Source organism: Miscanthus floridulus, chromosome 8 (genome assembly GCF_019320115.1).
Source record: "Miscanthus floridulus cultivar M001 chromosome 8, ASM1932011v1, whole genome shotgun sequence".
NCBI classification, from domain to species: Eukaryota; Viridiplantae; Streptophyta; class Magnoliopsida; order Poales; family Poaceae; genus Miscanthus; species Miscanthus floridulus.
This window is the reverse complement of record NC_089587.1, coordinates 171,645,575-171,716,345: the sequence shown is the minus strand read 5'-3', so window position 1 is coordinate 171,716,345 and position 70,771 is coordinate 171,645,575. Positions and strand designations below refer to the sequence as shown.

Sequence of the window (70,771 nt, the reverse complement as noted above, 5' to 3'; positions counted from 1 at the left end):
CTTGGAGTTAAGGTGACCCGACGGCTAGATGCCGAGGAAGCTTCTACCGGTTTGTGCGCCGATCTTGTCGAGGTGCGGGGGCTTCTCCAAGCAGAAGGTGATGAGTTTGATCGCCTATCCCTCGCTGTTCTAGCGGTCTGCGAAAACCTATAGGTGGCACAAGAGGAGGGGACCAACTCGCTTGTGGCCCGTGCCGCTAGTATCACGGCTCAGGTGGGCCAGCTTGAGGAGAGTGCTTTTCATGCTAGGATCACCTAGGCCTTCACCGTCGCCCATGCTCATTATGAGAAGGAGATCAACCTGGAGGTGATGAGCGAAGGTTTCCCGCCTACCTATGAGGATGATGAGCTAGACGCGATTGAGAAGGTGGTGGCTCCTCTTGCAAAGAACTTGGCGGATAATCTGAAAGAAATGGTTCTCCCTTCATGGAAGTAGTTAGTCGAATAAATTTGAACAACACTTATATGTAATATGTGAACAAGTTTCAGTACTTTTGAGTCTAGAAGCAGTTTCATGATTTTGCTTCGTAATTTCATTTTGTTTGATTTCACCTTCTTCCCTTTTTGCAATCAAAAAGAGTGTTTATTCGATCCGACCCTTCCCTTTGTCTAAGGCCACAGGGCTGGTGGTGCAATCTGTTCCCCCAAATCTTGCTGCTGGTCTTGATGCGAGGAGGGAGTATGATGTAATGATTGTTTCAAAAAAAGGAAGGGAGGTAGTCGTACCTTTACCAGCCCCCGAGTGAGATCCGACCCCTTGCATTCGCTAGGGTCGGGTGTTACTGGAGACCAGACCGTTCAGATGGAATCCCATTCCGTGGTTTTTGTGACAGGGTCGGCAAAGTCCTCGAATGGCATTCCACTATTCCCCGTCCTGCCTTCCAACAGAATTCCCCAAATGGGGACTCTATGGGCTCGGCAAGGGGGGCCTTCGAACCATTGTCCCTGTATCGAGCGGCTCGAGCCCCGGGCCTTGTCAGGGTCCGATAGGGGTTGACCATAATTCACGTGTTACCTCGTCCTCGACTTTCATAATCAGAGGGGCCGAGTAGACAACACTTGCCTCGGTGGCTCGAGTGTTGTGCTCAATGAGCTCGCTAACGGGTACATTCGTGTGGAATCTGGGTCCATCATTTGCTGATGGGGTAGGAAGAGCCCTCTGGTGGCATTCCACAACTTCTTACCCTGCCTCCTGGCCGATGCCCGAGCCGTTCGATAGGCTCAGGTGGCCCGATGGCCTCTCCTCGATGGAGATTCTTTGGGTTTGGCTCGAGGTTAGAATCGAACGAGAAAAGGTTGAGACGTCCCTGTCCGCTTCTGAGCAGGGTCGGGCAGGGCCGCTGGGGCTCATCTCAGTTATTTCTCCCTGGCTCTATTTGGTGCGAGGCGGCCTCGAGCCCTTCGCAGGCCAGCCTTCGAACCTCAGCCTGCTGCCACCCATATCGAATGAGGCGACTGTCGTTTCATGACGCGACACGAAGCGTTGGGATGCATTATTTTGCATATGCAATGTTTGAATGTAAAATTTAATCGAAATAAAGGTGGGGTCGGTAACGTTACCTTGGTAGCACGAGTGACGGAAAGCCCCTACTAGATGTGTTCGAGCCAGGTTTTGGGTCCGATGTTTCCGACGAGGCCGGTGTAAACTGCATAAGTATTGCTACTTTTGTTTTTGTGATTGATTTTTAAGCGATCTGCCAGCTTCCCCCTGAAGGGGGGCTCTGTAGGTGGACCCCTCCAAAGTCCTTTTGGGAAGGTGGGAGCTAAGGCTAGCAGTGTGAGGAACTGTGAACGCAATTATGCTGGTGAACCAAAAAGACTCCATAGCCGACGGAGCGTAGGGTCCGGTGGTTCGTCCAGTTGTACTCATCGTTGTATTCCCACACACCATGCTTTTGGTTTCCCAAACGTAAGGAGGGATCGGGCTAAGAGGGTGTTTAAACAAACATGCGCCCTTGGTAGCCCCCGAGCGATGTCCGTGTCCCTACCGTTGCTGGGGTCAGAAGCTCGGCAAAGAATTCAACACTCAAAGTAAATAAACAGGGGTGCTTATCTTACAGTTGGTCGTTCGTTCGTTGTTTTGCCTGGGCCGATCGATCAACCCAGGGGGCCTATTGGGCTCCCCTAGAAGGAGGTTCCATTGTTGGGTCGTCCCTGGTCCTACCTAGGGAAGCGGAGAGTCGCCTGTAGGTGAGTGTGCCTCGGTTCTTGCGTTTAGGGGATGTTAGTGGTGGGCCATGCCTAGGTGACATTCTGGCTTACCAGGCGGCGTCCCGTCAATCAGAGCACATCCCGTCGTTTCCGACGCAGCACCTTAGATTTCTGTCAGCATTGATTTCGCATTTGTATTGAATAGGGGAAGGCAGAGGGTTTTTTGTCCGAACCTTTCACCTTTCCTTAGCTGCCAAGCCCCCTCTTTAAATAGGGAGGGGGGGGAAGAGTTCTCACTGCACCTCCTCGCCAGCCTTCGAGCCACCACCTCTTCTCCTTCCTTTCCACTGAATGTATCGGTTCCTAAGTAAGAGAGGGTAATGCCAGGGAGAGATAAACTCATAGGTCCGCCCATGATTTCAGAGCGTGATGTCGAGCTAGAGGTTATCCAACGTAGATGAGATGGTGTAGTTCGCCTGTGCTGAGGAGGGGTCGCTGTTGCCGGAGAAGAAGAGGCACCGGAGGGCAATGAGCGTTGTTGATTTCGCCGCCGCTGGTCGCGGCCTTCCTTCAGCGGGAGGTGCTTTCTACCCCAACGCCGTTGTTGGGGTTGGGGCTAATGATGATGGTGTAGTCCCTGAACGTCTTGGCAGAGGGGCATCGTATTCGCCGGTGCGGTGCTCGACGTTGCAGATGACGGTGCCTTCGAAGGTCCTACAACGCGGTGGGATAACGTCCCGGCGGAGGGGCACCGTATTCGCCGGCGCGGTGCTCGACGTTGCAGATGACGGTGCCTTCGAAGGTCCCGTGACATGGTGGGATGTTGCCGATGGAGGGCATGGTGCGGCGGCTGTAGTAGACGAACTGGCCCGTGTACATGCCCGGACGTTGCCGATGGAGAGCTTGGCGCAGCGGCCATAGTAGACGAACTGGCCCGTGTACATGCCCAGACGTTGTCGATGGAGAGCTCGGCGCGGCGGCCGTAGTAGTACTCGTAGTAAAGCTAAGCAGAGAATGTAATTGAATAAGTTTGGGGGAGCCCCTGAGTGAACAGTCCTTTGGATTTTTAGGAGTACACTAGTCTTTTGCGTGATGAAACCATTTTGTAAGTGGTTAATTTGTGCAAAAATGAAAAAAATTTCATCTTTTGTTTAGGGCAAACAACTTTTTAGTTTTCTCTTCTTGTAGAAGAGGTTTCGGTGCCCTCCAACCCTTCCCATGGCCCAAGTTGTAAGAAACTAGGAGTGCGGGTGAATTAATTCTGATCATGCTGGTGAGCAAAGAGGTTGTAGCCGCTGGGGTGTGGGTCTCCCGTAGTTCTACCAGTTGTACTCAAAATTTGTTCCCGAAATCTTAGTCCTTAGGACTTGTTTACAAGAAGATCGGACAACTTAGATAAAGTTTTCAAAAATAATAGAGGAAGTGTCTGCAAGATAAACGTACTTGTACTTGTATTAGCCCCCGAGTGAGGTTCAGCCCCTCACAATTTGCAGGGGTCGGATGTCACTAAAGATCAGGGTTTTGTAAAGACAAAGACTGATAAGAAGAAACATGCGTTCATTTAAGGGTAAAAATGACGTAGCTGCTCAATGTTCTAGGCGTTGGTGAAGACCTCGCCATTGATGGTTTTCAACTTGTAGGCGCCCGGGTGAAGTACTTCCACGATGACGTAGGGCCCCTCCTAGGGCGAGGAGAGTTTGTGGCGGTCCTTGTTGCTCTGCACAAGACGGAGGATGAGGTCTCTGACGTTGAAGGCTCGACCCCGCACCCGTCAGCTGGGGTACCATCGCAATGCCTGCTGGTACTTAGCTGAATGGAGGAGAGCGATGTTGCGGGCTTCATCTAGCTAGTCCATGGCATCTTGGTGGGATGCCTCAGCCCCCTATTCGTCGTATGCTCTGGTCCTTGGTGCTCCATAGTCAAGGTCCGTTGGGAGAACAGCCTCAGAGCCGTAGACCATGAAGAAGGGTGTGTAGCCGGTGGCCCGGCTAGGAGTTGTCCTTAGGCTCCAGAGCATGGCCGAAAGCTCAGCGAGCCAGCGCACGCCGAACTTGTTCAACCGGTTGAAAATTCTGGGTTTAAGGCTTTGTAGGAGCATGCCATTTGCGCGCTCGACCTGCCCGTTCGTCCGGGGGTGCGCGATGGCTGCCCAATCGATTCAGATGTGTTGTTGATCACAGAATCGAATGAATTTCCTATCGGTGAACTACGTGCCGTTGTCTGTGATGATGGAGTTCGGTACTCCGAAGCGATGGATGATATCGAGGAAGAATAGTACAGCTTGCTCGGATTTGATCGTGGAGATCGGTCGAGCTTCAATCCATTTTGTAAACTTGTCTATGGTGACAAGCAAGTGGGTGAAGCCCCCGGGTGCCTTTTTGAGTGGCCCAACCAGGTCGAGCCCCCAAACCGTGAAGGGCCACATGATGGGGATCATCTGGAGCGCCTAGGTTGGAAGGTGAATCTACTGAGCGTAGTACTGACACCCTTCGCAGGTGCGTACAATTTGCTCAGCGTCGGCTACTGCAGTTTGCCAGTAGAAGCCCTATCGGAATGCGTTCCCAACCAAGGTTCTTGGTGTGGCATGGTGACCGCAGACCCCACTGTGGATATCGCTTAGCAAAAGTTTTCCCTGTTCGCCAGGGATACAGAGCTGTAGGATCCCCGTATGGCTCCGTTTGTAGAGTTCGCCTTCTATAAGAACGAAGGACTTGGCACGACGTGCGAGTCATCGGGCTTCCGTCTTGTCTACTGGTAGTGTGTCGCGGAGGAGGTAGTCGAGGTAAAGTGTTCTCTAGTCATCGGGAGGGTCAGACTCTGCTGCTGGGTCCTCTTCAAGCTCCATGACCTCGGGGTCAAGCAGAGCAGTTGGGGGATCGGCCCCTGGGGTCGGACTAGATGGGCCATTGTCGGCCTATTCTGACCCCGCGTAGCGTACCGAAGGTTTATGTTGATCGCTGGTGAAGACACCTACTGGGACTGGCTCTCGACCGGATGCTGCTTTCGTGAGCATGTCGGCTGCTTCATTGAGATGCCTTGGGATGTGGTTGAGTTCAAGGCCGTCGAATCTATCCTCCAACCATCGAACTTCTTGGCAGTATGCCTCCATCTTGGCGTCGTGGCAGCATGACTCCTTCATGACCTGGTTGACGACCAGCTAGGAGTCGCCCCTGATGTCGAGGCATTGGATGCCCAGCTCAATGGAGATTCGTAGGCCATTGATGAGCGCTTCGTATTCTACGATATTGTTTGATGAGGGGAAATGGAGCCGAACCATGTACCTCATGCGGACCCCGAGGGGAGATACGAAGACTAGTCCCGCACCGGCGCCCTTCTTCATCAGCGATCCATCAAAGTACATCGTCTAGTACTCTTGATCGACGATTGCTGGTGGCATCTAGACCTCGGTCCACTCCGCGATGAAGTCAGCCAGCACCTGGGATTTGATCGTTGTTCAGGGGGCATAAGTAATGACCTGATCCATCAGCTCGAGTGCCCACTTTACGGTTCTTCCTGTAGCGTCCTAGCTATAGACGACCTCACCGAGGGGGAACGATGTCACGACTGTCACAGGGTGTGACTTGAAGTAGTGGCATAGCTTCCTCTTGGTGATGAGGATGGTGTAGAGGAGTTTCTAGATTTGGGAGTAGCAGGTTTTGGAGTTGGATAACACTTCGCTGATAAAATATACATGGCGCTGCACCTTGAAGGCATGCCCCTCTTCTTCCTGCTCTACCACTAAGGCGGCGCTAACCACTTGCGTGGTGGCCGCTATGTACAGGAGGAGGGATTCTCCGTTGCTTGGAGGGACCAGGACCGGGGGTTTAGTTAGAAATTGCTTAACCATGTCAAGCGCTTCCTAGGCCTCGGCTGTCCACTCGAAGCGGTCAGACTTCTTTAGGAGTCAATAAAGGGGGAGTCCTCATTCGTCGAGGCACGAAAAAAATCGGCTGAGGGCGGCAAGGCACCCCATGATCCACTGAACCCCCTTTATGTTTTGGATCGGGCCCATCCTTGTGATGGCTGAGATCTTCTCTGGGTTGGCTTCGATACCGTGCTCGGAGACAATGAAGCCGAGCAGCATGCCGCTCGGGACCCCGAAAATGCATTTTTCGGGATTGAGTTTGATGCCGTTTGCATGAAGTTTTGCAAAGGTTTGTTCAAGGTCGGCGACAAGGTGGTCAGCCTGTTTAGACTTAACTACGATGTCGTCGACGTAGGCCTCAATGGTCCGCCCGATGAGGTCACCGAAACAGTTGAGCATACAGTGCTGGTAAGTTGCCCCTGCGTTATTCAGACCGAACGGCATTGAAATGTAGCAGAACGATCCGAAGGGAGTGATAAAAGACATCGTGAGCTGGTCGGACTCCTTCATCGTGATCTAGTGGTAGCCGAAGTATGTGTCAAGGAAGCAGAGGGTTTCGCCCCCCGAGGTGGAATCGACTATTTGGTCTATTCATGGCAAAGGAAATGGATCCTTTGGAAATGCCTTGTTGAGGCCTGTGTAATCGACACACATTCTCCATTTCCTGCTCTTTTTTTGTATAAGAATAGGATTTGCTAACCACTTTGGGTGGTGTACTTCCCTGATGAACCCAGTAGCCAACAGTTTTGCTATCTCTTCACCGATGGCTCTGTGTTTTTCCTCATCGAAGCGGCGCAGGCGTTGCTTCACCGGTTTGGAGCTTGGGAGGATTTTTAGGGTATGCTCGGCGACCTCCCTCAGGATGCCTGGCATATCCGAGGGTTTCCACACAAAGATGTCTTTGTTATCGTGGAGGAAGTCGATGAGCGTGCTTTCCTATTCGGAGGAGAGCGCGGTCCTAATGTGGACTTTTTTGCCCTCGGAGCTGCTGGGGTCTACGAGGACCTCCTTGGACCCTTTCGTCGATTCGAATGACCCGGATGACTTCTTCGCGTTGGGTGCTTCTTCAACGACCTCCTCCCTAAGGGTGGCGAGCTCTTCGGAGGCGACGAGTGCTGTGGCATGGCCGCAGCATTCGACTTCGCACTCGTAAGCGCGATGGAAGGAGATGCCGATGGTGATGACCCCGTGGGGGCCCGACATCTTCAGCTTAAGGTATGTATAGTTGGGGATGGCCATGAACTTCGTGTAGCATGGACGTCCAAGGATGGCGTGGAAGGTTCCGGGAAACCCTACCACGTCGAAGGTAAGGGTCTCAGTCCTGTAATTGGACCGATCCCCGAAAGTGACGGGCAGATCGATCTGCCCCAGCGGCACGGCCTATCTGCCAGGTATGACACCGTGGAAGGGCACTCAGATGGGGCAGAGGTTCATTCAGTCGACGCCCATCTCATCGAGTGTCTTGGCATACATGATGTTGAGGCCGCTGCCTCCGTCCATCAGTACTTTTGTGAGCCGCTTTGGGCCGACGATTAGGTCGATGACAAGCGGGTACCTTCCCGGGTATGGGATGACATCCGGATGGTCGGTTCGGTCGAAGGTTATGGCGGATTCTGACCACCAGAGGAAGGCAGGCATGGCCAGTTCGGCCATATAGACCTTGCGGCGTGCGACCTTCTAGCGGCGCTTGGAGTCGTAGGCCGCTGATCCTTCGAAGATCATGAGGGCACCGTTCAGCGTTGGGAAGGTGTCATCCTTCTCCTCGGCGTCGTCAGTGGGGGCAGGTTCCTTCCCTTGCTCCTCCTTGTTGAGGCCCCCGAACAAGTATTTGCGCATGAGGCCGCAATCCTTGTATAGATGCTTGGCCAAGAAAGAATGGTTTAGGCATGGCCCCTCGAGCATTTTCTCAAAGTGGTTCAGAGCACCCTCCGCGGGCTTTCGGCCACCCTTGCGGTCGGCTGCAGCCACAAGCGAGTTGTCGCGCCATTGCTTCTTATTCTTTCTTTTGGTGGGACGGTTGGAAGCGCCTTCACCGGCGTCCTCGTCCTGCCTCGCCTTGCCATCAGAGTGGTCGAAGATGGCTCCAACCGCCTCCTCTCTTAAGGCGTGGCTAGTGGCGATGTCCAAGAGCTCCTTGGTGGTTCGTGGGCCCCTACGCCCTAGCTTGTGAACCAGAGACTCGCAGGTTGTCCCAGATAGGAAGGCTCCTATCATGTCAGCGTCGGCGACGTTAGGGAGCTCATTGCACTGTCGAGAGAAGCGCCAGATGTACCCGCAGAGGGTTTCATCGGCCTTCTAGCGACAGTTCTTGAGGTCCCATGAGTTTTTGGGGCGTTTGTATGTGCCCTAGAAGTTCCCCACGAAGATCTCTATCAGATCCGCCCAACTTTGAATGGCGTTGGACGGTAGGTGCTCCAACCATGCTCGTGCCGAATCGGCCAAGAATAGTGGGAGATTACGAATAATGAAATCATCATCACTCACACCACCGGCCTGACATGCAAGCCGATAGTCTTTGAGCCAAAGCCCAGGGTTTGTTTCCCCAGAATATTTAGGGATGTTGGTAGGCGGTCGATACCTTAGTAGGAACGTAGCGTTGAGGCTATGTCGGCCGAAGGCCTGAGGGCCTAATAGGCCAGGGCTCAGGCTTCGGTCCTCGCTGCTGTCGTAGCGTCCACCACGTCAGGGATGGTAGCCATGGCGGGCTGCTTCTCCTACGTCGCCGCGGGTGCGTCTACAAGCATCGATGGTGTTGTGTACGTCACGGTCACAACCGAGGCATTGATGCACCGAGACGGCGGAGGGCTGCTTGCCGCCTGGCGGTGTCTAGTGAATAGACGCATCCTTGGTGGGGCGCACCGAGGGCATGCGCTGGCTGGCGTCGGGCTTGCGTTGTCGAGACAATGAGCTTTCTGCCTGCTGCGCCGCCGCACGCTCGAGCAACGTTCGAATTTCTTGATGGGCGCGGCGATCCTCGGACGTCGCGGCCTCTGGAAGGCCATGTAGCAAGGCCGTCACTACGGTGATGTTTTGGCTTGCCCAAGCGAAGTGAGGAAGGCCCCCATCATCGGTGAGGATCCTCTGGTGTACGGTGCGGGCCGTGGTGCGTGCACGCCCTCTGCCTTCACGGCGTTCAATCTCACGATTGATGTCCGCATATTCTCGGATGAGCCCTTGTCTGGCCTCATCGATCTCCAGCTTGCGGGCTCTTAGCTGCTCCATCCCTAAGCGAGATGGGGCTGTTGCCTCCCCAGACCTACCGTCAGGGTCGCTTGTCGGGGTAGCCTCTTCCCCGGAGACGTCCTCGACATGCCCCTCGAGGGTCTATGCCATGGAGCACTCCCGAGAAGGGTGATGGCTCCCCCTACTGGAGTCCAAGCTGGAGAATGATCCTAGCTCCTCTGTGAGGAGCCTGTGGAGAGTCTCTGTATCAGGTTCAATTGTCCCCACAAACTCACTGTCTGTGGGTGGTTGAACCATGCGTAGTGCTAGAAGGTGGCCAGCGGTCGCCGTGGCGTTGCGGAGACCAAATGGAAACACTGTCGGGGCACTTCATACGGGGCCTTCCGAAAATAGGGTGATGCTACGTGGGGCCTCCCTGGATAACTGGGGTCCAAGGGAGTCACCTAGCTGGCCCTCAAGCCTCAGGTAGCTGAGGTTGATGGAAGGGAGAGACTGTGCGGCTGTGTGGGCCAGCGCCAGCTCTCCTCCTAGTGTGACGATGAAATCAAGGTCACCAAAACACACGTGTGCGCCTAAGACCTAGCTGATTGCGTGGGTGGCCATCCGAGGCCTAAGTTGGAACGCGCAAAGGCCCCTACCTGGCGCGCCAACTGTCGGTGTTTCGTACAAGCACTGGCAAGTAGATTTATAGTAATGCGTGTTAGGCTCAGATGGTGAGCTAAAGGACACAAGATTTATACTAGTTCGGGTTGAATATTTCTACGTCTAGTTTGTTACTGCTCATGTTATTAGCATCGAAAACGGTTCATAGTAGGGGGTACAAATGATCGAGAGAGAGACTGGTCCCAAGTCTTTGATGGAAGGGTTGAAAGGAGGCCAAGAGCTTGATAGCAGCTTGACTGTGTGTGTGTGTTGTGTATTGTGCCGTCAAAAGTCGGGCCCTCTATTGGAGGAAGCACATCCTCTTTTATAGATGAAGGGGACGGCTTTACAAGTGTGAGGGCTAGGATGCGTACTCTACCTAGCCTTGTGGCTCATGTCTACCTAGCCTGGTTTCCCATTCTGATGGGTGTGAAAGGATGATAAGCGCCTACAATACTGTCGATGCCTCTATAGAATGTCAGGATGGTTACAGAGCACTGCCCCTCACAGGGTATGGACTGTAGTACAGTGGCTTTGACTTATGAGCCTTGCCCAGTCTTGCTCCGCACGCCTTCTGGTTCCTATGAATCTTTGTCGGAGGGACGCGGGGTTGAGGTCCAGAGTAGCGCTGTGGGCAAGGTCTTCTTGATCGGAGAGGGCGTCCGGAGGCTGAAGCGTGTGCTTCGATCCGGTGAACCTGAGGGGGCGGGAGCGGGCGCCGCTCCCTTGGGACCATAACGTGGTGACAGCATATCCATCATTTGTAGAGATCGCAAATCCTTTTCTAGAGCGTAGTGGTTGTCGTATATCTTCGCCGGGTTCCGTGTCCCAGAGCTGAAGGCGGCGCCTACAACTCTATAGGGCGAGGAGCACGCACCTATAATACTTTTCAGGCTCTGCTATGCCCAGAAGGGTCTAAAGCACCCGTCCCATCGTTCCCTAGCAGTACCTTTCCTACCGGGGCATAGGGTATGGTCCTAGAAGCCGTGGTTGACCCGAACGTCTTGTCTTGCCCTATACCCATCATCATGAGGGAACGGGGATAACTTGTTAGGCAAGACAAAACTAGTCCTTAGACATCGGGCGGGGTGAGGTTTGTCCTCGGTCGTCAGGCGAGGCGGAGACCAGTCCTTATCCCTTGGGCGAGACCAAGCTCGCCCCTCGAGGGTCGAGCGAGTCGGAGTCTATCCCTCAGCCCTCGGGTGAGGCAGAGCTGGCCCAAAGGCGTCGGGTGAGGCGAGGCTGGCCCAAAGGCGTCGGGTGAGGCGGAGACTAGCCCTTAGCCCTCGGGTGAGGCGGAGCTATCCCAAAGGCGTCGGGCGAGGCAGAGCTAGCCCAAAGGCGTCGGGCGAGGCAGAGACTAGCCCTTAGCCCTCGGGCGAGGCGGGGCTGGCCCAAAGGCGTCGGGCGAGGCGGAGACTAGCCCTTAGCCCTCGGGCGAGGCGGAGCAGTCCCAAAGGCGTCGGGCGAGGCTCAGACTAGCCCTTAGCCCTCGGGCGAGGCGGAGCTGTCCCAAAGGCATCGGGCAAGGCTAAGGCTAGCCCAAGGCGAGGTTGGCCCAAAGGCGTCGGGCGAGGTGGAACCAAACTCTCGTCATTCAGGCAAGGAACGTAACAATGCCCTTGTCCGTCTAGAAGTTTTTAATGTTCGATGGTTATTGGTTCCATCTTCTGAGGTACCCCGGTATTAGGTCCCCGACAGTATGTTTCAAGTGTTTTAGATGTTTGTTGTAATTGTTTCGTATGGATGTTGTAAAAGTGGTTGGGGGATGTTGCATATGTTGCAAATGTTCAGAGGTTTGTTTAAAATGTTTCATCAGCTCAAGACGTATGTTGCAAGCGTTTTGATTTGGATGTTTCATATGTTTCTTACTATATTGAAACAATATGTTCCAAATATTTTAGTTGTTTCAGTCTTATGTTGCAGTAAGTGTTTTTCATGTTGCTAGTTTTTTATCTGGATGCTGCACATGCTTCACACATATGTTACAAGTGTATGTAGATGTTTCATATGTATGTTTTATTCAAGCGTTTCATGTTGCACATGTTTCATGTTGTTCGAAGAGTCATGGGGCGTAGGGAGTGATGGTGGCACGGCACGGACGTCGGGGAATGAGGCGCGACGAGTTGGGGGCCGACGAATGGGGTGCGCGGCATGCTGGTGTCCTGTGGATAGGGCGTGACGGGGCAGGGTGCACGTGCGGGGTGAGGCGAGCAACCTCGAATCGAGGCGGACAGGGCGAGCTGCGCGTGCGAGGCAAGTTGTTCAGATGCACGGGCACTACGACGGGGTGGGGAAAAAAATCAATGGACGGGAGCAGGTTGCGTGGGCGTCCGGGCGCTAGGACTGCCGAAAATGAGAAAACCTTTTTTATATATTTTAAGCCAACAAACTTCTCTTTTGTGAATCACACCACATATGTATATAAGCATCTTCGGAAGATTGAACTTGCAGATCTCAAGGTTGACAATGTCATCATTTATGCTTTATTGTCGAGAGGTACGTCACATACCACCGAAAGATAACATTAAATTCTAAAATAAATCTAGAAAAATACAAACCCTGCATCAAGTCAATAACTTAAATCTTGATGAACAAGTTTTGCTCATAATAAATCTAAGCCCCTAAACTATGCAACACAGTTTGTCAATTTCAATGGAACTTTTCAATGAGATTGGTTTACTAAAAAGAAAGTAGGGTAAAAAAACTTAGGACTTGTTTGGAGGGCTAATCACTACCTAGCTAAAAATAGCTCAAATTAGCTCTAGTGCATCTACACGGGAGGGCTAATAGGTGAGATATTTTAGGCTATTTTTAGCCAGTTTTCAACTAATTAGCCAACTATAGCTAATTTGGACTAATTTTTAACCCCATGTGTACCCAAATAGACCCTTAGCCTAAAAACATTTATGGCCTCCCTCGTTAATATCTCAACTTCAAACATTGTCATTTAGTTTGAAGGAGGAAGACGACTTTTATTAGTTCCAATAGGAACCTTAACGAAGCGCCGAGCCCCTCTCGCCTCACGACTCGCCCTAACGCCGCCGCTGGTCCCCCTCTGATATCTCGCCGGAGGTCGGAGGGAGTGGTGATCCATCGTCTTTTAATAAGTTTTCCAGTAGATTGAATCCTTAAGGTTAGGGTTTTTCCATGCCTTAAGTTTTTTTTGGTATTAGGGATTTATCTCCTATTCCTCTCCGGCGACGGTGAGGAGACAGGGTGGAATCGTTTTCTCCATGTTTGTTCTGTTGAAGATGAGGGAGACAGCTACGGCGTCAGCAACTTCATCGGCATGACGGCATGAAGACTTTTCTTTCCGAACGGCGACATCAAGACGAAGATGATGTCGCCGCCATGGAATAATTTTCTCCGGTCTCTTCTTCATTTTGTTGTGGTTAGATCTGATCACAATAAAGGACTAGAGAAAATAAGTCTGAGATCGGTCTTCCTCGTTCTTCGGTAGTAGAAATAAGGACATAAGAATGCAGGAATATTGGCCGTCGTTCGTTGGGCGTCTGTTCTCAGACCTTCTGCCAAGTGTTTGCCTGTGCGGTCCTCCAAACGAGCGTCATACATGTTTGGATATGCGTTTTAGAGCTATTCACAACAAATCAATTTTCTAAATATATGTAGTATATTCCAGAGTTCTTGTAACATGATGTAGCCAGCTATATTTTTGAACACAAGGCATCTGTTCTCAGACCTTCTACCAAGTATTTGCCTGTGCGGTCATCCAAACGAGCGTCATATAGGTTTGGATATGAGTTTTAGAGCTATTCACAACAAATCAATTTCTAAATATATGTAGTATATTCCAAGAGTTCTTGTAACATGTTGTAGCCAGCTATATTTTTTAACACAGTACCATCTATATTTTTGAGGATGTGCGGTGTGGGGTTTGATTGAGGGTGGGTTAAAGGAGATGTCATGAAGCTGGAGCGCAATAATCACACACTAGTCCATCACGCACACAAGGGGGCGTCGACAGTCAGTTGGAAATGCAATCGTAGATCTGAACGTGTCTATTTTTTTTTCAAGAATGCAATCGTAGATCTGAACGTGTCTATTTTTTTTTAAGATCGAAGCATGGATACGATAAATATCTGGCATTGTAATATGAGGACGGTATGTCTGTATATTACATAGACTCAACAGAGGGATTTCATAAGTGTGGCAATGTTCCAAGCCAGTAGCATAGGGCGGTGTTTTATAAGTACCATAATAGTGCACAACATATGCTAGCTCTGTACATTAGGCTGCACGATAAGCAGCAATGGTGGTTCTGACATAACTATCATACTCTAAACACATAGCGTTAGGTGGAGTAATCATACATTTTAGCTGAAACCGTGCTGATGATCTTGTTAGTATCTTGGTTCACGGTACTTGGTTCGTGAAATGTAAGATAAGGAGGCCCAATTCGAATGTGTGGAACTTTACCAGATTCCTAATAGCGGCACATGCATTCTGTGTGGTGGCTGCATCCGGATAGGTAACCTGTAAAGCAGTAGAGGCTAGATTTGTTGAGTATTGGCATGAAGTCTGTTGAACAGCAGCGGTATACATATACGCATATGTTTTTCAGGGAAGCAGGTGCGTGTAGCTTGCATTTTGTGAAAACTGTGCATTCTTAGGATGATAGAACTTGAAAAGAACCGTGTCTGTCATACCTGTAGAGCGTAGTGCAGAGGTGCTTTCTTCATCTTCATTGTCGCTACGAAACATACATGCTGAATAAGGCTAAATTAAGATTAGGCTGGATAATAAGGATTATATAAGTTTAGTAATAGATATACGTCATGCCACAGGGTGATAGTTTGGAGATAACACATTAATGGATAGGAACATGTATCTACCTAGGATCATGGACGTCCACATGTTGATTATATAGTGTGACTGTTAGAGTACGTCATGAGCCTATTGGGCCTAGGCTGGCGGTATAGCCCGCTAGTGTTATGGTTAGTTAAAGATAAGGGTCACTTGCTTAAGAGTCAAGTAAGCCATGCTTGGGAGTCAAGTAAACCTCTCTATATAAGGAGATGAGATGTATTAATCTAATCAAGCAAGAATTAAGAAGGAAATCCCTTCCCTCTTGCTCGGCCGTGGGCAAGGCCCCTGGCCGGCCTCCGGCCTCCCTCGCAGCCCCAGCCGCCACAATTATGGTCGTAAACAGTATCTGTAGCCGCCTGTCGCCGCCTCTCCCTCAACTCTCTCCCTCTCCAATCCCAGCAGCCACATAACAATCTGGTATCAGAGATCTTTGGTTCGATCATGTCCAGCCCTCTACCGAGTTCTTCCCACCCGCCGCCGCCGCACACCCACCCGCTGCCACCAGCATCTTCGTCGGCGCTGCTGCCCCACACAGCAGGCGCGCCGGCATTGGGCGCGCTGGCATCCTTAGGGGCGCTTGCGCCCTTTGCCTCGACGCCGTCCGCCCTCGTCCTCACCCCAGAACAGATGACGGCCGCAATCCTGGAATTAGGGCAGGCTGTGGCAGGCATCAGGGCCTTCCTCGCCAGGCCCTATGCGCTCCAGCCGCAGCCCCAGCCGCCGCCGCCGCAACCGGCTGCGACCACCCTGCCAGCGGTGCTGTCGTATGGGATGCCCTACTCCAGCACGACGAGCGTTCCCATCCATCTCCGGATGCCGCCTTCCCCGTCGCCGATCCCATCTTATACCCTAGCCCCGACAGTCGGGCCGGTGTATACGATGGCAACGTTCCCGGCGACCACGACGTTGGCTGCCCCAGCCCCTACCGCCCTGATCCATTATGGTGGGGCGGTACAGTAGCCCTCCTACACCGAGGGGGTTTTCTATGGAGGCGTTGAGGGCCCTCTACTCTACGGCGGCAACATACAGCACCACCACGACGCCTCGTTGTCCGCGGCCTTTGCTCCAGAACCAGCAGCTCCGGGTGTCAGCCACGGCGCGCACCCTCTGCGTTTCTACAAGTTGGAGTTCCCGATGACGACAGCCGTCTCCATAACCGGCGCCCAGCAGATCCCAGCCACGGGCGAGAAGTTGCAGCAGATCGAGCAGCCGATGGACATCGCGATGGCGTCGGCGGGGAAGATGCTTACCCACCAAGTGTCGGCTGCAGTGCGGCTGCAGGCTGCTACGCGCGGCCTCCTAGCACGTCGGCGGGTGCGGGAGATGCGCGATCTGCAGCTGATTCAACTCTGCACCCCTTCGCAGCTCCTCCAAGTTGCGCTTAGCTGCGCGGAGGACCTCGATCTCGTCCGCTGCGTCGGGGATCTCGGGCATGCGGTTTCCCCCACGGGCTAAGTATATAAGTGTAATCTAAAAATGAGAAAGATCTCTATTATGAAAGCCAACAACTGCATACAGATGTGTAGCCTCTGCATTCAGGAAGAATAACATCACACTTAGAAATGACGGCAAGAGTATCTAAATAAAAAAACTGAAAACATAAGCAGTATGGAGCTACCATCTCAATAAGTGAACATTGGATCCTGAAAGAGCGCTAATTAGTCCATCAATAATGTTTGTTAGACAAAAAAAAAAGACTCAGGACAACCTGCCGCAGACAAATTATGACAAAGTACTAAAGAGGTCAAACTGAAAGGAACATATGGTAAACTGAATGCAGAGCTGTCTAACCTTGATCTGTTATGAAGATAAGCAGCTCTGTTTACCTATGCTACACATGATCAGTAACAGGTACGGAAAAACTCATAGCATAAAAAAGTATATAATGCTAACACTTATATGTCTTGCCTTTGAAACTGACACCAAAACTAATAGCATAAGCAGAGCAAAGCTGCACCTTAGTGTTTGAGATCTGTGTCCAATATATCCATGTACACATTTCTTCAAAAATCATGAGGGCACTTTGTATGACATCGTACCTACAGAGAAGGGGTCACATGGCCATAGTATTAGCATGTTAATTATCAGTGGAACACCCATATATAGAGACAAATTTGATAATCTGATAACATGACAACTTCAAAAACAACTGACATGTACTAATTAAGATATGTGGCAACAGATTAATAAGAAACTAAAACAAACTCACCAAGCCTACATGAGTACTAATCAGTTATGAAGATAAGCAGGCCTATTTACCTATGCTACGCATGATCAGTAACAGCTAGGAAAAACATGGACTATGCCCAAAAGAAATTTTAATTCTATGTTGGTCATGAATCTTTTTGCTAGCCATAACAAATTAAAGATATATAACACTAACACTAACATGCCTTGCTTTTGAAGCTGGCGTGTAAATTAATGTTTGTCTTTTTTTTGTCAAAGGCAATGCATCCCTGTCAACCAATTTGCAAAAAACGATCAGTATGCACCTCCACCACAATTCACAATTACATTCTGTGACATAATCAAGGAAGGGGAAAAAACCGAACAGATGGATAAAATAGCAATTACCTGTGTAGCAATTTCTAGAGAAGGAAGGGGGAGCCGGCATCATCACAAAGACACGAAGACACATTAGTTGGCACACCAAAAATAGACAATACATCTCTATTAGATCCCTGGAAACAAAATCAATGTCCAGTCAAAACAAAAATTGAATGAAAACAAAAGGAAAAGTTTTTGGGCATCTAGAATCATAAACCAGGAGTATGCACCCACAACCTGGCACACTGTGCTCTAAGGAGACTGTCATGTGACAGCGACAGCTCGGGACCGTCGCACTGGCGGCGCAGGCGAGGACGACCAACCCTAGGGCATGCGACGGCGACACAGGCAAGGGCGGCCAGCCCTGCACCACGTCACGGCGGCGGAGGTGACGGCGGGCATCCCTAGGGCACGGTGACGAGGCGTCGGGGATGAGTCCAGCCAACCCTAGGGCACGGCGGGGTGGCGGCGCAGGTGAGGACGGAGGTGCGTTCAGAGGAGGGGATGCAGAGGATGGAGCAGGGGCGGCGCTGGCAAGGGCGGAGCGGCAGTGGAGCATGCGGAGGGGAGGGCTCCGGAGGGCGGCGCGGAGAGGGGCAGTGGAGCAGGAGGACGGCGCGTGGGGGAGGGAGCGAGGGGCGCAGGGGAAGTGAAGATTTTTTTTTTTTGCCATGTGTACGGTCGGTGAACGGATATACCTTAGATTTTGGATCAGACACGGTAAAAAAAATATTGCTATTAACCTGCTTTGCTTTGATAATAGTAGATTCATTCATTCATTCACACGGACCTCTCGTGTGCTACAGCCGTTTAGTGCAGCGTGCAGGTGAACCGGCACGAAACGCCCGTCATCATTTCAACTCCGGAAACATTTGCGTTGCCGTTGGAAGCGGAACCTGGATCCAGCGCAGCAAGTCGCCCAACGCCCAGGCAGCCGCTCGACATTTCCGTCCGATCCAAGCAGCTATCCTCGCGTCCAAGTGCCCCCCCGCCGTCCCAGGCCCCAGCCGGACCGCCGGACGCCGGTCGCGCTCCGCCCCAACACGAAAACCCCGAAGCCTCCTTCGCATTCGTCGCGTCGCCAGCCGCCTCGCTCCAAAAGTCCAAACCCCTGCACTACCACAGGTCCACAGCAACCTCGCTCGCGGACTTGCTGAACCGCGTCCGCTTCGGCTTCCCCTTGCCCCCCCGGAATTCCGCGCGACGTCGCCATCAGTCACCGCCTCACCGGGCAGTTCGCTCGCGCAGGTCATCGTCTCCCCGATGACCGAAACGGTTACTCCCCTAGTCCCACCCCCACCACCAGCGCCGAGCAGTTAGCCAGTTTCCACTACTCTCCGCGTCGTCGCTAACTGTTCCAGGACGTGTCTTTGCTAATCCCCATTCATCGTACCGGCCGGCCCCTCCCCAATCGCCGCCGATCGCAGCCATGTCCTCTTCCTCCACCTCCTCCTGCGACGGGAGCGGGAACCCTAGCCCGCCCGCGGCGGCGGCGGCGGCGGCGGGGGGTCCCGCGGCGCAGTGGCCCAGGCGGCAGTGCCGGGACGTGTTCTGGCTGGTGGTCTTCCTCCTCCACCTGCTCGTCTTCGGCGCCGCGCTCGCGCTCTTCGGCCTCAACCGCTTCCGCCAGGCCGACCGCTTCAACATCGGCCGCTACGCCAACCTCACCGCGGAGCCCTGGGGCACCAACACCCCCGTCGGCTCGCCGGACCCCGCGCCCGCGCCGCCGCCGCCCTCCGTCTACCGCTCCGAGGACCCCTCCGTGCCGGCGTCCGAGCTCACCGAGACGTACTGGAAGTACTACGGCGCCGCGGGCGCCGTCGGGGCCGCGCTCGCGTGGGCGTGGCTCGCGGCGGCGGCCTGGAGGAAGGACGGCGGCAAGGTGGTCATGAGGACCGCCGTGCACTGCCTCACGGCCTACCTCGCCGTCGTCAGCGTCCTGTGCTTCTGGGGGAAGCACTTCTTCTGGGGCGTCGCCCTGGCCGTCGGCGCCGGCCTGCACTTCCTCTACGTCATGTCTGTGCTCGATAGGTACAGCTCACAACAACACTATGTTCTGAATTTGTCTGTAAAAATTGCCTATTCCATCTCATTTCAGACGAATTTGGACTCTAGTGAATGTGGGTCTGATGCCTGACACCGAGTAGGAGAGCGAGTTTCTGCAAATAACATGCAAATTCGAAGAATATCCACTCGCAATGCCTTACCCTGTTGACTGAATCTGCACAATCTCACCTATAACTGCATGAAGATCCTGCTAGGAGGTTGTCTGCACATGCTGCATGGCTGCACAAGTGTGCCATAATGCCACTCTTCTATGCTTCCTTGATTGATATGGCTTTTTGGTCTGCTTAATTTGTGTGGGGGCAAAGGATCACGTATGTTAGCATAGATTTATGCCACTTTACATATTATGATCACATATTTGAGATCAATCAACCAGGTATTTGAAAGTGGGAAGTGATGAGTGCACTTTAAGCTAAAAATTGTTATGTTCTTTGTATTCTGGTTCAGATTACTGGTGCTGACGGGGCACTATCAGCTGCATTTTAATGGCAGATGACTGGACGGTTAGTGATACACATGTAACTGGTAGAGTTTGACAAACAATGTTCTAAAACTGGACTACTGGTAGCTCGTATCTGTTTCGCCACTCAGCAATAGTTACCATTATATGCCATAAGCAGTCTGATCATGTGTCCTATCAGTAAAATGTAATCAGTAGGGGCATATTCCTTGTGCTGTCTGGTAGACTACTTTTGAAAAAAATAATGTTATATGGAACGGTGGGAGAGCCATAATATCTAGTCCTGAAACCTTATGACCTGATTTGCTTTAAAAAGAAATGAATAATTCCACTGCGTATTCTCCTTCATTTCGTGTCCATTCTATCTTGAATCATTTCTTCGTAGCCTTGGCGGTGTCTGTTATGCCCACCTATATATAAGGTGCCAGTATTTGCTTTAGAGACAAGAAAGGGTCAAGAAATTTTGTCCACCTTTCCTCTTTCACCATTAGATTGAACCATGCCACAGCCCCTGGTTGTTGAGGACCATGGCTGAAACCTCCCACCCATCATGTCTGTCATGTTCTCTTCCAGTACTCATGACAAACCTTGTATGTATATCTTGGAACAGTGTTTACTCTGTTTATCTTGGTTGCTAGCCACACTTGCCTGGCCTCTATATTTTGCTGAACAATAATCCAATAATTGTGCCTCGTCGATTCATAATATGTGGGAGCCTCAGGCTGTTTATTCTGGAACTTTAGAACTCAAGTTACATGCTAAAGTACCTAGAAACAGTACCTTTTTTTGAGCATTGCATACTTCTTTGTTTTGCTTGGAAGTTACTGGGTTGCTTTTTGCTAGGTTTCCCTTCACAATGCTAGTACTACAGAAGGCAGTAAGAATGGTACGGGAACTTCCTGATGTGATGCGAATTGCTTATGCGTTTGTGGTAGTCATGCTTTGTTGGATGGCATTATGGTCCTTTGGAGTTTCTGGTATTGTTGCATTTGGCATTCCAAATGGTGGGCAATGGTGGCTTCTTTTGGTGAGCTGGCAAGTTTTTACCATACTTCTATATAAATATTTAGTGCCTTTATTATTCAGATGTTTTTTTAATAATATCTCCTGTATTTGCAGATTTTTTCAGTCAGTTTATTTTGGATTGGAGCTGTCCTTAGCAATACAGTTCATGTCATTGTCTCAGGGATGGTTTTCCTCGTTCTCATTCATGGTGGTCCAGCTGCTGCAACAATGCCCCCAAAGCCTCTTCTGAAATCTCTTCAGTATGCTGTGACAACTTCATTTGGAAGCATTTGCTATGGATCACTTTTTACCGCTGCTATTAGGACTTTACGATGGGAGGTTTGCATTTTTACTCCCTCTGTTTATACTCTGTCGTTTAGCTTCCTTTTATAGTTCTCATCGTTTTTTTTCTTTTTTACCTCACCCCTTACAGATTCGTGGAATTCGTTCTAAAATTGGCAGCAATGAGTGTTTGCTATGTTGTATTGATTTTTTGTTTCATATTGTGGAGACGCTTGTTCGCTTCTTCAACAAATATGCATATGTACAGGTGAGTGATGTTTATCTCTTCAGTAGTTTTCAAGATGTAGACCATGCCTATGTTAAAAGTCTACATGTTCCTGCTGTTTTCTGTTTATCATTTGTTACTCCACACTGACAGTATTTTTCTTATTGTTTTAAGCTATAAGGTTTAGTTTCTGTCAATCAAAGTACCTTTGTTTTCCTGGATATTTTTAAACAAATGCATGTGATTTTGACCCAATCACTGCTTTTATTGAAATGTGAGAACTTATTATTGTAACAATTTATCTCTATTTCATGCTATGGAATATTGACTACTGATATCATGCTATCCAATCAATGCCTTAAAAATAGTTTTTCATTTTCAGATAGCAGTTAATGGACAGAGTTTCAATCGCTCAGCTAGGGACGCTTGGGAGCTGTTTCAATCCACAGGCATCGAATCGCTTGTTGCTTATGACTGTTCGGGTGCTATCCTTCTGATGAGCACCATTTTAGGTGGATTAATTACTGGAACCTGCATGGGCATTTGGACATATTTCAAACAAAGTGATAAAGCTGTTATGGTTGGTTCAACCTCCATGCTGATGGGTATGATACTGGTAAGTGCCAATATCTCCATATGAATTTGCATGACTGTAGTAACTAAGGCCCAGTTTAGTTCCAAAATTTTTGGCAAATGGGCACTGTAGCATTTTCGTTGTTATTTGGCAAATAGTGTCCAATCATAGTCTAATTAGGCTTAAAAGATTCGTCTCGTGGATTTCGTCTAAACTGTGTAATTAGTTTTATTTTTTATTTATATTTAATGCTTCATGCATGCGTCCAAAGATTCGATGTGACGGGGAATGTGAAAAATTTTGCAAAATTTTTTGCAAACTAAACTGGGCCTAAGAAAAGGAAAACCGTGTCCAAGTTTTCTTCATACAGTACAATCTCTGCTAGTTCTGTCAAGATTGACATCTGGTCAATTTTGCAGGTTGGACTAACTGTTGTGGTTGTGGAAAGTGCTGTTACATCAATATACATATGCTATGCTGAGGATCCCCTTTTGATTCAGAGATGGGATCCTGAATTTTTCGAACAAATGTCAGAAGCACTACACCAGCGACTGCAGTACCGAAGTGCGCGAGCTCGTCGAGTACTGAATGGGCGGCTTGATCATTTGCCTCATACGTCCAGTATTTGAATATGAATTGCATGCCAAGTATTGCTTATTTCTGTGAATCCATGGATACGTAGGCAGGCATTTCCAGAAGATTTGGATCTCCCTAACACTGAAATATATAGATCAAGGAAGATATTCCAAGCCATTGACGTTTAGAGAACTGAAGCGCCCCAGCAATCTTGGACGCTTTCCAGAACAGCAAAATGTTTTCAAATCCCAATGAAGCCACAATGTGTTAATGCTCATGCTTTTGTGGTACTGCGCCATCATTTTTTTTATCTGTGTAGGCTTTTGTGGTAAGGTAGATACTGTTAAATTCATTTCGAGATTTGTGGTGCAGAGTGGGTGCGGTTTCAACATTTGTGCGGGTTAGTGCAGCAATGTAATAGGTTTTTGTCTTTCTTTTTGTAGTCTTAGACCTACAGTGTGATAAGCTATGGAGACTTGGAGAGGAACAGCATCGTGGTTGCTACTTGGCCGGTTGTACAGAACAGTGTTTGCTTAATGCTCGCAATCTGGGGTTGATGGATCGTAAGGCGGACCAATAGTCGAGGGTGTTTGATTACAAGCTAGATTGTGAAAAGCTGGATTTCCGTGGATTCAAGCACAATCCTAAATGTTTGCTTGAACTTATTAGCCTGGCTTATTAGTTATGGTATACTGTTTTTCTCTCGTAATAACACAGCATCAGCCAAACAGCTCATCACGTGAATATTTCACTGGGTGCTCTCTGCTCTGATAGTGCAGTTAGCCGTGCACACGTACACCCTTTTGAAAACCATGTTTCGGCTTCAGAAAATCAGAAGTAACCCACAGCCTGGCCTTTGGCAGCACACACTGGTTGCTGATTGCCGATGAATACCACCATCATTTGCAAGAACTCGGTAGGCGTCTTTCCATGATTGTTATCGTGTGCCCACTGGCATTTAGAATAATGCCGATGGACGCCTTATCTCATTGGTGGGGGGAATAGACAAACTTGTCTTCTGTCTTCTGAAAAAGAAAGGGAGACCATCCCATCAAATTTGAGTAAGAGAACAACTCGATGAACACGCCTGGCAATTCCAACAAGTACCACCATTGGATCAGTATCTATCCGTGGACCTGTCAAGTCTTTGTGGAAAGCAAGCCGTGCCATTTCTACGCCCACACCTTTTTTTTTGGCTACGGCCGTTGATGTGGGCAGGGAAAAGTCTTCTTTCCACGGACGTGACGCATGTTATTAGGTGTAAATTTTTGGCGCTGTGCTATCGAATGTTTGAACACATGCATAAAGTATTAAATATAGACTAATTACGAAATTATTTACATAGTTTGCGACTAATTTGCTAAACGAATCTTTTAAGTCTAATTAGGCCATGATTTGACAATGTTTTGCTACAGTAAACATATGCTAATGATGAATTAATTATGCTTAAAAATTTCGTCTCGTGGAGTACTGACGGATTATATAATTTATTAGTATCTAAACATCTCATACAACATCCTCCCGACACACCTCGTAATTTTTAGTAGCCGGATTCAAACACGCCTTTACGCTACTGAATGACGATATCTAGGCAGACTTTGGGTCTTATTATCCGGATCAGGCACACTTGACGTTGAAACGACGGCCGAAAACAACGTGATCATTCTATGCATGGCGGGGCGGCAGGCCACATGAGCCTCGCGAGTAGCGGCGCTGTGGAGCACCGCACCGCCTAACCGTTGGTCCGGGTGTGGCCGGCCGCGTCAAATCGGGTTTAATTTCCACGTCGTGCCCGGCGGCCGGGCGACGACTGGACGGTTGACCCGCTCGTGCCTGCCGGGCCCGGGGCCATCACGTACCTGTTTGGATGCTGCCTCCCAGTCCCAGCCACCTCCGGCGCGAGTCTCCTGGGGCTGAGATTGGTTGCCTGGCAGGCACGCCGAGGCGAGGTCGGCATCCAAACATGCCCTCACTCCCTGACGCAGACGCGTGCGTGCCCCGGTCACTCGCCCCACCAGCCAACAAAAAAAAAAAACGTCTCGTGGCGAACGCACTGCACACTGCGCCACTGCGGTTACCATCGCCCCCAGCCCGCCGAGATAAATAAATGCGCGCAGCGGCCGGACAGGGTAGACCGGCCGGCGGACGCGCACAAGGCAAAGTCCAAGTCCAACGCTCCGCCCCCGGTCTGATCTGGTTTCGTTTCCGGCCTCGTTCGTCGGCGGACAGTGCGGCGCGCGCCTCCGATCCACCACCATGTACCCGAAGGCAGACGAGGGTGATGCCCAGCCGCTGGCCACGGGCATCCTCATCAGCGGCGGCGGGGGCGGCTACTACCAGGCCGGTGGCGCGACGGCGGCCTTCGCGATGCAGGCGCAGGCCGCGCCCGTCGCTGCCTGGTCTACCGGCCTCTGCGACTGCTTCGACGACTGCAGCAACTGTGAGTGAGAAGAGGATCGATCGATGCACGCACGGAGCGGCTGATCATTCCTTGCTGGTATATAATCGGAATTAACGATGGGTTGCATGCAGGCTGCGTGACGTGCCTGTGCCCGTGCATCACGTTCGGGCAGATCGCGGAGATCATCGACCGGGGGTCCACGTCGTGCGGCACCAGCGGGGCGCTGTACACGCTCATCATGCTGCTCACCGGCTGCCAGTGCGTCTACTCCTGCTTCTACCGCGTCAAGATGCGCGCGCAGTACGGCCTCCAGGAGAGCCCCTGCGCCGACTGCTGCGTCCACTGCTGCTGCCAGTGCTGCGCGCTCTGCCAGGAGTACCGCGAGCTCAAGAAGCGGGGATTCGACATGAACATAGGTGCGTACTCTACAGTACCACCAGTGAAGCATCAACAAGCATCTGTTCATTCAGTTCTTGCACTTCCCTAGCTATTTGGTCGTCCAGCGCAGTACTGACAGATGCTGCGCGCCGCTGTGTGTTTGTTTCTGTGCGTGTATGCAGGATGGCATGCGAACATGGAGAGGCAGGGAGGCACCGCCGCCACCATGCCGCCACGGATGCACCCTGGCATGACCCGCTGATGCTGCCGCTCGCCTCGCCTCAATTTGCTGCGGAAACCAGATTAGTATGTGTCGGTCCGCGCCCAGCCTCTGCGTCGTCCCTAGTTGCGATGTCACTGCACGCCCATGTAATGTACCTACCGGTATCTACTCTGAGTTTGTATAAAAAAAAAGACTATCATGTGATACGGCGTTGCCGCCGTGGAGTACGCAGAGGAGATTGGAGGAGTAGGCTGGACTGAGAATTGGAACGGAGGGGATAGCGAGGCAAAGGTGCAGTGGGGATGTCGCCGGCGGCGGCGGCAGAAGCGCGCGCAGCCACCGTCGAAGAGGAACCCCACCTGCACGGTAGAGTTCTATTCTTCTTCGATGCCAATTACATTATTCCTCAGCGACCTTTATAGTTCAGGTGCTTCCCTAACAAACCTTCCCTAACAAACCAAGACCCCGATCCTATAATTCCTCCTGATTTATTGCTTTCTAAAACAGATAGAGGCGCCTCAGCCACTAGTGGCGCGCCTGGCCTTGCGCCGATACTGTCTGTCTATGAAGGAGTCCACAACATTTCCCTCCTCCCCAACAAACAGCTCGTCCTCGAGCTGAAATGTAGGATAGCGCTCCTTGAAATCGGCGATAGGCTCCCAGGTAGCATCAGCGGCAGGAAGTCCCTCCCATTGCACCAGGAGTTCCCAGCGGCCGCGGTTGAGACGAGCCCGAACCACTTTAGTCGGGGTTGGAACCACACGGCCCCTGAAGATGGCAGGCAGAGGCATGGGTGCGGCTGGAGGAACTCCCACGAATTTCTTCAGCAGAGCCACATGAAAGACATCATGGATGCGGGCCTTCGGGGGTAGCTGCAGGCGGTAAGCAACCGCGCCCAGTCGCTCGACCACCTGATATGGACCAAAATAGCGGGCCGCAAGCTTGGAAGGAGATGCCGCTATAATTCCCACCGCAGTGCGCTGATGAAGGCGGAGCAGAACCCATTCGCCAACAGCAAACTCCACATCGCGACGCTTCTTGTTGTGGTGCTCCCGCATGGTGTCCTGAGCAAGGATGAGGCGCTCCCTGATCTCGGTCAAGAACGTGTCACGGTCCTGGAGCTGGCGACCCACAGCCGCGACACGAGCTGTTCCTGGAGTGTAGGACATCAAAGTTGGTGGTGCCCGGCCATAGACCACCTCAAACGGCGTGGACCGAAGGGCGGACTGGTAGGAGGTGTTGAAGCAGAATTCCGCCCAGGGCAGCCACTGAAGCCACGAGCGAGGACGATCCCCCGCTAAGCACCGCAGGTACATGACGATGATCCGGTTAGTGACCTCTGATTGGCCATCCGTCTGAGGATGGAAGGCCGAGCTGCGCAGGAGCTTGACACCAGCCAACTTGAACAATTCCTCCCAGAAGTGGCTGGTGAAGACCGTGTCACGGTCACTAACGATTGAGCACGGGAAGCCGTACAGCCGGACGATGTTGTCGAAGAAAGCCCGGGCAACGGACTGTGCAGAGTACGGATGGCTCAAGGCGACGAAATGAGCCATCTTGGAGAAGCGATCAACAATGGTCAAGATGACCGACTTGCCGCCAACCCTTGGGAAGCCTTCGACGAAGTCCATTGCGATGTCGCTCCAGATAGAGGTGGGCACGGGAAGGGGCTGCAGCAGACCAGCCGGATGGAGATGCTCCGTCTTGTTGCGCTGACAGACGGGGCAGCCCCGGACGAAGTTCCGGACCATCTGATGGAGCCGGCTGTGGTAGAAGGAGGCACGCAGACGGTGGAGAGTCTTTTGTGCACCTTCATGTCCAGCCTCATGGGCATTACGAAGGAGTTGTGGCCACAGGCTGGAGCCCTCTGGAACGAAGACACGACTGTTGTACAGCAGCAGCCCGTCCACCAGCTGCCACCCTTCCGGCGCTGTGCCAGCAGCCAGCTGGTGGCACAAGTCTTTAGCCGCAGCGTCCTCCCGCAGTTCCTGCCGCAGGGTGTCATAGTCGGTGAAGAGCGGTCCGGACAGGGTCAGCAGCGCCGCCCCCTCGTCACGGCGGGACAACGCGTCGGCGACGGTGTTGAGCCTCCCTGCGCGGTATTCGACCGTGAGGTCGTACCCGAACAGCTTGGAGACCCATGTATGCTGAGGAATCGTCGTCAGGCGCTGGTCGAGGAGGAACTTGAGGCTCCAGTGGTCAGTGCGGACGGTGAACGCGCGACCCCAGAGGTAAGGCCGCCAATGACGGACTGCCTTGACCAGCCCTATGAGTTCACGTTCATAGGCTGGTAGCTTGGCATGATGAGGAGCAACCGGGCGGCTGAAGAAGGCGATGGCACCGTCTCCTTGGTGCAGCACAGCGCCAAAGCCAGCACCTGACGCATCGCAGTCCACCACGAACCGCTTGGTGAAGTCGGGCAGCTGAAGGAGGGGTGCCGTGACCAGCGCCGACTTGAGAGTGAGGAAGGCCGCCTCAGCCTCAGCTGTCCAGGTGAAGGCCTCGCGCTTGAGGAGGGCGGTCAGCGGTGCTGCCACACCGCCGTACCCGGCGATGAACTTCCGGTAGTAACCGGTAAGGCCGAGAAACCCGCGCAGCGCTCGAACCGAGCGGGGTGTTGGCCATGCCTCCACCGCAGCAACCTTGTCAACATCCATGGCGACTCCCTCGGCGTTGATAATGTGACCGAGGTAGGCCACTGAAGGCTTGCCGAAGGAGCATTTAGAGCGCTTGGCGTAGAGATGATGGTCACGCAGCTGCTGCAGCGCAAGCTTGACATGTTGTAAGTGCTCAGCCCATGAGTGGCTGTAGATCAAAATATCATCAAAAAATACAAGCACAAAGCGGCGGATATATGGCTTCAAGATGTCATTCATGAGTGCTTGAAAAGTAGCAGGCGTGTTGGTGAGGCCGAAGGGCATGACGAGGAACTCAAAATGCCCACGGTGTGTCCGGAAGGCTGTCTTGGCGATGTCCTCTGGATGCATGCGCACCTGGTGGTACCCGCTACGAAGGTCGATCTTGGTGAAGAAGCGGGCACCCTTCAGCTCATCCAGGAGCTCATCGACCACCGGGATCGGGTACTTGTCCTTGACGGTGGCGTCGTTGAGGGCTCGGTAGTCGACGCAGAAACGCCAAGTGTCGTCGTGCTTGCGGACCAGAAGCACCGGGGAGGAGAATGGTGAAGTCGACTCCCTGATGATCCCTTGGCCGAGCATGTCCTCGCACTGCCGTTCGATCTCATCCTTCAAGAGTTGCGGGTATCGATACGGTCGCACCGCCACCGGTGGAGTGTTGGGCAAGAGGTGGATCCTGTGGTCATGGCGGCGCTGCGGGGGCAGACCACGAGGCTCCTCGAAGATGTCATTGTAGGACTGGAGGAGGTCCTCCAGGACAGCACGGGGATCAGCTATGGCGCGAGCGGCCAATCCCCGGCTGTGGACATCGGTCCAGTGGTGGGAGCGACCGTTGTACCAGAAGGACATCGCGAGGGCGTTGAAGTCCCAAACGATGGGTCCCAGCGTCCGAAGCCACTGGACGCCAAGGACCAGATCGAAGCCGCCCAAGTCGAGGGCGAAGCAGTCGATGGAGAACGCCTCGCCGCTGATGGTGACCGGAGTAGCCAGGCAGACGCCGGGGCTGCGTACTCGATCACCATTGGCCACCATGACGTTGAGGCCAGCTCTCGGCGTGACGGTGAGTCCCAGGCGCTGTGCAAGCGCGGAGTGGATGAACGTGTGCGTGGAGCCCGTGTCCACCAGCGCTCGCAGCTGTGCCCCGCCCACTGTGACCTGCAACAACATTGATTCCGCGGCCTTGAGGCCAGTCAGGGCGTGGAGAGAGATCTCCAGGTCGTTGATGTCGCTGAGGGGGTCTTCGTCGTCATCCGCCAAGTCCATGAGGAAGACGCCCTTGGCGGCGCACTGGTGCTCCTTGCTATAGGGTTCCGGGCAGAAGTAGCACTGCCCGTTTCGGCGTTTCTCCTGCATCTCCGCCGGTGTAAGACGGCGGAAGCGTGACCGAGGGCCCTCCGGCTTGCCCTCTGGCGGAGGGCCACCCGGGGCGACGTTGGAGGAGGCCGACGCGATCGTGCGGCGGCCGGAGCCCTTCGGTGCCGTCGAACTATTGACAGCAGAGGACTCCGCGTGACGCTGCTCAAACACCCGCGCGAGGCTCATGGCCTTCTGGAGGTCGACGGGGTACTGCATCTCGACGTCGTGCGCGAGCGGTTGACCCAACCCTCCAGTGTAAAGGTCGATCACCGTCCGCGGGGCGAGGTCGGTGCAGCGCGCGAGCAGGGCCTGGAACTGGCGCGAGTATGCCTCCACAGTACCCGTGCGGACCAGCGCCTTGATCTCAGCCATCGAATTGGTGCGGATTGGTGGCCCGAAGCGGAGGTTGACGAAGTCGACGAAGCGTGGCCACGGCACCAAGCCGAAGTCACGCTCCATCTGGTAGTACCAGTCCGCCGCGGTGCCGTTGAGGTACAGCGATGCCATCCACACCTTCTCATCTTCGGGAACCTGATGGCCATGGAAGAAGTTGTCGCATTTGTTGAGCCAGGTCAGCGGATCAGACTCACCGTCGAAGGTGGGGAATGGAATTTTGGGCGGACGGTGAGGTTCGCGGTGACGGTCGATGAAACGGTCGTAGTCCCGATCGTAGTCGCGCCCGCCGCGTCCATAACCGCGGCCCGCGCGTCCTGACTCGCGGCCGCCGCCGCCGAATCGACCGAAGCCGCGGAAATCGCGCTCGTCGTAGGCGCGGTTGTCGGTGTAGCGGCGTCCAGCTCGATCGTCGTACCCGCGGTCCTCGGAGTACCAGCGCCCGCCGCGGTCTGCATACCCGCGGTCGCCAGGGCCGTCGGAAAAATGGCCGCCGCGGCCGCCGAAGTCGTGTGCGTCCCGGTCATCGAAGCCGCGCCCGCCTCGGCCGTAGAAGTCGTGGTCGAAGGTGCGGCCGCTCGGACCGAAGGGGTCGCGATCGCGGAGGGCGCGCTCGCGGAAGTCCGCCCAGGCGCGGTCACGGTGGAGCTCCTGGTCCGTGTCGTCCGCGTCGGCATCCTCCCCGTCGACGCCCTTCCCAGAAGCAGCGGCTTTGCCGCCCTCCATGCGCGCAAGACGGGAGTCATGGGAGTTGAGTCGATTGGTGATGGTGGTGAGTTGACCCAAGATGCGATCCAGCTTCTCGTCCATGGCCGCAGGAACAGAGGAGGTGCCGGACGGAGAGGTCGATGCACCGTAGATGGTCTCCGATACCAAATTGATACGGCGTTGCCGCCGTGGAGTACGCAGAGGAGATTGGAGGAGTAGGCTGGACTGAGAATTGGAACGGAGGGGATAGCGAGGCAAAGGTGCAGTGGGGATGTCGCCGGTGGCAGCGGCAGAAGCGCGCGCAGCCACCGTCGAAGAGGAACCCCACCTGCACGGTAGAGTTCTATTCTTCTTCGATGCCAATTACATTATTCCTCAGCGACCTTTATAGTTCAGGTGCTTCCCTAACAAACCTTCCCTAACAAACCAAGACCCCGATCCTATAATTCCTCCTGATTTATTGCTTTCTAAAACAGATAGAGGCGCCTCAGCCACTAGTGGCGCGCCTGGCCTTGCGCCGATACTGTCTGCCTATGAAGGAGTCCACAACATCATGTCATATAAACGAAAACTCTGCAGTTTGCTAGCTACCTTTTGAATTGAATCTCTGGCTTCAAGGGAGCTGATGCAAGCTGCTTTCACTTCGTAGTGTTGCTTTGCTTGCACCCCTACCAACAACGCTAGAACAACTTCGTCAATCTTAATCCGAAGGAAACTCCTCGATTTGGTATGTGTTCGTAGCTAGAGACGCCGGAGCATCTTTTCATCGCGCACCCCGATCTTATGGATTGGCTCAAAATCTATTTTGCTATGACATTGTATATAATACAAAGGACTTTGCACACTTGCTATCTTACCACTTATGGATTGGTACTCAGATTTTGCTACTTATTCGACACAATACTAAGCATCTAAGTCTTTATTGGAATGCACAATTGCTATCTTACCACTTATGGATTGGTACTCAAATCTTGCTACTTATTCGACATAATACTAAGCATCTAGGTCCTTATTGGAATGCACACTTGCTATCTTAGAGCATCTCCAAGAGTTTTATACTTTTTTCTCCTAAAAACTTGTAGTTTGGAAACTCCTAAAAGGATTTGGGGAGAAAAAAAGAAGGTCATCTCCAAGAGTTTCTAATAAATGACATCTAAAAAATTAAATTTGGGGCCACATGAATTATGTTGCGGCTTTTAGCTTTGTAGGTCTGCATTGTCTCCATCCGGTGGTCCTTGGTGCCGCCGCGGAGAGATGCAGAGTGCAGCTGCACCCGCACGACGAGGGCGACAGCGGCGAGGCCATGCTCTTCGCCTCCAAGTCCAAGGTCGACTGGCATCTCTCCTTCCTCGAGTGGTTCGTGGCGTGGGAGCAGGAGAAGCGCCTCCTCTACTCCTACCACATTGTGTTCGACGGCTTCGCGGCGCAGCTCGTGGACGGCGAGGCCGCGGCGCTGCGTGTGCTCCCGGGCGTTGCGTCGGTGCGCGCCTACCGGCGGGTGGAGCTCCACACCACCTACTCGTACCGCTTCCTAGGGCTCAACTTCTGCCCACCGGCGCGTGGCGTGGTCCGGGTACGGCCGCGGCACCATCATCGGGGTGCTCGACACCGGCGTGTGGCCCAAGAACCCCAGCTTCGACGACCGCGGGATGCCGTCGGTGCCGGTGCGGTGGGCCGGCATGTGCCAGGGCGGGGAGCACTTCAACGCCTCCAACTGCAACCGGAAGCTCATCGGGGCGCAGTTCTACTCCAAGGGCCACCGCGCCAACTACCCGACCAACCCTTCGGAGGTGGCGTTGCTGCTGGAGTACGTGTCGCCGCGGGACGCGCACGGGCACGACACGCACATGCCGTCCACGGTGGTGGGCGCGGCCGTCGCCGGGGCCAGCGTCCTGGACGCTGGGTTCAGGGAGGCGCGCGGCGTCGCCCCCGGCGCGCACGTCGCTACATACAAGGTGTGCTGGTTCAACGGCTGCTACAGCTCCGACATCGTCGCCGGGATGGATGACGCGGTGCGCGACAGCGTCGACGTGCTGTCCCTCTCTCTCGGCGGGTTCCCCATCCCGCTCTTTGAGGACAACATCGCCATCGGTAGCTTCCGAGCCACGGCGCGCGACGTCTCCGTCGTGTGCGCTGCCGGGAACAATGTGCCTGCGCGGAGCTCCGTCGCCAACGAGGCACCGTGGGTGCTGACCGTTTGCGCGGGAGGCGAAGGAAACCAAGCGGGAGTTGAAGGATACGCGCGAGGCTGTGGCGCATAAAGTTACACGGATGAGGGGGATTTTTTCCAACTCCTAAAATATTAGGAGATTGTATTAGTAGTTGTTGGAGATGTATTTTTTGTGGATCTTCCTAAAAACTTAGGATTAGGAGGAGGTTTAGGGAACTCTCGGAGATGCTCTTACCACTTATGGATTGGTACTCAAATCTTGCTACTTATTCGACACAATACTAAGCATCAAAGTCCTTATTGGAACACTACAAAGCGTCTAAGAGCAAGGCTAATAATACAGCCGGTTGTTGACCATACTATAAAGTTCCCACTCATATAGTAATCACTATACATGGCCCACTTGTCTCTCTCATAAATTTTCTTGGTTCTTGTATCTAAGCCGACTCTAAGCTTACAACCCGTTTCTGCTCTCTCTTCTCTCCTCTCTTCTTCACCTCAGTATTTAGCCAGCTTACAGTCTGATATTATACTTGCTCTAAGGACCTTATTGGCGCCTATCCTTAGCGAGTGGTATATTCTTTTCTTTGTTCATGATGGGCGGTTCTGCCCATGTATGAGTGTTGTGCTCTTCTTAGGCCTATAATTTTCGAACTCGTTCTTATTAATACAAGCCACATTATAGTGGATCTTAAAAAAAACTAGTCAAACGTTCTTGCCACCCACTCTCCGATTAGGCAAAAAGTAGCTGTTATTTTAAGTTGGCCCGCCACATAAAAACATGGCCCATAAAAACGCTCCACGAAAGGATCATTGTGGCTAGAAATAGCACCATTGTTCTAGGGAGACCCGGAAGAAGGTAAAAATAATTAGGACAAAATCCATAACCGCAGCCATGAGTAATTAAAAAATGTTTCATGACCATAACGGGTGATTGGATTGTCTACATATTATGATTGGTTCATTTCTCGACGTGATGGTATAATCATCCTACTTACTTCATTACTTTTTTGCAAACTAGTTGTAGCAACCTCTTTAGTATAACTAGATTTAAGAGCTTGCTTAGGCCTTGTGCAATGTATGGCTTAAGTGATGCCAAGTTTGGAGATAGTAAATAAGCACCACTAGCAACACTGCAACAAGTGATGCTATCCCTGAGTGATGCCAAAGAAACCAGGAGCGGTGAATGTTTTTGCTCCGCTCCCACGTTCTTAAAATAACATTTTTGTACTGTAGCAGCAGTTGGTCATTAAAGTCATCCGCCCATGAAACAGACGGTGGAGAGAAGATATGAGATATTTTATTGCATTGTGGGTCCCAGGTATCTAGATAGCACCGTTTCTCTGTTTCTTTGCACATTGCAGCTTTTACTAAGTGATGCTTGTTTTAGAGCCCGTTTGGCCGGGCTCCGAGCGGCTTCGGCTCCTCTGACTTCTCCCCTATTCATCTTCTGTAGCGACACTGTTCACAGGAGCCGTTTTTCTCTTTTCTCCTTTCCTCTCTCACTGACAGCGCCAGAGCCGGAGAAGCTCGTTTTTTTTTGCTCCTCCGGCTTTAGCTCCTACGCGCTACAGTTGTGCTACAGTGTGGGAGCCAGAGCCTGCGGGAGCCTGGCCAAACACGCCCTTATTCTATCTAGCTTCACTAGTACATTGTGGAGGGCCTTAGTAGCTTAGTTTCATTTAGTGGAGCTCTATAGTGTAGCCTTGTTGAGAGCTCTTCGTGAGTAGTGACTTAGCCTCCTTTGTGTCTAGAGATCATAGCAACTAGAATTATTGGATAGGTGGATTGCAGCCCTTGTAGAGTTAGAGCAAGTTTGCATTTCGTCATTTAGTTTACTAACAAATTGCTATAATGAATTTATAGAGTTTTAAATAGGTTATTCACCCTCCTCTAGTCATATTAGGACCTTTCAACTTGCCGTGCAGCCTATGGCCTGCCGGTGAGGTCCTGGCGCCGCTCATGGAGGGCCGGACGTCACCGAGGACGACACATTTGCCGAGGAGTCCTCCTACGAGTTGCTGCTCCGCCATAAACTGGTGCCCGCGAGACTTGCTCCCTTCTCATGGGTTACAAATTAGTCTTCAAATGGGTTCAATCCACGATTAGGATGGTTAGGTTGGATTACTTTGGCTTGGAAGAATGGAACGGTTCGGTGTGGTTTAGTTCCTTCGAGTGGAAGATGTGGATTGGGGTGGGTTAATTACGCATACTCAGTAGACTTGAATTAGGGTCTATACAGTTTGGATCCAACCCACTAGCAGGGTGAATTAGCACTCCACGTTTAAACTTTTTTTTAAAAAATAATCCTACACTCCTCGTTTCTTAGCTTCTGAGGAAATCTTATAACAAACTAAGCATTTTTTTCATAGTACCGGAGACAATAAATGTATAACCATTTCATGGTAGTTCATTACATAAGTGGTCAAATAAATTACTATCCCCTTCATTCTGAACTATAAGTCATACCTAGATATACATTTATATGTAGATACATAATAAAAACTATATATATTAAAAAAATTTGGACAACTTACAATTTGAAAATGAGAAAGTACACGATATGGAGTCCAATTTCCAAGCTCATTGTAAAAGTTAGAGTAGCATGTGTCTTGGCACAATATAGAGTTCAATTCAAAAGTACGGTGATCACGCAACAAACAGTCATATTTGCTAGTCTAATATAGAAATATGCAAAGAGAATTCGTGAGTTGCGAAATCTTCTACTGGCCCTTTTCCCTTTCCATTGTGGAGCTTGTGGATCTGGATGAGCTGCTGCAACTGCAAGGAAAAGGGAACTCGGTTCCTGGACCGACATGGCAGCAAGTCGGCAACCCTCCCAGAAGCAGCCCAAAGCCCCAAACAAAGCGAAAAGTTTTTTCTTGCGCGAGCGCATGCGGCTTAAGCTGGTGAGTGGTGACTGACCGGTGACTAGTGACTGGTGGTTGGGGTTAGATATTTTTTCACCGTATTTGAGACTAAAGGGATTTATATATGTTCATATTTAAGTCTGGATATTCAATATTCGATACTGTATCCGTATTTGAATATTCAAATCTTATACTTATGATATCGATATCCAATTATATCTTATCCGGCGTGATTGGCACTATTCATATTCGAATTCAAATCCAGAAATAAATATGAAAACAAATATAAATATCAGCGATATTATCACTCAGCCAAGGCACTAGCGATACACCGATACTAGTAGTCCCACACTGCTCGGACAACACGGTCTATCCAATCATATAAACCTCACTGTGTAGCCGTCTAAGTAAAGCACTACGACAAGCTATGATGAAATGCGTAAGTGCTGGTGGGTCCAGGTATGGATCACCTGATTACCTTGAACTTGAATGAAAGGCGCGATTCTGAGCTTGTTTTCCTAATTTTTTTCATTCCAAAATTAAAATTTAGTGCATACAATTGTTTTGCCTTTAAAGCTATAATTTTGTATTTACATCATCATATTTTTATTTTATTGCACTCGACATTATTTGGTAAAAAAAACTCCTTATGCTAGGTAAAAACTATAAAATGCCCATAATACTCTTTTTTACTTTCATTCTTTTTCTTTTTCTTTTCTCTTCTTTCTTATCCTTATTATCCGCTAGCTTAGAGTTGCAAGGCCTCCAACTTCGTCCACCTGAAGCCTTGCCAAGGCGTCCACAGAGCCTTGATGGGTTGATGGTCACAGCACCCCGGTGGCCATGAAGCCCCGACGTGACCATGCCCCGACAGTTCCATGTGACGACACCCTGGTGGCCAGCCGACCGCAAGCCCCAACGACTCAACAGCCTCATCCGCGTCGTTGTCTCCGCGCCCCACCCCGCATCGTCGCCGTCGCTCATCCTCACCTCGGTCTCGCTTTATGAGTCACGATGCCATATCGTTAGGTCGCTCATCCTCACCTCGGATCCTGACGGAAGCATACGACAACCACTACGGTCCAGGAGGAAACTCGCATCATCTACAGTAACGGACATGCGGTCACTGCGTCGCCTGCTCCCCGTAGACTCATGGATCAGCACCCTGGTCCGTTGCGTCGAGCGCCGGAGCGGGATAGGACGTGACCACTTGCTGACAAAGCCAGAACATGGCATCATCAGCGGACAGACGCCCAGCGTGGCCCTATCAGGATCAGCGGACATGCACCCAGCATGGAGCTATCGCTGGCACCGTCTGCCGTGTCAGCGGGGCTCGCTTAGAGGAAAAGGAAGACCCGACATCTCGGTAGGACCTCCTTTGCCTCTGGTTTTTCTTCTTTCTCCTATCTGTAATTCCTGCTTTCCCTTGGTCTATAAAAGGAAAGGCAGGACACCCCACTAAGGAGACCGATCTATTGAACACACCACGCATCACATCACACATAGCTGAGCAGTGACCAAGTTCTCAGCAATCATTTGACTTTTCCATCAGAGACTTGGGATCTTTCCCTCTCTCGCCCGTTTGTAACCCCTACTACAATTTTTTCAGTGCAAATAACATGAGCAGCAGCCACAAACTGGACGTAGAGACATTCTGCCCGAATCAATATAAATCTTGTGTCTTTTTAGCATACCATCCGGGCCAGACACACAATAACACAAATTTACTCGTTGGTGTTTACTCGAAACACCGACAGTTGGTGCGCTAGGTAGGGGACCTTTGTGCATTTCGACATTAACATCAGGCCACAAATGGCTAGCCATGATATCAGCTGGGTCCTGGGCACACACATGCGCTTCGGTGACCTGGACTTTATCATCACGGTGGGAGGAGAGTTGGCATTGGCTCACGCCACCATCCAACGTCTCCCCTCTATTGGCCTTGACTACGAGAGGCTTGAACGCTAGCTCGGCGTCTCCTTGGGACCCCAGCCGTCTAGGGAGGACCCACGCCACCTCCCCTTCTTTGACGCCAATGTCATGGCGTCGCTCGCCGGAGGGGAACCCCTCTCTCCAGAACACCTCATATGGAGCACCCCGACAGTGCTTCCATTCGGTCTCCACAACGCTGCAACGACCGTTAACCACCTTGTGGCACAACACATGGTTCCACCTTCCATGAACGATGAATTCATGGGGGTGATCGAACAAGTCATGGAATGTTTCCATGCCCTCCTGGCAGAGGAGCCAGAGTCGCCCTCTGGCTCTGACTCCAGTAGGGGAAGCTATCACCCCTCTCATGAATGCTTCATGACGGGTACCCCTGAGGGGCACGTCGAAAGTGTCCATGAGAGGGAGGCTACCCCAACAAACGACCTCAATGATGAGGCCAAGAGGGAGACAGCGTCCCCACCATGCATGCCGGTGGAGCAGCTAAACGCTTGACACTAAGAGATCGAGGAAGCACGACTCTAGCTCAAGCAGGAATGCACGGAGCTCGATCAGGAGATAGAGCACCACGGAAATGGTGGGCGCGCACGCACCATGGCCCACGATGTGAACCAGAGGATCATCGTAGATGATTTCTCCCGGTTGCGAGCAATAAGGGACTAAAAAAAGATGATGGTCAGAACACAAAAACCCATGAAGAAAGAAGAGGGCGAAAAACAAGATTAAGTGAATACCTGGCTGATGGGAACGAAAACATCACGCAGGACACCCCTGGCCCGGTTCAGAGCTTCCAGCATGGCCGAGATCCCCTCGTTGAGACTCTCCCACTCTATACTCTCAGTAGCATCATCGAGCGAGAAGAGTGTCGACGTGGGGTCTTGCGGATCTACCCACTGGAGCAGAGGCTCGCCCTGCGCAGGCAAGTGGCTACCTCGCAACACCATGGCCAAGGGCGACCCCCCGCTAGTCCTCTCCACCACCGCAACGACGCCCAGAGACCCCTCGACCATGTCCCCCTCCCTCCGACCCATGTCGAGAGCCGTCATTTGGGCCATCGGAGGTGCGGGTCACGTCGCTGCCTCGGGCACCGCCATGGTGGCATCCAGCTATGACCCGTCTGTCACGGCCGCCACCACCTCTGCTATGTCGTGCCCACTGGGGTCAGCGCCACGAGCGTGATCGGAATCTCCAACCAACCCATCGTCGGCAGCGGCACCGCCTCCGTCACTGGTTCTTCAGCAACCTCTGAGGGTGTCCTTCGAGCCCCCATGCCCACTTTCCCCACCAAGGGCACAGGCGCCGCCGTGGGCATGGGTGCCACCATAGGCGGTGCCTGATTGGCCGATGAGGCAGTGACATTGGCGCCACTCTCGCCCGAAGCAGGTGCGACGTCAACCAATGGCCATAGCCTCGCTTGAATGGCGACGCTCTTCTTGGGCACCAGCGCCAAAGAGTTGCCCCATCTTAGGATGCTGCAAGAAACAAAAAGCGTAAGTCACGCTAAAAATAGAGAAAAACAGAGAAAACAAAGGAGTCAAAGACTTACATCGGTGCTGTTGGGAGGAGGATGCGTTTAGGGGATGAACTCCTAGGTCCTTGCTCCACCTCATCGGGGCAGGGCCATTTTGAGCCCGCCCCCTGCTCCTGGGCAGAGGGGCTCACCTCCCTTGCATCCCGAGGCACGGCGATGGAGCCACCCCCCTCCATCAGCACCTCGGGCACGGCGACAGATCTGCCCGCCTCGGTTGACTCTTGGGGCACGGCAGCGAAGCCACCTCCCTCCACCGGCACCTCAAGCATGGTGGAAGATCCACCCACCCCTGCTGGCTCTTTAGGTGTGACGGTGGGGCCACCCCCTCTGCTAGAACCTCGGCAGCAACGAATCCGCCTGCCCCTGCTGGTTCTAAGGACGGGCCGATGATCTGGCCCACCTCCTCCAGCCTCACAGACTTGCCTCCCCCTACATGGAACAGGAAGGGTCCTTACAAGGACAAGTGGATACCTGTCAGCGTATCCTCGCTCTCTAGGTCATCCCACTCGGTGTCGGCAACTACCTCATCGTCTTTCTTATCATCGTCATCGTCACGGTCCGTGTCCTCCCCTCGCTCCCATGCCTGTAGCTTCTGTTGCTTCTTCCTCCTCTCGTCCTCCTTTGCCTTCCGCTGTCGCTTGGCCATGACATAGTTGGCCACCATCACGGATGGGTCCTTTGGCAATGGAACCGGGTGATCCATAAGGATGAGTTTCTTTAGCTGCCCCCCCTATCTCAATATCAGCATCAAGAGGTTAGGAGTTCAATTAAAAAGAAGGCACGAGGAAAGAAAACATATGAAGATAATGTACCTCGATTCTAGCCACATCAGGGGGTGCCCTAGCACCGGATACACAAAATCAAGGACAGCGCCGGCATCGTCCTACGGAGGCTCCATCGCCTCCTTGATGTGTTTTGCCACTTTGGAGGGGGAGAGTGCTCCCTCGGCGAGCGCCGTCCCATCGAGTGATGCCCCGGGCGCCATCATGTGTAGGGGAAGCGCGTGCCTCATCAGCAGTGCCACCCTCCATGTGTGGTAGGCACCGATGATCCTCAACCCCTTCATGCCCCTCTCCTTCAGGATTCAGATGGTAGCGAGATGGTCTTGGATTCTCTTCTTGTCTTTCTCTAGGACTCCCCACCTCCTCCACGAGTCCAGTAACTCTTCGATGAGGCGCCTAGTGAACTCTGGCAAGGGGGCGGCTGCGTTGTTCTTGACATAGAACCAATACGAATGCCACCCCTTGTTGGAGGTCGATAGACGCATCGGTGGGTACTCGCTGACCCAGTTGTTGTAGAGCTAAATGGCAGCGCATCCCATCGACATGTTCAGCTCCTGCTTCTTCTCCCGCTTCTTTAGGAGGGTGACGGCAAAGAAGTACCACCACAGGTCAAAGTGGAGACTAATCCCTAGGAATTAAGCCTGGGCAAAATACCCAATACCCATTACCCATACCCGAATTACCCAAACCCGGACCCGAATTACCCGAACCCGAGGTACCCGACACCAAATTCGGATAGCAATTTTGATTACCCGAAATTAGTTTGGATAATTCGGGTAATATCCCTCGGTACCCAAACTACCCGAACTACCCAAAGATTTGTTTTTGTCTTTGTATTTATCATGTGTTGTTAGCTGAACCATTTAACTTATCACTTTATTAGAATATAATTCTCTCTATTTGAATGAGTGACTGTAATATATTATTCACTACAAATTGCTATTGAAATTCTATACAAATTGCTGCTGAAATTATGTATAGATCGCTACTGAAATTTAGTGTAGTTTGTTGTTTTCTGTAAATTTGGGTATATTGGGTAATACCCGAACCCGAACCCGAATTATCGGGTACCCAAATTTGCGGGTAGTGTTTTTTCGGAGGTAATATCGGGTAGCAATTTTCATTACCCGAATTTTGAATTACCCGAATTACCCGATCCGAAAAAATCGGGTAACCTGAACACCCAGGCTTACTAGGAATCCCTTACACAGGGCGACGAATGCCGCAATGTGCTGGATTTCATTGGGATTAAGGTGTTGTAGCTCTACCTTGTAGTAGTGCAGCAATCCCCAAAGGAACTTGTGGGCAGGGGTGGTGAATCCCCGCTCATGGAAGTGAGCAAATGACACGACATAGCCATTGGGCGGCGACAGTGTGTCCTCATCGCTGGGCAGTCGCCACTCTTCGACGACGGTCCACATGCAAAGAAGACCACGACAAATGAGGCCCTCTAGGTGCTGGAGGGTGATATCAGAGCGGCACCATGGCTCCATTAGAGGTTGGAGTGGTTGGATGCAAATTCGATGACGACTGAGATGCGGATGCAGGAGGCTTAGGCGATTGGTGGTGGAGGTTGTAGATGCAAAGGCAAGGAGACAAAGTACGAAACCCTGGGGGCAGACCCTTCAGTTTTATAGGGGCGATGGATGCGAGGAAGGCAACCGTCCGCCTAGATCTCTGTGCCTACCATGATCCACCACCACGTCATGTCACGGGATATGCGCCTGCAATCTCTATCCTTTCCCTCTGAAGGCGCGCCAGATGTTTTGCCTCCTCAGGCAGACCAAGACTCTTTACCAGCAAAAGGGATAAATGTCAAAAAGCATTCCTCTTGCCCACCTGGGCCCAGGAGTTCAAGGGCTGGCCCATCAATGATTTTGACGGCTAGCCCAAGGCACCCTTATGACAAACGATGGGACCACGAGTGGCCAAAACTCAGGCGCACGAGCTTCACGAGAATCTTAGCCCGCGATCGAGTCTTAGCTAGGCTAAACCTGGTCGGATCCCCATGAACGGGATACCAAGATCCCAATTGAGCTATCCGGCTAAAACAACCATTAAATCTCACGACCATACCGGCGAAGGGACCGACCTCGGTGAAGAAAAAACCACCATCTTCAGGGCACGCCATGGGCAACAATATAGGGCCAGGGCTCTTAGAATCCTCTCTTTTGAAAAACCCTCCAAAGGAGTATCCTACCCCTCCGCAGGCTTGGGGCTACACCCATCGGGTGCGCTCGTGCGCACCCGCTGGCAAGTCAAAAAATCTTGAAAGTGCATTTGCTCTGTATGTGGGTTTTGGTGTATTGATGACATCCAAATTAGGGACTAATGTGATCTTAATGAGATATGTCGTAGCTATTAGTCCCATGAAATATTCAAAGAGTTGATAAAGATGAAATGGTATCCCTCAATTCTTGAAGTTATAAAGGCAGACGAACTCAAAATGCTCACCAAAGGTTTTAATTTTGTTTTTGAGTTTAGGACCCGCCGCACTATAAAGAGGGATGCAAATTTAGTTAGTCTGAGGAAGATAGTGTGCTCAAGCATTAAAATAAAATCAAAAGAGAAACACTCTAGCACTCCACGAGCACATAGATTATTTTTCTATGACTGTCGATGTCGGAAGTCCCGACGTAAGCCAGAACTCTTGATAGTTGGAAGTCACGACTCTTGCCAAAAGTTCTGACTCCCAGTCACTTAGCCTACGCGGTGACTATGGATGTCGGAAGTCTCAACGTGAGTCGGAACTTCCGATAGTCGGAAGTCCCGATCCAAGCCGAGAGTCCCAGCATCGGTGGTTCTGACTGGCTGGCTGTCTGCGCTCATTGGAAGTCCCGATGTACATCAGAACTTCAGATTGTCAGAAGTCTCAGACCTTGTCGGTAGTCTCAACACCTGGAGCTTTACTAATTTGATTTACTGCGCACATCGGAAGTCCCGACGTACGTTGAAAGTTCCGACCATCGGAAGTCCCAACATTTGTCAGGAGTTCCGACATTGACTTGCACACGTGGACTTCTGACCCTTTGTGAACAGTGTTTTCTATTAACGTCAGAAGTCCCGAGATCTACGTTGGAACTTCTGACGTAGATCTAAACGGTTAGATTTTCACTTGGAGTATAAATACCCCTCTCTTCACTTCTAACCGGTATGGACTCATTTACAGCTAACCCACTTCATGCTCAATAGCTCCCAAGCAACTAAAGCACCCCTCTCCTTCCCCCTTTGCTCTAATCTTCGATTTCCTTAGGGTTTTGAGTGAAAGGAGAGTGGATTAAGTGAGAGCATCACCTTGGCAAGCTTGAGCACTTGATTTCTTCATCAAGCCAGTTGATTTTGCGTCTATTACTCTTGGAGCTTTGCCCCTAGCCGGCTAGGCGTTGCCTAAGAGCTTCCATCTTGTGGAAGAGCCCTGGGAAGTTTGTATTACCCTTTGATTTCTTAGTGGAAAGCTCAAGTGACCTTTGTGGTCGCTTTAAGAGAGGCAAGGAGGTGGAAGAGATTCAGACCTTGGTGGTCACCTCAACAACAAGGACGTAGGAGCTCCTTTGTGGGGTTGCCGAACCTTGGGATAAATCCTTGTGTCCTGCGTGCTTGTTGTTATTGTGATTGCTAGAGATTACTTGTATTTGTTTGTCTTTTTCTCTCCCAAACTTCCATTTTAGGGTTTGGACTCGATCTACGGTTTGGAAGCATTACGGCGTCAAGGGTGTGACCCAACATCTTCACCAAACCACTAGGAAGTGAGGTTGTAGGATTATTTATCCACAAAGTTAAATTTGGCACTGCTTTTGTAGTTCATGTAGGCGTCGAAACTACTGACGTTTGTGTCGGAACTTCTGACAACGTCAGGAGTTCTGACCCAAACGCCAGGACTTCCGACATTGACTGGCAGATTTGAACTTAGCATTTGTAGTAAATTTTTAGATACGCCTATTCACCCCCCTCTAGGCATTGTTAGATCCTTTCAATTGGTATCAGAGTCAGGTCTTCTCTTTGCGCTTCACCGTGTGAGAAGAAACAATGTCGGAGTCCTACAAGATGCAAGCTGTTGCTGTCGAAATGGCCAAGAAAATAGCTGAAGAGTTGATGTGTGCTCAAGCCAAGCTCTTTCAAGATGAAATGAAAAAGATGCAAGATGAGATGAGCAAGATGAAGGAAGAATTGAGCAAGAAGGTTGATGATGCAATAAGTGGCAAGAATGATACAAGTGACAAGAATGAAGCAAACAAAGATGCCGCTAGTGATATTGGAGCCGGTGAGCATGCTCATGGAAAGGGAATATATTCAAACATGAGCTTTGACTATGGACAACTCATTAAAGGTTCAACACTACATACTCCGTCTGTCAATATTGGCAAGCCACCTCACTTTGATGGAACAAGATACACCGATTGGTCTTACAAGATGAAGATGCATCTCATTGCCGCAAGACTTTGGGAAGTTGTGGATGTTGGTGTGATGGTTCCTACCGATGAAGATAGAGAGATAACTCTAGAAGAAGTGCACAACCTCCATCAAAATGCACAAGCCATAGCATTGCTTGTATCAAGCCTAGCTCTAGATGAGTTTAGAAAAGTGAATGGAATGGAAAGTGTAAAACAAATTTGGGATACTTTGAAAGTATCATTTGATGGAGATAAAAGTGTGAGAAAAGGCAACATAGAGTTACTTCATGGTGAATTGGAAAGATTTGTATTCTTGCAAAATGAAACAACACAATCCATGTTTGATAGGCTCATGGCATTGGTCAACCGCATAAGAGCTCTTGGAAGCACCGAATGGGATGACAACAAGGTTGCTAGAAAGATGTTGAGAACCTATAGAGCCAAAAACAACATGCTAGCATCCGTGATCATGGAAAGGCCTGGTTATGATGAGATGACACCTCAAGAAGTTCTTTGAAAACTCAAGCATCATGAGTGCAATCAATGCTCACAATCAAAATCCTAATGCAATGGGGTTCAACAAGAGTGCAGCCCTTAAAGCAACTCAACAACATGAAGGTCAAGGTTTAAGTCAAGAAAAGAAGAAGAAAGTGAAGGATGATTCCTCAAGTGGAGAAGAAGATTCTGATGCGGAGGTTGCATTTGTGATTAGAAATCTTAGAAAGTTTATGAAGAAGAAAAGCAACCGCAAGACCTATGGTGATGGAAAGAGAAGGTTCAAAAAGAGATTTTGCTATGGATGTGGTCAAACCGGTCACTTCATAGCCGATTGTCCTAATGAGAAAAAGAAGCACAAGCACAATAAGGATGAAGACAAGAAGAACAAAGGCAAGAAGAGAGGTGAAGCTCATCTTGGGGAAGAATGGGAGTCAAGTGATAGTAACTCAAGTGATGATGAGAAGAAGAAGAAGGGAGCCGTAAACATCACCATCCACCACTCTTCTTCACCGACCATGATCTTCCCCGACTCAACTTCACCACCAAAACTCTTCTCCAACCAATCTTCACCACCGAGGCGCTTCTCCAACCTCATCAACAACGACTACTACACCCCAACTTGTCTAATGGCAAAAGGGGAGAAGGTACATACTACGCCCATTTCCTCTAGTGATGAGGATGATAGTTGTGATGATAACATAGAAGAAATTGAAGCAACCATGATAAATAAATTTGGTAAAAAGGCCTTCACTAAAATAAAAACACTAATGAAGAAATTAGAGAAGAGGGATAGATGCTTAGAGATGCAAGGAGATATAATCACTCAAGAGAGAGAAAAATCTTGCTCTTGAAGCATCTATCGCCGAGGAAAAGATGAAGGTTGAGAAGTTAACCGTTGAATTGTCTTTAGCCAATGACTCAATTGGGAAATTGACTAAGGAACATGCCTCAGTTAATGATCAAGTGGCTAGCCTCAAGAATGAGAAGAGTATAGCTCAAGAAAGCCTCACAAGCTTGGAAGAAAAATATCAAAATCTTGAGCTAAACTATAGTACTCTTTGGGCTAGCACTTTAACTTCTCCTAAGGCAACCAAAGACTCTAATGTCTCCACTAGTGATGGTTGTAAAAGATGCTATAAAATTGATGTGAATACATATACAACTAACCTTGTTGAATTAGAGAAGAAATACAAGGAGATTCATAGGTTGAAGATGATATTGAAAAATGGGTGCAAGTGTTAAGAGCAATCTAACAAGACTATATACAAGTCATCAAGACACCCATCAATCAAGGAAGGCATTGGCTATAATAGGTATGATGGAAAGGCCAATGGAAGGAACATGATCAATGATGTGCCTTGTGTAAAGTTCAACAAGGGTGTTGCTCTTGATGAGCTTATATGCAAGGCCAACAACAAGCAAGGTCTACATTCCAAAGATCCAACCTACAAGTAACAAGACAATCAAGACGAAGCAATCCGATGTCCCAAAGCCACAAGCACCACTTCCACGGTGCTATGCTAGTGACTATATGTGTTGTTGGGGCAAGGATGGCAAGATTGTGGTCAAGTATGTTGGTGCCCAAAAGAGAAAGGAAATTATGAGGAGTGTTTGGGTGCCCAAGTTTTATGTGACTAACCCCCTAGGACCCAAATCTTTTTGGGTACCTAAAACAAAAGCTTAATTTGTCTTTGTACGAATATTCCTCCGATGGAACAAGTTGGGTGTTGGATAGTGGATGCACCAATCACATGACCAGAGAGAAGGACATGTTCACATCATTCCAACCAAGTCATGATAAAAGTGGAAATATTGTGTTTGGTGACAATGGAAAAGGTGAAGTCCTCGGTTTGGGTAAAATTGCTATATCAAATGATAATTCCATTTCAAATGTTTTACTTGTGAATTCATTGAGATACAATTTGTTGTTCGTCTCACAACTTTGTGAGATGGGTTACAATTGTCTCTTTATGGATAAGGGTGTGAAAGTCTATAGAAGGGAGGATTCCTCTATTGCATTTATGGGTCATTTAAAAGGGAAACTCTATCTAGTTAATTTCACATCAAATAGAGTAAATCCCGAGACTTGTTTAATGGCAAAATTTAGCATGGGTTGGTTATGGCATCACCAACTTGCCCATGTTGGGATAAGGAACTTGGCCAAACTTCAAAAAGGCGAACACATCCTTGGACTAACAAATGTTTCTTTTGAGAAAGATAGGATTTGTAGTGCATGCCAAGTGGGAAAACAAGTTGGAGCTAAACATCCCGTCAAGAATGTTGTGACAACCGAAAGGCCATTGGAGTTGCTTCACATCGACATATTTGGACCCGTCGCTTATATAAGCATTGGTGGTAACAAATATGGTTTTATAATTGTTGATGATTATTCTTGTTTCACTTGGGTATTCTTTTTGCGTGAAAAGAGTGAAGTCCAAGGTATCTTCAAGAAGTTTGCAAGAAGAGCCCAAAATGAGTTTGATGTCAAAATCAAGAGAGTTAGAAGTGATAACGGGATGGAGTTCAAGAACACCAACATTGAAGAGTTTCTTGATGAAGAAGGAATCAAGCATGAGTTTTTGGTTCCATACACTCCACAATAAAATGGTGTTGTGGAGAGGAAGAACCGAATGCTCATAGAAGCCACAAGGGCAATGTTGGATGAATACAAGACTCCAACCAACTATTGGGCGGAAGCGGTCAACATGGCATGCCATGCTATCAACCGCTTATATCTTCACAAGAAAAGAGAAAAGACCGCCTACGAACTTCTAACCGGTAAAAAGCCTAAGGTGCACTACTTTAGAGTTTTTGGATCCAAGTGTTTCATACTTAACAAGAAATCCAAAAGCTCTAAGTTTGCACCAAAGGTTGATGAAGGTTTCATGCTTGGTTATGGTACTAATGAACATGGATATCGTGTTTTCAATAAAACCACCGATTTGATTGAAATCGCGGTAGACGTGACCTTTGATGAAACTGATGGCTCTCAAAAGGAGCAAGTCAATGTTGAGAATGTAGGTAATGAAGAAGCTCCACACAAAGCAATCAAGAAGCTTGCCATTGGTGAAGTAAAGCCCGTCGAAGATGAAGATGAAGACCATGTTGTGCATGATGATCTTGATCCAACCATTCATCATGTCTCATCCAATGAACATGGTGAAGCTTCCGCAATAAGAAATAATCAAGATGGGAGATCAAATGAAGCACAAGGTCATTCTCATGAAGATGGTGTCAACAATGAGCAAGCTCAATCTCAACTCAACAATAAAGAAAGAAGTGAAGTCAACCCTCCACAAGCTCATGATTGTGATCTTCCAATCGATCATGACCGTGATGATGATGATGATGGCCCTATCCAAAGACAACTCAAATGCCACATCCTAGAGTGCATCAATCCATTCAACAGGATCATCCCATTGATAACATTTTGGGGAGCATTCGATGAGGGGTAACTACATGTTCCCGTTTAGCATGTTTTTGTGAATATTACTCTTTTGTTTCTCCTTTCAAACCTCATAGGGTGGAAGAGGCACTTGATGATCTGGATTGGATGATAGCCATGCAAGATGAGTTGAATAACTTCACTCGAAATGAAGTCTGGTCCTTGGTGGAAAGACCTAAGCAAAATGTGATTGGAACCAAGTGGGTCTTCCGCAACAAGCAAGATGAGCATGGCGTGGTAACAAGGAACAAGGCAAGGTTGGTGGCTCAAGGATTCACTCAAATTGAAGGCTTGGATTTTGGGGAGACCTATGCATCGGTGGCTAGGCTAGAATCAATTCGTATTCTACTTGCCTATGTCGCTCATCATGACTTCAAGTTATATCAAATGGATGTGAAGAGTGCATTTCTCAACGGCCCCCTATCCAAGTTGGTGTATATAGAGCAACCACTGGGCTTTTAAGACCCCAAGTATCCAAACCACGTCTACAAGCTTGACAAGGTGCTCTATGGGCTCAAACAAGCCCCTAGAGCTTGGTATGATTGTTTGAAGGATTTCCTACTCAAACAAGGTTTTGAGATAGGAAAGGCCGATGCTACTTTGTTTACTTGCAAAGTCAATAATTGTAACACCCCAGGTGTTTGTCACCAGTTAAGCAATGGGTTTAAACTCAACCATGGCATGTTAAGTGGTGATGGAGACGTTAGGTCAAACATATGAAAATGAGCCACCACTTAAACTTGGACCATGCACCATTGCTTACTTCGATGGTGACCTTCTGTTATGCATCAATCACAACTATTGTTGGCAAGAGTGAAGATTTAGAACTTTTAGTGTTGATAGACAACTGATTGGTTACTAGTCGGAAGCTTAACCTCTAGCTAGGTGACAACTTTTTGCTAATTACGAAGGCTATGTCTTGTAGAGCAATGTTAAGCAATGTAACAGCAAGCCGTTTAGCAATGCAACTACTGCTTTGTTTTCCAAAACGTATGCTATCAAGTCAATTCCATCTTGGACAATCACACAGATAGTACAAGATGTTGTATCGGCTACGTAAGGAGCTTGCGAAAGCACATCCCTAGTTTCAGTCAGCATCTTTGTGCCCCTAGGTGCCACTAACACATGTGTCTGGACTCTATTGGATGAAGTGCCAAAGGATATATAGGAATGGTTCCTTATCTCTGTAGGACAGTCCCTCCATGTAGAGTATGCTTTGTGTCCCGAAAACATAGCCACAAGTCCAATGCTTGTGCATCATCAAGTTAGTGTCTAAATCAAACGATTTAAGTTGTTTCCTGAGAACCACATATGGAAAACCTTAGTCTACATCCTCAGAGAAAAGAGCTGCTGCTGCTGCTATACAAAGAGATCGAGAGTATAGAACACACACCACAATGTGTGAAACAAAGAAAGAGAAGAACGAGAAATCTGTCCAGATTTTAGGGTACAAAACCGAACATCTTCAAGCTAACGAATAGTGACTCAAACATGGTTGGAATGGCCTCAAACTTTGGTGACCTCATTCCTCACTTAGGACATGTCGATGCCTTATGTTTGTTTGAGGATTGGTTGAGTGAGACATCGGATTTGAAGAGATGTTTTGTCAATTCGGTACGCTATAATTACAGAATAGAGCAGTTTCGGTAGCCGCATTTTTTGGATAGTCAAATAGTGTCTGTTTGAGCTGAATTTTGGTGAGCGGTTAGGGGACTCATGGATCTATATTCCTATCAAAATTCATGCACAATGGAGCACTAGTTTGTGAAATATGAACAGAAAACCAAAGAGTACAGAATCTGTAATTTCTTTGTGACTGCGATCATCCTTTGCATTCGAAAGTTGTGTTTGCAATTGATGCCAAGGTATGCAACACGGTCAATAATTGTTGCTAGATAATCCTTTAGATGCCCTAAAGAAGACTCCTTGGACCCCTTTGTACCTTGTTCTTAGCCTCTTCTATCAACAATGTTCGAGCAATCAAGGTGTTCTACGAGTCAATTTGTACCCTTGCAAATCGGAAGTAATTTGAAAGGTGTCAAACAACAGATTTCCAATTGTGAATTGGAGATATTGACTGACATTAGAAATGAAGCCCCAATGTCAAAAGTAGTTCCACAAAGATAGTTTTGATATAGTGCAAGTCAACTCAACGTACTGAGCAACTACACCATGAAGGAGAATTGTACTCAAAATACATGGTAGGGAACTATTTCCCTAGTTTGAGGAAATACTTGCAACTGTTATTGTACTCTAGGCCTCACTATCCATCATCCTTGGCAATGTTTTCCAATGTTGCCTTGTCATTTGGTGCCTTCCATGTGTTTTACCCAAGAGGTTACATCAACTTAACCCAGATTCCCGATGCCACTTAAATTCTAAGGTTCCCTTAGCTAATGAGCATCGAAATTGCTGGGTAGACAAAGGCAGCTATCACATTCATCTTCAATCAATAGACTCAGATAATACAGTGTTGTTATCAGAAAAAGAGCACTGCACACATGGAACATTATGTAGCTTTCCATCAGTTGACATCTGAGTGATTGCACCGCTACAACCAGTTTGGATATTGGTTAACTAACTTCTCATACCCTTAAAGGAAGTTTACCCTATCTATGATCACATCCTTTACAAAAAGTTGTGCTCAAGCCACTTTAGTAGAGAACTGCTTTTCAAACCTTGGGAACAAATATAGCATCATTGCAAGGAATATCCGTCAACAGACTGTGGTCTAGTGCAAAGTCCATAAGGCCTGTGCTATATCCACTAGGGAAGTAGATGTTACAAGTAGTTAGTATATGCTTGAATCACTCTTCGTACATCGAGGACGAAGTACGTAGGACAGTGCTATCTTGGATTCCTCCCAATGTAACAATACTTTATGGAAGCCAATGAACGAAATCCTTTTGACAAAAATTTATTACAAAGAACAAGTATAGAAAATTATCTTGACCAATTTGGTCCCTCTGATGCTTGAAGCTATGTAGCCTAAAGCTATCGCTGATATTGGAAACTGGTAGCATGTCTCTCTTCCATAAAAGTCTTTTGTCCTGAATCTCGGGACGTGATTCCTTTAAGGGGGGAGGGCTATAACACCCTAGGTGTTTGTCACCAGTTAAGCAATGGGCTTAAACTCAACCATGGCATGTTAAGTGGTGATGGAGACGTTAGGTCAAACATATGAAAATGAGCCACCACTTAAACTTGGACCATGCACCATTGCTTACATATCGCCCTTTCTAAAATGTATGCTTGAGTAATGCTGGATGTACTTGTTTCATGTGTCTTGCATCAATATCCATCTATATTGATCCATGGAAAAGTTTCGTGAAGTTTGGAATCAAGAAGTCACATGAAATGACAAGTTATGTCCTTGCCTGGATTGTTTTATAAAGTGAATGGAATTCTAGATCATCAACCAAACCTTGAAACCTTGCCCAAATGACTCTAATTGAACTCTAGAACAAAAGTCATAAAGGGTTCGTGTTGAGCGGAGGACAAGAAAATACCTCAATCGGTCTAAAACTCGGATTTAAGCTTTACCGTGATGCTACTTTGACCGGTGTTGACCAATCACTTACAGCGCTTGCATGAAGTTGCACCTTAAATAAAATTTGAAGTTTGAGTGGAGTAGAACAAACTTTGTTTTTCAACCAAGAGCTAGATCAGCTTGTAAACAAGTCAAACCGAGCCCTCAATTTGGAATCCATGGCTGTTTTTGGGGCTCGAAATTTTGTCTAAGTCTGAAAAACTGAAGATCAGTTTTTCTAGTTTCTTGTGACCATATTTGATGCCTTGTAGTTTGCTAACCAGCTCGAATCTGAGCATGATACTTTAAGCAATGTTGGAGATATCGCGCAGCTCTACAACTTTCATTACTACGGATTGTGCCAAAATTAACTGGTTTAGGAGATATGGAGGGATAAAAAGCAGGGTTCAGTTGTATTTTTGTGGTAGTATTGAATTCTTCCAGTAATTGAAATAGGGCCGACACAGTGCACGGCGTTGTAGGCCGCGTGTTGCACTCGCTCGACGTAGCCACTTGCATGCCCGCCAGCTCGCCTTGGGCATGTGCTGAAGACATGAGATGGACGCCATTGTCTCTCCCATCCTCTGCATTCTCTCTCTTTCTCCCTTGCTGTTCTCCTCCTTTAGCCAGGCCCGACGACAACAAGAAGCCATGGCCACCGAGCTATACTCCATGGCCGCCCTGTTCCCCTGCTCCCTCTCCATGGCCATCGGTCCGAGCACCGCTGCTTGCCGACGTCCCGGCCACCTCGGTCGTCCTCGCTCCACCGACGCGCCTCGGTCGGTCGCCAGTTAAGCTGGCCCCGAGCCTCATCGAAGCCTCGCCACGGCCAAGCTATCTGGGTCGTTGTGGCCGTGTTGCACCCCATGGCTAGCCTCGTGGGCTTCCCTAGGAACGTGCACGCCCCCAGCACCGCCACTCGCCGCCGGTGAGCTTGACCATCCCGAGCCGACCATCTTCCCCTGCTCTCTGTTGTGGAAGCTGAGAAGGACCGCGGGCAAGAATTTGAAAAAGTGGAAGGGTCGTTCTACGAATCTGTGACTCATGTGAATAGTGCTCATAAGGACTGGTTCGCTAGGATCTGTATTAGTAAGAAGTATAGGGTCCGCGATGCAAGATTTACATTCTTTTTCTTTGGATTTTATCAGATTTGGATGATCATCTTTGAAAATTCGTAGTAATTAGTAGAAAAATTGTAAAATAGTAAATGATGACTTTTTGGAATCCCTGCAAAATTTTATATGCAGTAGATCTATAATATGGCATGTTTTAGTTTAAATATTTTGCTGTAAAAATAGATTTATGCAGTTAAGTTCTTAATACTAGTTATGTCTTGTCTTTTTCGTAACTATAGTTGTTTTGCTCAAATAATTGTGAAATTTTTGCAGAGTGATACTAAGGTTATTCTTGATGTCTGGTAAAAATTTAAATATTTTAGGCTTGATAGTTTAAGATCTATAAAAATAACAAATTACCTATATTGCTTTGCTCCTATTCTAAATAGTCCTGTATGTTTGAATGAATTGGCTTAGTTAAGTTATTAATAATGACTTTATAATAATACATGAGTTGTAGTACTTTTATTAAGCTTTTCAAAAAGCAAAATATCATGATTTTTGGTTAAGTAGATCTTGAGTAATACTTGCTTAAATCTCTGTGGCTGTTTCTGCCTAAACCCAGAGAGGGTTTCCTTGTTCTTACTGTGGGGCCTTCTTAATAGTAGAATTAGCTTTAGGTGTTTACAACAAAGTTGTTTAGAATTTGCTAATATTTCTAAAAAGTCTAGAACCACATTTATTGGACATGTATAACTCCATTTATAGCTGTTTAAAGTGGCATATCAGTTTCCGTCCATGTTTTAGACAGAGATTCATTAATTGGATTAATTGGCCTTGTTATCTGTAGAATCATCTTAAGATGATAATTAGAAAGTCATAGATAACTCACTTAAATATCTTGTGTTAAATTTCCAGGGCATTTGGCCAAACATTTTGTGAGTTATGACTGTTCTAAGTTGGTCTTCAGAAATTGTAGTTCTCTGGAATTTCTGGACCAGATTTGATAAATGTGACTGTTTGACCCTTTTAACTTGGGAATCATGCTGGGATGATTAAATATGAATTGTAGACAATTTCATAGGATTTCCAGATTGTCTTGTTCCATATCTTTTGGATAAGTACAACTCTAGTTATAAGCTTGTGAATTTACATGGCAGAATCTGTCCATGTCTGGACAGAGGTGCTCAATTGTGCTTGATTGACCTTGTTAATGGTGGAATCACCTTGTGATGATAATAAACATGTTTTAGATAATTTAATAATCTTTCTATAAAGCTAAGGTTCATGCTTGTTTGATGTCTGTAACTCCAGTTATGCCAATTTGAATCTACTACTACTTTTCTGTCCTAGTTCGGTGCAGATCTAAAACATTGGCATGTTTGACCTAGTTAGCTTTGGAATAAGCTTTTAGTGATAGTAACAATGTTGTAGGAAATTTCATTATCTGTCCATAAAGTCTAGGATCACCTTCTTTGGATGTTTGTATCTCCAGTTGTGGGTGAAACAAGTGTTATCCGTGCTGCTGTCCAAATTATGTGCTGTGCTTTATAAGTTGACTGCTTTCACCTTGCATTGCCTTATGTGTTGCTAAGTGTAACTCATGCCTTTCATGGTGTTAAATGAAGTCACCTGAGATATTAAATTGTGATAGATGTTTTCAATGGAATAGCTTAACTCAAGTTATCTGGTGTACCATGCTTGATATGCTCACTATCTTTCTATAATAGATTATGTGATGCATCTCGTATTGCCGTTCTTTTATTCATGCACTTGCATCTTGCATCTCATCTAGGTACGCTAGATGAACCACGTGAAGGACGTGATGTTGGATCCAAACCCGAGGAAGGTGCTTGGTGAACCTATCCCAAAGATGGAAGGACTTAGCGAGTGTCATCTAACAAACACTGACCTAGTGTTGGATCATAGGCAAGCCCCAGAGCATTCTAAGTCTTCCATGTTTTTACAAATATCTTAAGTATCTTTTATTGTTGATGATGCATTAAGTATAGGAATTTGTTGGAACCAATTGTTGCATTATATATCTATCCTTGTCTAGATATCGCACTTGAATCCTATTTAAGTTCAGGAATAGGTTAAATGCTTAGCCATGCTTAGTGCAGTAGAAGTCGGGTGATTTCCTGTCACCTACGAGCTTTAGGATGAGGTGGATCACGGTTGGCTATATTTGCTATCATGAAAAAGAACCATGTGTTAATAATGAAAAGAGACCGGACGGGATGACGTTAGTGCAGCAACAAGGCATGGAGGTCTTGGGTGTGAATCTATCCCCGTCTGTGTCGTTTAAGGACCGATACGCTATATGTCCTTATGTCATATTGAATGCTGCCTAACACTTAGCTGGCCGGATAAGTTGTTCCGACTGCGAAGCCTAGTAGCTTGACTCAGGCCGGGAACACGAGCAGTGGCATGCATTCTAGAGGTAGTAAGGATGTGTGGAGAGCTATTGGCATAAGCCCAAGGTAGGTTAGAGTCTCGATCACCCTTGGCGGAGTGGTTCTCTGAGAATGCCGATCTGTTCGGACTCGCAACTCCTAAGTTATGCCAAAGGTGACTTGATTGCGACCCTGACAGGGGAAGCAGGGTTTGTGTTAGGAATACCCCTCTAGCTAGATAGGAATCGATTCAAATCGCCATCTCTCCTGGATAGTGAGAACTTGACTGAGCAGCGACAACGTAGATTCACTTAATTTAACGATATGGTTAAATGGATGATGATGATGATGATGATAATGTTGCCACGATCTATACCTGCTATGGTTAATAATGTTTGCATCTTAATCAAGTGATTGCTTAGTACAGGTGCTAATATAGATGACAGGTTAATGGCTTAAAGTCACTGCTAGCTCAGGTTAAAAGTTAATCATTATTACCTATGCTTTTCTGCCAAAAGGAAGTGTCAGCCAGATCCACTAAATTAAGCTATGCATGATCCTTGGTATCATTCGTTTTGGTTTCCGATGGGTAAGTCTAGCTGAGTATATTCTCATACTCAGGGTTTATCCCACCATGTTGCAGGTGAAGTTCTCGGCCTGCGGAAGATGGTGGCTAACCGCCGGTGGGCTCGGTGATTCTATATTTAGTTCTCATCTATATGCTTTTGTCTGAGGATGTCACTTATGCTAGCAATGTATTTGGAACTTATATTAATGTAATCATTTGAAAGCTATGTTGTTTTCAATAATCGGTTTTGAAACCCAAACTTTTACTATTATTTGTGAACCCATTTGTAATATTATTTTGGCTGCAACTCTGCGTATGTGATGTGTATTTGCTTAATCACATGATCTTGATTGTGATGTTGATTTACCGAGGTCTTTCATGACACTCGGCGGACTACCGGGTTTATATGAGTGAAAGTATGTGTGTGTCAACGTGTTAGCGGAGACAACTGTACTTGATCTTGTATAAATTAGGCGGTTCTGTCACAATAATGATATCTTTGTTTGCCAGATATATGTCGATGACATAATATTTGGTAGTACTAATATGGCTTTTTGTGAGGAATTTAGTAGGATTATGACAAATAGGTTCGAGATGTCCATGATGGGAGAGTTGAAATTTTTCCTTGGATTTCAAATCAAGCAACTCAAGGATGGCACATTCATAAGTCAAACCAAGTACACCAATGACATGTTGAACAAGTTTAACTTGGACAAGGCCAAGCCCATCAAGACACCCATGCCAACCAATGGACATCTTGATCTTGATCAAGGCGGAAAGGACATTGATCAAAAGGTATATCGCTCCATGATTGGATCACTTCTTTACCTTTGTGCATCTAGGCCTGATATTATACTTAGTGTGTGCATGTGTGTAAGATTTCAAGCTAATCTGAAAGAATGTCATTTGATGGCCGTTAAGAGAATTTTTCGGTATTTAGTGCACACTCCTAATATTGGCTTGTGGTATCCTAAGGGATCCACTTTTGAGTTACTTGGCTATTCTGACTCGGATTATGCCGGTTGCAAAGTAACCCGAAAGAGTACTACCAGGACTTACTAATTTATTGGTCAATCATTGATGACTTGGAGCTCTAAAAAGCAAAATTTTGTTGCTTTGTCCATCGCCAAAGCTGAGTATGTGGTGGCCGGCGCTTGCTATGCCTGACTACTTTGGATGAAGCAAATATTAAAGGACTTTGGATGTGAGTTAACCAAGATTCCACTTTTGTGTGACAACGAGAGTGCCATTAAGTTGGCAAACAACCCTGTAAACCACTCTTGAACAAAGCACATAGACATTCGGCATCATTTTTTGAGAGATCACGAAGCCAAAGGAGATATCGTCATTCATCATGTGAGCACCAAAAAGCAATTAGCCGATATCTTCACAAAGCCCCTAGATGAGTCAAGATTTTGTGCTTTGAGGAGTGAACTAAATATCATTGATTCTCGTAACGTGGCTTGATCCCTTGCACACACATTTTGTTTGATCTAGTTAGGAGAAAAGAATTAGGAAAACATTGTGTGACACTTTCAAAATCTCTTTTACAATTTTCATAAGTGACTATTGCTTTGTGTTGGTTGAATGAAATCTAGTCACTTATGAAAATGTTAGTGTCCATCATATTTTTGCCCCACAAGGTAGTGTAAGTGCAGGTTGAGGAGTTTTTTGTTTCCCTACGTCGGAAGTCCCAACATACGCTGGAACTCCCGACCGCTGGAAGTCCGACGTAAGCCAGGAGTTTCGACACAGATCTGGGTTTTTGACCATCGCGTCATTCGTTTTGACCGTGTCACACCATTTCACCGTCTCATTTACTTGGCCTAGTCCCTTTCGTGCGGTTATTCTCTCCCTTCCCTCCCTCCCACGCTGCCACTCCCCTTCCTCGCACCGCCCCCACCCTTCCTCGCTTCTCCTCACGCTGTCTCACGTCTTGCCTACGCGCCAGGAGCTCCAACGCCTATGTCGTCGGAGGTTCTGATTTCTCCACCCCCGTTCCATCGACTCATGCCTTGGTGTTCTTGCTCAGATCGGTGGTGGAGATTCTGTTGGTGGTGGTGCTTGCGCTCATGGATTAGTTCATGGACTATGATTTTGTCTTTCTCTATCTCCTTCGTCCTCGATTCAAGGTACTACCGTGGTGTCCCAACCCTAACTCCAATGTACCTTGCATTTTGACTCTTTTCTTTCTTCCTCTCTACTCCTCTATCTTCCTTGTATGAATGTGTGTCGTGATTTGAAGCCCCGTGAATGGGATGGTCACTGTGTGCGTTGGAGGTCCTAGCGACCATTGGAGGTTCCACCCGTCGAAACTCCTGACGATAGGCCAGAACTCTCGGCTGTCGGAAGTACCGACTCCACCCAGGACTTTCGACCCTAGGGTGACCGCTCCATTCATGTGTCTTCAATTCTCGATGTTCGTTCGCATCTCATTGCATTGTCTCTTAGTTCCACTTTGTGTTCTTCGTAGTCATGGACAATGGTAGTCCCTTGCGTCACAAGGATAAGAGGTCCAAGAAGAACCAAGATCATGCCACCGTCCCCAAGCCATCTGGCCACACCAAGGTGGCATACCAGCGTGGTGGTGCTGGTGGTTCCTATGCTGCCCGTCGCCATGTTGATCAAGGGTCATTGGCTACCGCTCCTCCTCCTGCCCTGGCCTTTGTTGGGGATGTGCCGATTTTTGATGAAGAAGAGGAAGCTCTTGAGCGTCCTGACCACACCATTGCTGCTCCACCTGTTCGCACCTTGACTACCAGACCGGGCTTTGTCTCTCAGCTTGTTTCCTTCATGGGTGTGTCGCCGATCATGCGGGAGCCCGCCATGGCTCCCAATGCGGCTGGTGGTTGGACTCCTCTACCAATGGACTATCGTCACTGGGTTAAGGACATTAGGTCCATGAGGGGAAGGAACCTTTATGCTAAGGACGAGAAGGATCTATGACTTAAGTATCATTTCTAGCACCCATTCCATTATGATTTTTATGATTCCATTCTATATCGAAAGTTCTTGAAGAAAAGGGAGCCACCGGTCCTTCAAATGAAGTGCATTGATGCATACTCTCTTGGTAAGTACAAGAAACCTAAGCTGGAGTAGATGGTCTAGGATATACACTCAATGGGGCTATCCTACCTGCTAGAGTTCAGGAAGCATTAGAACAATGAGCTAATCTATCAATTTTATGCTTCCTATCATCATGAGAGACCCTACCGGTCCTATTGATGTAACACCTCTGGTGTTTTGACCTAACACTAAAATTTGACCTATCATCATATGCATTGCAAAGCATTCATATAGTATAAAGTTTTGAATGCATTCACTAAATAAGGTTTATTTCATAATGTTGTTATTTCATGTGATGTGATTCAAAACCCTAAATAAAGATCATGACTACAAGGGTCAAAATTCATGTGATCATGTGAGGTCATGTGTCATTTGACTTAAATAACCCTAATGGGCCATGTTACTGGTCAAAGATCAAAATTTAAGTAAAAGGAAGACAAATCAAATTTGAATTCAAATTCAATTTATAAAAGTCCTTTTTGCCCCTTTTGACTAATTCAAAATCCATATGGAATTTGGGGTTGAGGCAAAAAGCAAAGTTGGAGATTATTTTATGTAGATCAACTTTGGTATTCAAAGTTTTTCAAGTTTACATATAAAATTTGGAGTAATTTTGAAATGATTCAAATGCTCAAATGCACCCCAAATTCAAATTTCAAAATGGATGTAGAATTTGAAAATATTTCTAGAAGCAAAGTTGTAGAGTTTGAAAAATTGAACAACTTTCATTTTTGGAGATTTTCAACTTCTTTAGAAAATTTGTGAGTAATTTGAAAAATGGACGCAGTGGCAGTTCTGTAATTTTTTCAAAAATCAACCTCCACGTCTCTGCTTGCCGCCGGCGCCACGCGGAGATCACCGCTGATCGGATTTCACCGCTTTCACGCGCAGTGACATGCCAATACCTCCGTGGCGAGTTCGCCCGTGTGCTGTCAACACCGTGCGCCCTCCTTCTTGCTATAAATAGGAGCACGTCGTCGTCATTTCGGAGTTTTTTCGTCGACTGCTCGCCGCCGGTGTCTTGCCCGCACTCGCGCAATTCGTCCTCGCCGTAGTATCTAGGGCCAATTGCTTTGGCCAGAAGCTCCGCCTTGTCTTCCTGCTCCTCCCAAGCCTGACCGTGTTGCTCCTAGAAGTCCAGTGCCGCTGCATGACTTTGTCTTCTTCGGAGCCGGCCGGAGCTCCGCCATCCTCGGTCTCACGTGGTCCCATCGATCCGGTACATCTCCGCCTTCACTGAGTCTACCTACGTGATCACGGTGAGCTCCTGAATGTGAAGACCATTTCTCTTTAGTCCCTACTACAGCGTCACCGTGGCTACACCATACACCGTCGTGCCCAGTCCACCATGCCCGGCATGGAGGTGTCTCCAAGGCACCTTTTTCCTTTCTAATAGCTGAGATTGGTTCGGGGGAAGTAGTAGATCATTTTGGTGAGGTCTGTTTCGCCGGAGCGTCACCGTCGGCGCATTTTGCGGCCGGTCAGTGAGGGCAGCGCCGTCGTGACATGTTTGAGTCACTAACGGGTGGGGTCAGCCTATCAGTGCGAGTGAGGAAGAAGAACAGTGATGATTTTTATTTTATGAATTTGTGAATAGTGCTGAAACTTTGGGAATTTGTAGGAAATTCATGATAAGGACTGGTGAATTACTAAAATTTGAGAAAAGAATGGAATGAGAAGGATTAGAATATGGGAAATGTACATTTACTTGAGGTAATGAACTAAAAAAACTTAAGGGTAAAACTTGAAAATAGAAAGGAGAATAGTAAGATTTTGGCAAAGAACTTTTGAATCTTGCTACATCCTTACCTTGCCCCAAACCCCTGCATCTCTAAAGTCTTACATCCCGTTATGTCGGGTTAGTCTTGTTGAGTACCTTTGTACTCAGGGTTTGTTAACCCTTGTTGCAGGTGAGTCGCATGCGCAGGCTTGTTTTGGTCCCTGCTGCATGTCTATGTTTGAAGTCAATGACGATGAGGAGTGATGAATGGCCTTTAGACAAGGCACTAGTTTGTATGATAAATAAAGTTAACGTAATATTATCCCGCTACTATGGTTGTATGACACTTATGGTATTGTAAGTTTGAAAACAATTGGTTTGTAACTATGTTATCTTAAGACTTCCGCTATCTTTTACTCTGATGTATATATTTGAATAAACTGTTGCAATCTGCAATGTCTATGATTGGGATCCTGTTTGAAAAGAGAATCATGGATGATTCGGGTTTCCTGAGGACACCCGACAGACCTATTGAGTTGTTGGGAACTCGTGTACGCTATCCGAGATCTGTCAAGACAACGGTAGGTGCACGTGGGCCCAATTTCTTAGGAGGTTCTGCCACAGCTGGTATCAGAGCAGTTCCCATCTAAGATCATTGTAGGTTACTTTGGAAAACCTTCAAATTGATTTGGATCAAAGAAAGTAAACTTGATATTTTGAAAGTTCAATTTCTTTCTTCTTACGTTTGATCTAGACTCAATCTTGACTTATTTGAAAGTTTGTGGCGAATAATATGCTTAGGTTTGTCCTATGTATTAAAAATCTTGTACTTATGATTATATAAATCTTTTGTACTTAGATTCGTAAGATCGATTCATGCATCATGCTTGAGCACATTGCATAATAATTCCCCTTAATAGTGGTTGGATAAGTAATGTCAATCCCATTCTTGCTAACCTCTAGTATCCTTAAGCTATTCTTATAGTCCTACCTTAAATCCTACAGGCTATGGCAAAGACCAAGAAAACCGCACGCAAGTCCATCGGACCTTATGGAGTCCCTCGTCACCAATTGGCACCAAGAAATCACGAGCTTGGTGAAGGAAGTTCCAAGAACCTAGGAGAGGAAGGATCTTCAAGCAACCCCACCAACGTCGAGAACCTTAACAAGGGGTTCAACACTCTTCGTCGAGCTCATGCCAAAGATCAAGAAGAGCTGGTGGAAATGCAAAGGGGTATCACCATGACCATGGAGCTACGGAATGAAGCCTAGACACGAGAGGATGAGGCCAATGAACGTGTTAATGAGTTGGAGTTCTACGTAGAGGACCTAGAGATGGACAATGCCATTCTTCATGAGAATGTTCATATGATGTATGCTCAACTTCATCCTCCTCATGGGGATGGTGAAGTTACAGATGAAGAAATGATTGTAGCTCCAGGAGAAGTCAAGAATGAAGAAGAGGAGGAGAATCCTAAGGAGTTAGTGTACTTCTTAGATGAAGATGAGGTTTCGTCCGATATGGGCATGGATGTAGAAGACTGAAAGCTTAGAGTAGTAATTGTTCCTTTACTGCTTTCCTAGAAAACTAGGGTTGTCTTGTGGGATACAAGACATGTAAAATAAATAAGGACCCTTTGTAGTATGAAACCTTTTAAATGCTTTCAATAAAGAATAATGTAAGTAAATGTGTTTCTCTAACATATGCCTCGTCCTATCACCCGAACTGGTGCTAGTGGCTCACATGATGATGATGAGTGCCCTAATCCTCCACCAATGCCTTCGACTATGGCAGATGCCATAGCCACACTCGTCAATGCAATGGCAGAGAATGCTAGGCTGTTAAGGGCCTTTGACTATGGCAGATGCCATAGCCGCACTTGTCAACGCAACGGCAGAGAATGCTAGGCTATTAAGGGAGTTGGCATAGAACCAGCAGGCACCATACCCTAATCGTGGCCATCGTAATAATGGAAACGACGAGTCAACCTATGTGGATTTTACTGACACACGTCCGCCTGTGTTCTCTAAGGCAGACGAACCTTTAGAAGCAGACGATTGGCTTAGGACAATAGAGCAAAAGTTTGAGCTGATTCACTGTACCGAGGTTCAGAAACCAAGGTTTGTGGCACAACAACTTCGAGGAGCTGCTGGTGCCTGGTGGGCAAATTTGGTAGCAGTACAGCCCACTGGTCACCAAATCAACTGGAGGGAATTCAAGGATGCCTTCAGGGCACACTATATTCTAGACGGTGTGATGACCATGAAGTTAGAAGAGTTTTTGGCTCTTAAGCAAGGGGAGCACCCAGTGATGCATTATGTTGGGCGTTTTAACCACCTGTCGTAGTATGCTATTGAGTATGTGAATAATGACAGGAAGAAAAAGAATCATTTTCTTAGAGGCCTGAACACTAAACTTCAGACCATGATGACAACTTGTGGTAATGCATCTTATCATGAGACAATCAACATTGCTATCGCTTCAGAGGAGAATTACCACCGACACAAGGAGGCGAAGAAGAAGAAAATATTTGCTTCCAGATCGTCGAGTGGAAAGAGTCAGAAGATAGTATACCATCCTCAAAATCATGGTCGTGCACCATTCCGCCCACAACAAGGCCAAAGCAGGCAGCAAATCTTCATTCGCCCTGCAACTAATACGCCTTATACTCATTAAGCACCGCAGCAGCAGAACAATACAAATAATGCAAACCGCAATGCTACTCCCCAGAATCACAATTTTCCATGCTATAATTGTGGTAAACCCGGACATTTTTCCCGAGAATGTCCGTACCCTAGGAAGAACAATCCTGATGCACCCAAAGCCCCTATTAATCAAGCTCAGAACCAGTACAAGGGCAATGCTCAGAACAATCAGAAGGGTCAGGCTAAGAAGAAAACTAGAAGGGTATTCTATACTCAAGTGGAATCTATTCTAGAAGGAGAACCAGTTATGATGGGTATGTTTCCCATTGCTAAGCATCCTGCAATTACCTTATTTGATTCTGGTGCATCCCATACATTCATCAATCGTACATTTGTTGTGAAGCATGGGATAGCTATTGGGGAAACAAAAGAACCCTATCATATACAGTCGCTCAGGGGATGAATCTATACAAGGGAGGTAGTTCAGCATGTACCTATTGATTTGGGAGGTTATGAGTTCCCTACCAATATGCTGATATTAAAGGATCAAGATATAGATGTGATCCTTGGTATGAATTGGTTAACTCAACACAGGGCTATCATAGATGTCCTACATAGAACCATAAGGGTAAATGCACCTGACAGCAAAACCCAACTTCTCATCCAACTTCCCTTTCCTAAGAGTACAGTGGAAATAGTCTGTGCAACTATTGTTGAAGGAGTTGAGAACATTTCAGTGGTATGTGAGTTTATAGATGTCTTTCCCGATAATCTACCTGGTCTGCCACCAGACCGAGACGTAGAGTTCAGAATTGATCTAAAACCAGGGACAGCACCAGTGTCTAGAAGAGCATATAGGATGCCACCGAAAGAACTAGCAGAATTAAAAATGCAACTACAAGAGTTGTTAGACAAGGGTTTCATTCAACCCAGTTCATCACCTTGGGGATGCCCTGCTATCTTCATGAAGAAGAAGGACCAAACCTTAAGGTTATGTGTTGACTATCGGCCATTAAATGAAGTCACCATCAAGAACAAATACCCCTTACCTCGAATTGATTTGCTTTTTGATCAACTTGTGGGAGCTAAGGTATTTTCAAAGATAGACCTAAGATCAGGCTACAACCATATTAAGATCAGATGTGAAGATGTGCCAAAGACAGCGTTTACTACCCGATATGGACTATATGAGTATCTAGTCATGTCTTTTGGGCTAACCAATGCCCCGGCTCATTTCATGTACCTGATGAACTCAGTTTTCATGCCTGAGTTGGATAAGTTTGTCATGGTGTTCATTGATGACATTCTTATCTACTCTAAAAGCAAAGAGGAACATGCGGAACATCTCCGTATTGTTCTACAAAGATTGAGAGATCACTAACTATATGCCAAATTTAGCAAATGTGCATTTTGGTTAGAGGAAGTACAATTTCTGGGTCATGTGCTATCTGCTGAAGGTATAGCTATTGATTCGAGTAAGGTAGAAGAAGTCCTTAATTGGAAAGCACCTACAACTGTTCATCAAGTTTGTAGTTTCCTAGGGTTGGCAGGGTATTACCGTCGGTTTATCCCTGACTTCTCTAGAATTGCGAAGCCAATTACTGGACTATTGAAAAATCAAACTAAGTTTGTATGGTCAACAGAATGTGAAGAGGCCTTTCAGACATTGAAGAAGTTGCTGACAACTGCACCAGTATTAGCACAACCGGATATCGAGAGGCCATTTGATATCTATTGTGATGCATCTGGAATTGGTATTGGCTATGTTCTTATGCAAGAAGGCAGAGTCATAGCATATGCTTTCAGACAACTCAAGAAGCATGAGGAACATTATCCCACCCATGATCTTGAATTAGCTACTGTTGTCCATTCATTCAAGATTTGGCGACATTATTTATTGGGCAATATCTGTCATGTCTATACGGATCACAAAAGTTTGAAATACATCTTCACTTAGTCAGAGTTGAATATGAGGCAAAGAAGATGGTTAGAACTTATCAAAGATTATGATTTAGAAGTGCATTATCATCCGGGCAAGGCTAATGTGGTTGCCGATGCCCTGAGTCGCAAGCATCATTGTCATTGCCTGATTGTAGAACCGATGCAGTGAACATTGTGTCAAGATATGGAGCATCTGAATTTACAAATCATAGAACAAGGTTCCCTGTCCAATATTGTAGTTGAGTCCACTATCAAAGATCAGATCATTGCTGCTCAATAGAAAAGTAAGGGCATAGCCCATATTAAGGATAAAGTCAGATCTAGAAAAAACCAACATGTTTCAAGATTGATGAATCAGATGTCATATGGTTCAAGGATAGGTTGGTAGTACCCAAAAATCTAGAGCTACGAAAGTAGATTCTTGATGAAGCTCATTCTACAAGATACTCCATTCATCCGGGTAGCAACAAAATGTATCATGATTTGAGAAAGAGATATTGGTGGACCAAAATGAAAATAGAAATAGCTCAATATGTGGTCAAGTGTGATATTTGCCAGAGAGTCAAAGCAGTTCATATGAAGACTACAGGTCCATTACATTCATTGCTAGTTCCATCTTGGAAGTGGGAAGATATCTATATGGACTTCATAGTAGGGTTGCCTAGGACATCTGCAGGCTACAATTTAATATGGGTTATTGTTGATCGTCTAACCAAGATAGCTCATTTCCTACCAGTCAGAGATAAATATCGAGCAGGGTAGTATGCAAAGATTTATCTTGATAGAATCTTCAGTCTACATGGGGCACCCAAGACCATTGTCTCTAACAGAGGGTCATTGTTCATATCCAAGTTTTGGAAAAGTCTACATGAGTCTTTAGGAACTAAACTTATCCGTAGTTCTGCTTATCATCCGCAAACAGATGAACAGACTGAAAGGGTAAATCAAATTCTTGAAGATATGTTAAGAGCATGTGTTCTTTCTTTTGGTGCTAAATGGGATGAATGCCTTACCTTAGCTGAATTCTCGTATAACAATAGCCATCAAGAGAGCATTAAAATGGCACCATTCGAAGCACTGTATGGCCGTAGGTGCCAAACACCTTTAAATTGGTCAAAAGCTAGAGAACGTTGGTTCTTTGGACTGGATGTGGTCAAGGAAGCTGAAGAGAAAGTTAAACTCATACAAGCTAATATAAAGATAGCTCAATCCCAACAGAAAAGCTATGCTGATAAGAGGAGATGACTGCTAGAATTCAAAGTGGGACATTATGTCTACCTCAAGGTATCATCGATGAAAGGAGTTCATCGTTTTGGGATTCGGGGAAAGTTGGCACCCCGTTATGTAGGTCCTTTTCAAATCCAACAACGATGTGGACCAGTCGCCTATTGCGTCAAGCTACTAGATCACATGTCAGCGGTGCATGATATCTTTCATGTATCTCAGTTAAAGAAGTGTCTTCAAGTACCTGACCAGGAGATCGACTTTGGTGGTGTAGAACTAGAACCTGATTTGACTTATGCCGAGTACCCCATTAGAGTCTTAGATCAGAAAGATCGAGTCACTCACAGACGTACAATCAAGTTCTACAAAGTACAATGGAATCAACACACGGAAGATGAAGCTACTTGGGAGTCCGAGGATTACTTCGAAGACAACTTTCCTGACTTCTTCGCTTCTATCTAGTTGCAATACCTTGTCTATATTGTAACTTATCTTGTTGTTAACCGAATGGAAAACCCCCCTCACTCGCCTTTTGAATAAAGTTCAAATGTGTTAGCTTGACACATTTCCTTTTCCATTACTTAGCCTTAAGTTTAAATCTCAGGACAAGATTTCTTTAAGGGGGAAGGGTTGTAACACCTCTGGTGTTTTGACCTAGCACTAAAATTTGACATGTCATCATATGCATTGCAAAGCATTCATATAGTATAAAGTTTTGAATGCATTCACTAAATAAGGTTTATTTCATAATGTTGTTATTTCATGTGATGTGATTCAAAACCCTAAATAAAGATCATGACTACAAGGGTCAAAATTCATGTGATCATGTGAGGTCATGTGTCATTTGACTTAAATAACCCTAATGGGCCATGTTACTGGTCAAAAATCAAAATTTAAGTAAAAGGAAGACAAATCAAATTTGAATTCAAATTCAATTTATAAAAGTCCTTTTTGCCCCTTTTGACTAATTCAAAATCCATATGGAATTTGGGGTTGAGGCAAAAAGCAAAGTTGGAGATTATTTTATGTAGATCAACTTTGGTATTCAAAGTTTTTCAAGTTTACATATAAAATTTGGAGTAATTTTGAAATGATTCAAATGCTCAAATGCACCCCAAATTCAAATTTCAAAATGGAGGTAGAATTTGAAAATATTTCTAGAAGCAAAGTTGTAGAGTTTGAAAAATTGAACAACTTTCATTTTTGGAGATTTTCAACTTCTTTAGAAAATTTATGAGTAATTTGAAAAATGGACGCAGTGGCAGTTCTGTAATTTTTTCAAAAATCAACCTCCACCTCTCTGCTTGCCGCCGGCGCCACGCGGAGATCACCGCCAATCGGATTTTGCCGCTTTCACGCGTAGTGACACGCCAATACCTCCGTGGCGAGTTTGCCCGTGTGCTGTCAACAACGCACGCCCTCCTTCTTGCTATAAATAGGAGCACGTCGTCGTCATTTCGGAGTTTTTCCGTCGACTGCTCGCCGCCGGTGTCTTGCCCGCACTCGCGCAATTCGTCCTCGCCGTAGTATCTAGGGCCAATTGCTTTGGCCAGAAGCTCCGCCTCGTCTTCCTGCTCCTCCCAAGCCTGATCGTGTCGCTCCTAGAAGTCCAGCGCCGCCACGCGACTTCATCTTCTTCGGAGCCGGCCGGAGCTCCGCCATCGTTGGTCTCACGTGGTCCCGTCGATCCGGTACATCTCCGCCTTCACTGAGTCTACCTATGTGATCACGGTGAGCTCCTGAATGTGAAGACCGTTTTGCTTTAGTCCCTACTGCAGCATCACCATGGCTACGCCGTACACCGTCGTGCCCAGTCCGCCATGCCCGGCGTGGAGGTGTCTCTAGGGCACCTTTTTCCTTTCTGATAGCTGAGATTGGTTCGGGGGAAGTAGTAGATCATTTTGGTGAGGTCTATTTCGCCGGAGCGTCACCGTCGGCGCATTTTGCGGCTGGTTAGTGAGGGCAGCGCCGTCGTGACATGTTTGAGTCACTGACGGGTGGGGTCATCCTGTCAGTGCGAGTGAGGAAGAAAAACAGTGATGATTTTTATTTTCTGAATTTATGAATAGTGCTAAAACTTTGGGAATTTATTGGAAATTCATGATAGCTCCAAAAATTCTAAAATTTTGTGTGTAGCTTCTGTACATGTTCTAGTATGATTTAAAAATTTGAAACTTGAAATTTGAATAAATTTTTAATGTTCAAATATTCAGTCCATTAATTGAAAAATGCAATTTCCATGATTTTTGTAGGTCACTGCATAATTCCAAAAATTATGAAATTTGTTTTGGTACACTAATTTGTAATGAGGAAGCTTACATAAAATTTTTAGGTCATTTGGAACAAGTTCATTTTTGGGCTTAATTCCAAATTAATTCAAAAATAAATAGAGGCAAACACTAAGTGTTTGATTAGTGTTGGATCTTGTTTTGGTCATGTTTTGTGACTAGTAGGGTTTCAAGATCCATTTGGTCAAGTCACATGTGTGGTTCTTGATGATAGGATTGCAAGTTGGTTTTGTTGGCTTGCAACTGTACCGTGAAATAAAATCTTTTGCGGGGTGTTTTTACATTTCATGTACCATGAAAGCATCATGTTTACATTATCATCATGTTAAAGCATACGTTATCATTTCATGTAGAACTCGAGAGTGAAATGATTCTAGTTGAGTAAGTTCTGGAAGAATCCCTGGTTGTCACGGGATTCGATAATCGTGGTACTGATCCGGAACCTGAGATCGTCAATGAAAGCAAGCCCCGGTTTATGCATTAAACCATTACCTTGTTACTTTGAAAAGTTTATCACCTATGTTACTTATTGCATTAAGTTGATTAATTCAAATGTCACCTACTTGATGCATTGCCTACCTTGTTAATTGTTTACCATCCTTGAAGATGTTTTCTTTTACAAAGGCGTAGAATGCTTAGTATGCTTTATGCTAGGATTTCAAAGTAAAAGTTTTGATACAATCAAAGATGGCATACTAGCCAAAGAAAGAAAGAAGGTAGAATGAACTAGAGACTAGTCGGGTGACTTATCTTGAATGTTGGGTAATGTTGCCGACTATGTCGCTTAAAGGCCACTCATTGTGGATCTTCTGAACGAGACACTTTGTAGTACTGGTCACATACTCCGGTAAGCCTACTTCGGCTAATCTGATACTAAGACGAATGCCCATGCACTAGGAGTGGAGAGATGGCAGGAGTAGCGTGTACCCTCATGGCTGGAATGTGGCCGGATTTGAGGTGTGCTATGCTCTCGGGTGGCATGGAGATGGCTTAGTATAGGAGGATCTGGTAGCGAGGTTGATATATGCAAGATTAAGTTCTACATATGTCGTGTGATAAGGAATCCCCAGCTAGGACTTGAATCAATTCGAATTGCTGGTGCTCCGTGGATATGGAGACTCGATTCATTACAGAAGTAATGCAGGACTGGTGAATTACTAAAATATGAGAAAAGAATGGAATGAGAAGGATTGGAAGATGGGAAATGCACATTTAGTTGAGGTAATGAACTAAAAGAACTTAAGGGTAAAACTTGAAAATAGAATGGAGAATAGTAAGCTTTTGGCAAATAACTTTTGAATCTTGCTACATCCTTACCTTGCCCCAAACCCCTGCATCTCTAAAGTCTTACATCCCGTTATGTCGGGTTAGTCTTGTTGAGTACCTTTGTACTTAGGGTTTGTTAACCCTTGTTGCAGGTGAGTCGCATGCGTAGGCTTGTTTTGGTCCCTGCTGCATGTCTATGTTTGAAGTCAATGATGATGAGGAGTGATGAATGGTCTTTGGACAAGGCACTAGTTTATATGATAAATAAAGTTAACATAATATTATCCCGCTACTATGGTTGTATGACACTTATGGTATTGTAAGTTTGAAAACAACTGGTTTGTAACTATGTTATCTTAAGACTTTCGCTATCTTTTACTCTGATGTATATATTTGAATAAACTGTTGTAATCTGCAATGTCTGTGATTGGGATCCTGTTTGAAAAGAGAATCATGGATGATTCAGGTTTCCCGAGGACACCCGATAGACTTGTTGAGTTGTTGGGAACTCGTGTACGCTATCCGAGGTCTGTCAAGACAACGGTAGGTGCACGTGGGCCTGATTTCTTAGGAGGTTCTGCCACAGTTGACATTATTCATTGGACCACTGAAGGCAAGCATTATAAGGTGGACTTCATCACTTTCTCTCGCCTTCTTGGTTTGAGTCACAGCGACCACACTGTAGCTGAGTTGACTGAGTATGAGGATGTCACTTTGGAGGAGTACCAACATATGTATCTTGATGGATACATAGCTGATGGACAGACAGCATATCTAAAGCCCTATTTCTAGGTCCTTAATAAAATTCTGAGACAAATCTTGTATCCAAAGGGAGGTGACTCCACCTTCCTTCATGACGATTCACAAAAAGTACTTCAGCAATTTGGAGATGAGTTTCAAAAATTTTCCATCAGCAGATATATTTGGAACAAG

The 70,771-nt window shown here is 47.7% G+C and overlaps 3 protein-coding genes and 1 long non-coding RNA gene across 7 annotated transcripts; 3 read left to right on the top strand and 1 right to left on the bottom strand.

The window, feature by feature from the left end:
* Window positions 1-13,943: 13,943 nt before the first annotated feature.
* LOC136474009 (uncharacterized) lies at window positions 13,944-17,872 on the bottom strand. 4 transcript variants are annotated; one of them, XR_010762823.1, is made up of 5 exons: window positions 17,452-17,872; window positions 17,245-17,351; window positions 17,064-17,126; window positions 14,511-16,709; window positions 13,944-14,337 (listed from the first exon to the last, which is right to left on the bottom strand). It is a non-coding gene; the product is annotated as an uncharacterized lncRNA (long non-coding RNA). The 4 variants fall into 4 exon arrangements; XR_010762825.1 differs by having other exon boundaries at window positions 17,455-17,872; XR_010762822.1 differs by lacking the exon at window positions 17,064-17,126.
* Window positions 17,873-18,212: 340 nt separating this feature from the next.
* On the top strand, window positions 18,213-23,028 carry LOC136474008 (uncharacterized). The gene is made up of 6 exons (XM_066471626.1): window positions 18,213-19,248; window positions 20,588-20,771; window positions 20,864-21,088; window positions 21,183-21,299; window positions 21,640-21,873; window positions 22,251-23,028. Exons 1-6 carry the CDS (start codon window positions 18,647-18,649, stop codon window positions 22,458-22,460), a joined length of 1,572 nt encoding a protein of 523 aa, XP_066327723.1. The 5' UTR covers window positions 18,213-18,646; the 3' UTR covers window positions 22,461-23,028.
* Window positions 23,029-24,478: 1,450 nt separating this feature from the next.
* On the top strand, window positions 24,479-25,608 carry LOC136474007 (cell number regulator 2-like). The gene is made up of 3 exons (XM_066471625.1): window positions 24,479-24,847; window positions 24,940-25,224; window positions 25,369-25,608. The coding sequence occupies exons 1-3, from the start codon at window positions 24,664-24,666 to the stop codon at window positions 25,446-25,448; spliced, it is 549 nt and encodes a 182-aa protein (XP_066327722.1). The 5' UTR covers window positions 24,479-24,663; the 3' UTR covers window positions 25,449-25,608.
* Window positions 25,609-31,679: 6,071 nt separating this feature from the next.
* On the top strand, window positions 31,680-32,763 carry LOC136470179 (subtilisin-like protease SBT1.2). Its single transcript, XM_066468112.1, has 2 exons — window positions 31,680-31,982; window positions 32,038-32,763. Exons 1-2 carry the CDS (start codon window positions 31,680-31,682, stop codon window positions 32,761-32,763), a joined length of 1,029 nt encoding a protein of 342 aa, XP_066324209.1.
* The last annotated feature ends 38,008 nt before the right edge of the window (window positions 32,764-70,771 follow it).

What these genes read in the sequence shown, in the direction of transcription:
- LOC136474008 (XM_066471626.1), top strand. Translation starts at nt 18,647, where the DNA reads ATGTCCTCTTCCTCCACCTCCTCCTGCGACGGGAGCGGGAACCCTAGC. An exon ending in GTCATGTCTGTGCTCGATAG is followed by an intron (nt 19,249 to 20,587) that starts GTACAGCTCACA and finishes GCTTTTTGCTAG; the next exon opens with GTTTCCCTTCACAATGCTAG. An exon ending in GGCAATGGTGGCTTCTTTTG is followed by an intron (nt 20,772 to 20,863) that starts GTGAGCTGGCAA and finishes CTGTATTTGCAG; the next exon opens with ATTTTTTCAGTCAGTTTATT.
- LOC136474007 (XM_066471625.1), top strand. Translation starts at nt 24,664, where the DNA reads ATGTACCCGAAGGCAGACGAGGGTGATGCCCAGCCGCTGGCCACGGGC. An exon ending in CTTCGACGACTGCAGCAACT is followed by an intron (nt 24,848 to 24,939) that starts GTGAGTGAGAAG and finishes GGTTGCATGCAG; the next exon opens with GCTGCGTGACGTGCCTGTGC. An exon ending in GGGATTCGACATGAACATAG is followed by an intron (nt 25,225 to 25,368) that starts GTGCGTACTCTA and finishes GCGTGTATGCAG; the next exon opens with GATGGCATGCGAACATGGAG.
- LOC136470179 (XM_066468112.1), top strand. Translation starts at nt 31,680, where the DNA reads ATGAATTATGTTGCGGCTTTTAGCTTTGTAGGTCTGCATTGTCTCCAT. An exon ending in TGCTCCCGGGCGTTGCGTCG is followed by an intron (nt 31,983 to 32,037) that starts GTGCGCGCCTAC and finishes ACCGCTTCCTAG; the next exon opens with GGCTCAACTTCTGCCCACCG.